Source organism: Mytilus californianus, unplaced genomic scaffold, assembly GCF_021869535.1.
Source record: "Mytilus californianus isolate M0D057914Y unplaced genomic scaffold, xbMytCali1.0.p SCAF_1, whole genome shotgun sequence".
NCBI classification, from domain to species: Eukaryota; Metazoa; Mollusca; class Bivalvia; order Mytilida; family Mytilidae; genus Mytilus; species Mytilus californianus.
In genome coordinates, this window is record NW_026262581.1 from 40,651,687 (window position 1) to 40,723,775 (window position 72,089).

The 72,089-nt window shown below is 33.0% G+C and overlaps 1 protein-coding gene across 2 annotated transcripts; it reads left to right on the forward strand.

The window, feature by feature from the left end:
* The first annotated feature begins 31,994 nt into the window (after positions 1 to 31,994).
* Positions 31,995 to 58,416, forward strand: LOC127702458 (zinc finger protein ubi-d4-like). 2 transcript variants are annotated; one of them, XM_052206666.1, is made up of 9 exons: positions 31,995 to 32,077; positions 40,301 to 40,467; positions 41,798 to 41,914; positions 43,320 to 43,510; positions 44,912 to 45,125; positions 47,775 to 47,912; positions 48,678 to 48,790; positions 53,812 to 53,893; positions 58,049 to 58,416. In XM_052206666.1, the coding sequence occupies exons 1-9, from the start codon at positions 32,034 to 32,036 to the stop codon at positions 58,114 to 58,116; spliced, it is 1,134 nt and encodes a 377-aa protein (XP_052062626.1). In that variant the 5' UTR covers positions 31,995 to 32,033; the 3' UTR covers positions 58,117 to 58,416. The 2 variants fall into 2 exon arrangements, with proteins under 2 accessions (XP_052062626.1, XP_052062633.1); XM_052206673.1 differs by lacking the exon at positions 31,995 to 32,077 and adding an exon at positions 33,082 to 33,277.
* The last annotated feature ends 13,673 nt before the right edge of the window (positions 58,417 to 72,089 follow it).

Below are 72,089 nucleotides of genomic sequence, written 5' to 3' on the forward strand. Positions count from 1 at the left end.
TTTTAGTTTCGTTATATCTTTGATAGTGAAAAATGACATACTGTTTATAATTTTCATGATATTTTCGGATTATTTCGTGTCAGAGTTGTATGAAGGGCAACTCTATCTATTGCAGATTCAGACATTTCTTTGCAAAAAAACCTCTAAGAAATCCTATGTTAAAAGAATAAAGTTCTTGCTTCCGTTTGCTTTAGGCTTAATTTGATGTCTACAATAGCTCTTCAGCACAAATAAATACACGTACTATAATTTTTTTCACGTTTGTGTTATATGTGAACTTTATACATTAAATATTTGTACTTCAAACATAATGTCTTCACTGCGAACTCCAGAGCTGAAACCGTGTAAACTTTAACGTTAGCGAGGAAGTAACCCCGTAGAAATTTGTGTCATTTTGGCAATAAAAGACATGAAGATTGGTTACTTGATTGTAAAGTCTAGCTCCTGAAAACACGCTGGGTTCTTAGTTACTGAATGATGCATGAAAATAATCAATGCGAGATGCAGTTAAAGAAATTTTGCAATCACTTGACATCATAAATACCCTTTTCTATTAATAAATAATATCCCATATAGCCAACTGTTGTCATAAAGTTATCAAACGTATTGTTGGTTCAATTTAAAAGTCTTTCTTCATGTAATGACGTAAGTTAAAGGTCGGCACACAACTCTTTTGGTGATTAGCATGACCTCCATTCGCAGGCGTCGTTTCTAAAGTACCCTTCAATTCTGCAATATATTCTTTTTCTCGATTTCTATAATAGTTTCCTTATTTCTACTCTTCTTATTTCTTTTCTAGTTGCAAAACATTCCTTCCTCGTATTTCGGGTGTCAAGCTTGTTTTCCCAATAAATAATACTTTCCAAACCTTTTGTGAGTACGTACAGAATTAAAAAATGTTATCATTACATTAAGGTACATAACCTATCAAACAAATCTAAAGAATGCAATAGTAAAAAAGTAACTATCAGTAATTTAAAATGTGGCTCTTTGGTCGTTCGTCATCAGTTGTCCTCAAATATAGTTCCTTGCGTGTTTTATGTTCGTAAAATCATATCATAGTGTATTATGTTCGTAAGAACCCATATGGCTTAAAATGTTTAGTTTCGTTATATCTTTGATAGTGAAAAATGACATACTGTTTATAATTTTCAGGATATTTTAGGACTATATCGTGTCAGAGTTGTATGAAGGGCGACTCTATCTATTGAAGATTCAGACATTTCTTTGCGAAAAACCTCTAAGAAATCCTATGTTAAAAGAATAAAGTTCTTGCTTCCGTGTGCTTTAGACTTAATTTGATGTCTACGATAGCTCTTCAGCACAAGTAAATACAAGTACTATCATTTTTTTCACGTTTTGGTTATATGTGAACTTTATACATTAAATATTTGTACTTTAAACATAATGTCTTCACTGGGAACTCCAGAGCTGAAACCGAGTCAGCTTTTACGTTAGCGGGAAGTAACCCCGTAGAAATTTGTGTCATTTTGGCAATAAAAGACATGAAGATTGCATTGGTTACTTGATTGTAAAGTCTAGCTCCTGAAAACACGCTGGGTTCTTAGTTACTGAATGATGCATGAAAATAATCAATGCGAGATGCAGTTAAAGAAATTTTGCAATCACTAGACATAATAAATACCCTTTTCTATTAACAAATAATATCCCATATAGCCAACTGTTGTCGTAAAGTTATCAAACGTACTGTTGGTTCAATATAAAAGTCTTTCTTCGTGTAATGACTTAAGCTAAAGGTCGCCACACATCTCTTTTGGTGATTAGCATGTCTATTGACCTCCATTCGCAGGCCTCGTCTCTAAATTACCCTTCAATTCTGCAATATATTCTTCTCTCTCGATTTCTATAAAACTTTCCTTATTTTCTTCTCTTCTTATTTCTTTTTTTACTTGCCTAACATTCCTTTTTCGTATTCGGGGTGTCAAGCTTGTTTTCCCCATAAATAATACTTTCCAAACCTTTTGTGAGTAAGTACAGAATTAAAAAATGTTATCATTACATTAAGGTACATAACCTATCAAACAAATCAAAAGAAAGCAATAGTAAAAAGGTAACTATCAGTAATTTAAAATGTGGCTCTTTGGGCGCTCGTCATCAGTTGTCCTCAAATATAGTTCCTTGCGTGTTTTATGTTTGTAAAATCATATCATAGTGTATTATGTTCGTTAGAACCCATATGGCTTAAAATTTTTAGTTTCGTTATATCTTTAATAGTGAAATATAACATACTGTTTATAATTTTCAGGATATTTTAGGACTATTTCGTGTCAGAGTTGTATGAAGGGCAACTCTATCTATTGCAGATTCAGACATTTCTTTGCGAAAGACCTCTAAGAAATCCTATGTTAAAAGAATAACGTTCTTGCTTCCGTGTGCTTTAGACTTAATTTGATGTCTACGATAGCTCTTCAGCACAAGTAAATACAAGTACTATCATTTTTTTCACGTTTTGGTTATATGTGAACTTTATACATTAAATATTTGTACTTCAAACATAATGTCTTCACTGGGAACTCCAGAGCTGAAACCGTGTAAACCTTTACGTTAGCGGGAAGTAACCCCGTAGAAATTTGTGTCATTTTAGCAATAAAATACATGAAGATTGCATTGGTTACTTGATTGTAAAGTCTACCTCCTGAAAACACCCTGGGTTCTTAGTTACTGAATGATGCATGAAAAATAATCAATGCGAGATGCAGTTAAAGAAATTTTGCAATCACTTGACATTATAAATACCCTTTTCTATTAACAAATAATATCCCATATAGCTAGCCAACTGTTGTCGTAAAGTTATCATTGTACTGATGGTTCAATATAAAAGTCTTGCTTCGTGTAATGACTTAACTAAAAGTTCGCCACACATCTCTTTTGGTGATTAGCATGACCTCCATTCGCAGGCCTCGTCTCTAAATTACCTTTCAATTCTGCAATATATTCTTCTCTCTCGATTTCTATAATAGTTTCCGTAATTCTACTCTTCTTATTTCTTTTCTACTTGCCAAACATTCCTTCCTCGTATTTCGGGTGTCAAGCTTGTTTTCCCAATAAATAATACTTTCCAAACTTTTTGTATGTACGTACAGAATTAAGAAATGTTATCTTTACATTAAGGTACATAACCTATCAAACAAATCGAAAGAAAGCAATGGTAAAAAAGTAACTATCAGTAATTTAAAATGTTGATATTTGGTCGTTCGTCATCAGTTGTCCTCAAATACAGTTCCTTGCGTGTTTTATGTTTGTAAAATCATATCATAGTGTATTATGTTCGTAAGAACCCATATGGCCTAAATTTTTTAGTTTCGTTATATCTTTGATAGTGAAAAATGACATACTGTTTATAATTTTCATGATATTTTCGGATTATTTCGTGTCAGAGTTGTATGAAGGGCAACTCTATCTATTGCAGATTCAGACATTTCTTTGCAAAAAAACCTCTAAGAAATCCTATGTTAAAAGAATAAAATTCTTGCTTCCGTTTGCTTTAGGCTTAATTTGATGTCTACAATAGCTCTTCAGCACAAATAAATACAAGTACTATAATTTTTTTCACGTTTGTGTTATATGTGAACTTTATACATTAAATATTTGTACTTCAAACATAATGTCTTCACTGGGAACTCCAGAGCTGAAACCGTGTAAACTTTAACGTTAGCGGGGAAGTAACCCCGTAGAAATTTGTGTCATTTTGGCAATAAAAGACATGAAGATTGGTTACTTGATTGTAAAGTCTAGCTCCTGAAAACACGCTTGGTTCTTAGTTACTGAATGATGCATGAAAATAATCAATGCGAGATGCAGTTAAAGAAATTTTGCAATCACTTGACATCATAAATACCCTTTTCTATTAATAAATAATATCCCATATAGCCAACTGTTGTCATAAAGTTATCAAACGTATTGTTGGTTCAATTTAAAAGTCTTTCTTCATGTAATGACGTAAGTTAAAGGTCGGCACACAACTCTTTTGGTGATTAGCATGACCTCCATTCGCAGGCGTCGTTTCTAAAGTACCCTTCAATTCTGCAATATATTCTTTTTCTCGATTTCTATAATAGTTTCCTTATTTCTACTCTTCTTATTTCTTTTCTAGTTGCAAAACATTCCTTCCTCGTATTTCGGGTGTCAAGCTTGTTTTCCCAATAAATAATACTTTCCAAACCTTTTGTGAGTACGTACAGAATTAAAAAATGTTATCATTACATTAAGGTACATAACCTATCAAACAAATCTAAAGAATGCAATAGTAAAAAAGTAACTATCAGTAATTTAAAATGTGGCTCTTTGGTCGTTCGTCATCAGTTGTCCTCAAATATAGTTCCTTGCGTGTTTTATGTTCGTAAAATCATATCATAGTGTATTATGTTCGTAAGAACCCATATGGCTTAAAATGTTTAGTTTCGTTATATCTTTGATAGTGAAAAATGACATACTGTTTATAATTTTCAGGATATTTTAGGACTATATCGTGTCAGAGTTGTATGAAGGGCGACTCTATCTATTGCAGATTCAGACATTTCTTTGCGAAAAACCTCTAAGAAATCCTATGTTAAAAGAATAAAGTTCTTGCTTCCGTGTGCTTTAGACTTAATTTGATGTCTACGATAGCTCTTCAGCACAAGTAAATACAAGTACTATCATTTTTTTCACGTTTTGGTTATATGTGAACTTTATACATTAAATATTTGTACTTTAAACATAATGTCTTCACTGGGAACTCCAGAGCTGAAACCGAGTCAGCTTTTACGTTAGCGGGAAGTAACCCCGTAGAAATTTGTGTCATTTTGGCAATAAAAGACATGAAGATTGCATTGGTTACTTGATTGTAAAGTCTAGCTCCTGAAAACACGCTGGGTTCTTAGTTACTGAATGATGCATGAACATAATCAATGCGAGATGCAGTTAAAGAAATTTTGCAATCACTAGACATAATAAATACCCTTTTCTATTAACAAATAATATCCCATATAGCCAACTGTTGTCGTAAAGTTATCAAACGTACTGTTGGTTCAATATAAAAGTCTTTCTTCGTGTAATGACTTAAGCTAAAGGTCGCCACACATCTCTTTTGGTGATTAGCATGTCTATTGACCTCCATTCGCAGGCCTCGTCTCTAAATTACCCTTCAATTCTGCAATATATTCTTCTCTCTCGATTTCTATAAAACTTTCCTTATTTTCTTCTCTTCTTATTTCTTTTTTTACTTGCCTAACATTCCTTTTTCGTATTTGGGGTGTCAAGCTTGTTTTCCCCATAAATAATACTTTCCAAACCTTTTGTGAGTAAGTACAGAATTAAAAAATGTTATCATTACATTAAGGTACATAACCTATCAAACAAATCAAAAGAAAGCAATAGTAAAAAGGTAACTATCAGTAATTTAAAATGTGGCTCTTTGGGCGCTCGTCATCAGTTGTCCTCAAATATAGTTCCTTGCGTGTTTTATGTTTGTAAAATCATATCATATTGTATTATGTTCGTTAGAACCCATATGGCTTAAAATTTTTAGTTTCGTTATATCTTTGATAGTGAAAAATAACATACTGTTTATAAAAAGTAAAATCACAAAAATACTGAACTCCGAGGAAAGTTCATAAAGGAAAGTCCCCAATCAAATGGCAAAATTATAAGTTTAAACACATCAAACGAATGGATAACAACTCATATTCCTGATTTGGTACAGGCATTTTCTTATTTAGAAAATGGTGGATTAAACCTGGTTTTAAAGTAGCTAAACCTCTCACTTGTATGACAGTCGCATCGAATTCCATTATATTGACAACGATGTGTGAACAAAACAAACAAAAAAATAGGTAAAAATGTCACAAATAGGGGTAAATAGTCTAATTTTCAGGATATTTTAGGACTATTTCGTGTCAGAGTTGTATGAAGGGCAACTCTATCTATTGCAGATTCAGACATTTCTTTGCGAAACACGTCTTAGAAATCCTATGTTAAAAGAATAAAGTTCTTGCTTCCATGTGCTTTAGACTTAATCTGATGTCTACGATAGCTCTTCAGCACAAGTAAACACACGTACTATTTTTTTTTTCACGTTTTGGTTATATGTGAACTTTATACGTTAAATATTTGTACTTGAAACATAATGTCTTCACTGGGAACTCCAGAGCTGAAACCGTGTAAACTTTTACGTTAGCGGGGAAGTAACCCCGTAGAAATTTGTGTCATTTTGGCAATAAAAGACATGAAGATTGGTTAATTGATTGTAGAGTCTAGCACCTGAAAACACGCTGGGTTCTTTGTTACTGAATGATGCATGAAAATAATCAATGCGAGATGCAGTTAAAGAAATTTTGCAATCACTTGACATTATAAATACCCTTTTCTATTAACAAATAATATCCCATATAGCCAACTGTTGTCGTAAAGTTATCAAACGTACTGTTGGTTCAATATGAAAGTCTTGCTTCGTGTAATGACTTAACTTAAAGGTCGCCACACATCTCTTTTGGTGATTAGCATGACCTCCATTCGCAGGCCTCGTCTCTAAATTACCTTTCAATTCTGTAATATATTCTTCTCTCTCGATTTCTATAATAGTTTCCTTATTTCTACTCTTCTTATTTCTTTTCTACTTGCTAAACATTCCTTCCTCGTATTTGGGGTGTCAAGCTTGTTTTCCCCATAAATAATACTTTCCAAACCTTTTGTGAGTATGACAGAATTAAAAAATGTTATCATTACATTAAGGTACATAACCTATCAAACAAATCAAAAGAAAGCAATAGTAAAAAAGTAACTATCAGTAATTAAAATGTGGCTCTTTGGTCGTTCGTCATCAGTTGTCCTCAAATATAGTTCCTTGCGTGTTTTATGTTAGTAAAATCATATCATAATGTATTATGTTCGTAAGAACCCATATGGCTTAAAATTTTTAGTTTCGTTATATCTTTGATAGTGAAAAATAACATACTGTTTATAAAAAGTAAAATCACAAAAATACTGAACTCCGAGGAAAGTTCATAAAGGAAAGTCCCCAATCAAATGGCAAAATTAAAAGTTTAAACACATCAAACGAATGGATAACAACTCATATTCCTGATTTGGTACAGGCATTTTCTTATTTAGAAAATGGTGGATTAAACCTGGTTTTAAAGTAGCTAAACCTCTCACTTGTATGACAGTCGCATCGAATTCCATTATATTGACAACGATGTGTGAACAAAACAAACAAAAAAATAGGTAAAAATGTCACAAATAGGGGTAAATAGTCTAATTTTCAGGATATTTTAGGACTATTTTGTGTCAGAGTTGTATGAAGGGCAACTTTATCTATTGCAGATTCAGACATTTATTTGCGAAACACCTCTTAGAAATCCTATGTTAAAAGAATAAAGTTCTTGCTTCCATGTGCTTTAGACTTAATCTGATGTCTACGGTAGCTCTTCAGCACAAGTAAACACACGTACTATCTTATTTTTCACGTTTTGGTTATATGTGAACTTTATACGTTAAATATTTGTACTTGAAACATAATGTCTTCACTGGGAACTCCAGAGCTGAAACCGTGTAAACTTTTGCGTTAGCGGGGAAGAAACCCCGTAGAAATTTGTGTCATTTTGGCAATAAAAGACATGAAGATTGGTTAATTGATTGTAGAGTCTAGCACCTGAAAACACGCTGGGTTCTTAGTTACTGAATGATGCATGAAAATAATCAATGCGAGATGCAGTTAAAGATATTTTGCAATCACTTGACATTATAAATACCCTTTTCTATTAACAAATAATATCCCATATAGCCAACTGTTGTCGTAAAGTTATCAAACGTACTGTTGGTTCAATATGAAAGTCTTGCTTCGTGTAATGACTTAACTTAAAGTCGCCACACATCTCTTTTTGGTGATTAGCATGACCTCCATTCGCAGGCCTCGTCTCTAAATTACCCTTCAATTCTGTAATATATTCCTCTCTCTCGATTTCTATAATAGTTACCTTATTTCTACTCTTCTTATTTCTTTTCTACTTGCCAAACATTCTTTCCTCGTATTTGGGGTGTCAAGCTTGTTTTCCCCATAAATAATACTTTCCAAACCTTTTGTGAGTATGACAGAATTAAAAAATGTTATCATTACATTAAGGTACATAACCTATCAAACAAATCAAAAGAAAGCAATAGTAAAAAAGTAACTATCAGTAATTAAAATGTGGCTCTTTGGTCGTTCGTCATCAGTTGTCCTCAAATATAGTTCCTTGCGTGTTTTATGTTTGTAAAATCATATCATAGTGTATTATGTTCGTAAGAACCCATATGGCTTAAAATTTTTAGTTTCGTTATATCTTCGATAGTGAAAAATAACATACTGTTTATAAAAAGTAAAATCACAAAAATACTGAACTCCGAGGAAAGTTCATAAAGGAAAGTCCCCAATCAAATGGCAAAATTAAAAGTTTAAACACATCAAACGAATGGATAACAACTCATATTCCTGATTAAGTACAGGCATTTTCTTATTTAGAAAATGGTGGATTAAACCTGGTTTTAAAGTAGCTAAACCTCTCACTTGTATGACATTCGCATCGAATTCCATTATATTGACAACGATGTGTGAACAAAACAAACAAAAAAATAGGTAAAAATGTCACAAATAGGGGTAAATAGTCTAATTTTCAGGATATTTTAGGACTATTTCGTGTCAGAGTTGTATGAAGGGCAACTCTATCTATTGCAGATTCAGACATTTATTTGCGAAACACCTCTTAGAAATCCTATGTTAAAAGAATAAAGTTCTTGCTTCCATGTGCTTTAGACTTAATCTGATGTCTACGATAGCATTTCAGCACAAGTAAACACACGTACTATCATATTTTTTTTTTTCACGTTTTGGTTATATGTGAACTTTATACGTTAAATATTTGTACTTGAAACATAATGTCTTCACTGGGAACTCCAGAGCTGAAACCGTGTAAACTTTTACGTTAGCGGGGAAGTAACCCCTTAGAAATTTGTGTCATTTTGGCAATAAAAGACATGAAGATTGGTTAATTGATTGTAGAGTCTAGCTCCTGAAAACACGCTGGGTTCTTAGTTACTGAATGATGCATGAAAAATAATCAATGCGAGATGCAGTTAAAGAAATTTTGCAATCACTTGACATTATAAATACCCTTTTCTATTAACAAATAATATCCCATATAGCCAACTGTTGTCGTAAAGTTATCAAACGTACAGTTGGTTCAATATGAAAGTCTTGCTTCGTGTAATGACTTAACTAAAAGGTCGCCACACATCTCTTTTGGTGAATACCATGACCTCCATTCGCAGGCCTCGTCTCTAAGTTACCCTTCAATTCTGCAATATATTCTTCTCTCTCGATTTCTATAATAGTTTCCTTATTTCTACTCTTCTTATTTCTTTTCTACTTGCCAAATATTCTTTCCTCGTATTTGGTGTGTCAAGTTTTTTTTCGCCATAAATAATACTTTTCCAACCTTATGTGAGTACGTACAGAATTAAAAAATGTTATCATTACATTAAGTTACATAACCTATCAAACAAATCAAAAGAAAGCAATAGTAAAAAAGTAACTATCAGTAATTTAAAATGTGGCTCTTTGGTCGTTCGTCATCAATTATCCTCAAATATAGTTCCTTGCGTGTTTTATGTCTGTAAAATCATATCATAGTGTATTATGTTCGTAAGAACCCATATGGCTTAAAATTTTTAGTTTCGTTATATCTTTAATAGTGAAATATAACATACTGTTTATAATTTTCAGGATATTTTAGGACTATTTCGTGTCAAAGTTGTATGAAGGGCAACTCTATCTATTGCAGATTCAGACATTTCATTGCGAAAGACCTCTAAGAAATCCTATGTTAAAAGAATAACGTTCTTGCTTCCGTGTGCTTTAGACTTAATTTGATGTCTACGATAGCTCTTCAGCACAAGTAAATACAAGTACTATCATTTTTTTCACGTTTTGGTTATATGTGAACTTTATACATTAAATATTTGTACTTCAAACATAATGTCTTCACTGGGAACTCCAGAGCTGAAACCGTGTAAACCTTTACGTTAGCGGGAAGTAACCCCGTAGAATTTTTTAGTCATTTTGGCAATAAAAGACATGAAGATTGCATTGGTTACTTGATTGTAAAGTCTAGCTCCTGAAAACACCCTTGGTTCTTAGTTACTGAATGATGCATGAAAAATAATCAATGCGAGATGCAGTTAAAGAAATTTTGCAATCACTTGACATTATAAATACCCTTTTCTATTAACAAATAATATCCCATATAGCCAACTGTTGTCGTAAAGTTATCAAACGTACAGTTGGTTCAATATGAAAGTCTTGCTTCGTGTAATGACTTAACTAAAAGGTCGCCACACATCTCTTTTGGTGAATACCATGACCTCCATTCGCAGGCCTCGTCTCTAAGTTACCCTTCAATTCTGCAATATATTCTTCTCTCTCGATTTCTATAATAGTTTCCTTATTTCTACTCTTCTTATTTCTTTTCTACTTGCCAAATATTCTTTCCTCGTATTTGGTGTGTCAAGTTTTTTTTCGCCATAAATAATACTTTTCACACCTTATGTGAGTACGTACAGAATTAAAAAATGTTATCATTACATTAAGGTACATAACCTATCAAACAAATCAAAAGAAAGCAATAGTAAAAAAGTAACTATCAGTAATTTAAAATGTGGCTCTTTGGTCGTTCGTCATCAATTGTCCTCAAATATAGTTCCTTGCGTGTTTTATGTCTGTAAAATCATATCATAGTGTATTATGTTCGTAAGAACCCATATGGCTTAAAATTTTTAGTTTCGTTATATCTTTAATAGTGAAATATAACATACTGTTTATAATTTTCAGGATATTTTAGGACTATTTCGTGTCAGAGTTGTATGAAGGGCAACTCTATCTATTGCAGATTCAGACATTTCTTTGCGAAAGACCTCTAAGAAATCCTATGTTAAAAGAATAAAGTTCTTGCTTCCGTGTGCTTTAGACTTAATTTGATGTCTACGATAGCTCTTCAGCACAAGTAAATACAAGTACTATCATTTTTTTCACGTTTTGGTTATATGTGAACTTTATACATTAAATATTTGTACTTCAAACATAATGTCTTCACTGGGAACTCCAGAGCTGAAACCGTGTAAACCTTTACGTTAGCGGGAAGTAACCCCGTAGAATTTTTTAGTCATTTTGGCAATAAAAGACATGAAGATTGCATTGGTTACTTGATTGTAAAGTCTAGCTCCTGAAAACACCCTTGGTTCTTAGTTACTGAATGATGCATGAAAAATAATCAATGCGAGATGCAGTTAAAGAAATTTTGCAATCACTTGACATTATAAATACCCTTTTCTATTAACAAATAATATCCCATATAGCCAACTGTTGTCGTAAAGTTATCAAACGATCACATTCAGTCACGTCTCAGTCCTTACAGCTGAAAGGACGTGCTGGATCAGCTCCTGATTACCCGTTGGCTACAACATGTTACGCTGCCCAGATGGTTCAACGACAAACTAGCTTATGATGTTACCTGACAAGTAGACCCGCGTTAGCGACACTCTGAAACCCATTGTGGATGGGTGAGTGTCACATGCTGCCCAGACGTCCGAGGGCTATGTGTATTTAGCTTCGTGCAGGTTGCAGTCATCTACTACAGAGTCAATGATTCATCTACCAACAACACATCGTCGTGGTTAGCGGGCTGCCCAGCTGATTAACCTGGCCCTGAAAACAGCCGTTGTGGAGTATCGACTGTAAAGAAACAACAAAATAGTAAACAAACCAAAAACAACTCAGCAAAACCAAGATGGCGACCTACCAAAATGGCGTCTTCCACCTGTTCCTGACCCACTGCAGAAAATATTTTAATGCTCACCAAACGCCTTCGGGCACCGAGCCGACCGTGCGAGGGATGTACATCCAGTCAAGGTCGTTAAACACTTCCAGTTAGTTAGTTATCAAACGTACTGTTGGTTCAATATAAAAGTCTTGCTTCGTGTAATGACTTAACTAAAAGGTCGCCACACATCTCTTTTGGTGATTAGCATGACCTCCATTCGCAGGCCTCGTCTCTAAATTACCCTTCAATTCTGCAATATATTCTTCTCTCTCGATTTCTATAATAGTTTCCTTATTTCTACTCTTCTTATTTCTTTTCTACTTGCCAAACATTCTTTCCTCGTATTTGGTGTGTCAAGTTTTTTTTCGCCATAAATAATACTTTCCAAACCTTTTGTGAGTACGTACAGAATTAAAAAATGTTATCATTACATTAAGGTACATAACCTATCAAAAGAAAGCAATAGTAAAAAAGTAACTATCAGTAATTCAAAATGTGGCTCTTTAGGCGTTCGTCATCAGTTGTCCGCAAATATAGTTCCTTGCGTGTTTTATGTTTGTAAAATCATATCATAATGTATTATGTTCGTAAGAACCCATATGGCTTAAAATTTTTAGTTTCGTTATATCTTTGATAGTGAAAAATGACATACTGTTTATAATTTTCAGGATATTTTAGGACTATTTCGTGTCAGGGTTGTATGAAGGGCAACTCTATCTATTGCAGATTCAGACATTTCTTTGCAAAACACCTCTAAGAAATCCTATGTTAAAAGAATAAAGTTCTGGTTCCGTGTGCTTTAGACTTAATTTGATGTCTACGACAGCTCTTCAGCACAAGTAAACACACGTACTATCATTTTATCACGTTTTGGTTATATGTGAACTTTTTACATTAAATATTTGTACTTCAAACATAATTTCTTCACTGGGAACTCCAGAGCTGAAACCGTGTAAACTTTTACGTTAGCGGGGAAGTAACCCCGTAGAAATTTGTGTCATTTAAGCAATAAAAGACATGAACCCGCTGCATTTGTTTGCACCTGTCCTAAGTCAGGAATCTGATGTTCAGTAGTTGTCGTTTGTTGATGTGGTTCATAAGTGTTTCTCATTTCTCGTTTTTTATATAGATTAGACCGTTGGTTTTCCCGTTTGAAAGGTTTTACACTAGTTTTTTTTGGGGGGCCCTTCATAGCTTACTGTTCGGTGTGAGCCAAGGCTCCGTGTTGAAGACCGTACTGTGACCTATAATGGTTTACTTTTATATATTTTGACTTGGATGGAGAGTTGTCTCATTGGTACTCATACCACATCTTTTTATATCTATGAAGATTGCATTGGTTACTTGATTGTAAAGTCTAGCTCCTGAAAACACCCTGGGTTCTTAGTTACTGAATGATGCATGAAAAATAATCAATGCGAGATGCAGTTAAAGAAATTTTGCAATCACTTCACATTATAAATACCCTTTTCTATTAACAAATAATATCCCATATAGCCAACTGTTGTCGTAAAGTTATCAAACGTACAGTTGGTTCAATATAAAAGTCTTCCTTCGTGTAATGACTTAAGTTAAAGGTCGCCACACATCTCATTTGGTGATTAGCATGACCTCCATTCGCAAGCCTCGTCTTTAAATTACCCTTCAATTCTGCAATATATTCTTCTCTCTCGATTTCTATAATAGTTTCCTTATTTCTACTCTTCTTATCTCCTTTCTACTTGCCAAACATTCTTTCCTCGTATTTCGTGTGTCAAGCTTGTTTTCCCCATAAATAATACTTTTCAAACCTTTTGTGAGTATGTACAGAATTAAAAAAATGTTATCATTACATTAAGGTACATGACCTATCAAACAAATCAAAAGAAGGCATTGTAAAAAAGTAACTATCACTAATTTAAAATGTGGCTCTTTGGTAGCTCGTAATCAATTGTCCTAAAATATAGTTCCTTGCGTGTTTTGTGTTTGTAAAATCATATCATAGTGTATTATGTTCGTAAGAACCCATATGGCTTAAAATTTTTAGTTTCGTTATATCTTTGATAGTGAAAAATGACATACTGTTTATACTTTTCAGGATATTTTAGGACTATTTCGTGTCAGAGTTGTATGAAGGGCAACTCTATCTATTGCAGATTCAGATATTTCTTTGCGAGACACCTCTTAGAAATCCTATGTTAAAAGAATGAAGTTCTTGCTTCCGTGTTCTTTAGACTCAATTTGATGTCAATGATAGCTTTTCAGCACAAGTAAACACACGTACTATTATTTTTTTTATTTCACGTTTTGGTTATATGTGAACTTTAAACATTAAATATTTGTACTTGAAACATAATGTCTTCACTGGGAACTCCAGAGCTGAAACCGTGTAAACTTTTACGTTAGCGGGGAAGTAACCCCGTAAACATTTGTGTCATTTTGGCAATAAAAGACATGGAGATTGCATTGGTTACTTAATTGTAAAGTCTAGCTCCTGAAAACACCCTTGGTTCTTAGTTACTGAATGATGCATGAAAAATAATCAATATGAGATGCAGTTAAAGAAATTTTGCAATCACTTGACATTATAAATACCCTTTTCTATTAACAAATAATATCCCATATAGCCAACTGTTGTCGTAAAGTTATCAAACGTACTGTTGGTTCAATATAAAAGTCTTGCTTCGTGTAATGACTTAACTAAAAGGTCGCCACACATCTCTTTTGGTGATTAGCATGACCTCCATTCGCAGGCCTCGTCTCTAAATTACCCTTCACCTCTGCAATATATTCTTTTCTCTCGATTTCTATAATAGTTTCCTTATTTCTACTCTTCTTATTTCTTTTCTACTTGCCAAACATTCTTTCCTCGTATTTGGTATGTCAAGTTTTTTTTTCGCCATAAATAATACTTTTGAAACCTTTTGTGAGTACGTACAGAATTAAAAAATGTTATCATTACATTAAGGTACATAACCTATCAAACAAATCAAAAGAAGGCAATAGTAAAAAAGTAACTATCAGTAATTTAAAATGTGGCTCTTTAGGCGTTCGTCATCAGTTGTCCGCAAATATAGTTCCTTGCGTGTTTTATGTTTGTAAAATCATATCATAGTGTATTATGTTCGTAAGAACCCATATGGCTTAAAATGTTTAGTTTCGTTATATCTTTGATAGTGAAAAATGACATACTGTTTATAATTTTCAGGATATTTTAGGAGACTTTCGTGTCAGAGTTGTATGAAGGGCAACTCTATCTATTGCAGATTCAGACATTACTTTGCAAAACACCTCTAAGAAATCCTATGTTAAAAGAATAAAGTTCTTGCTTCCGTGTGCTTTAGACTTAATTTAATGTCTACGATAGCTCTTCAGCACAAGTAAACACACGTACTATCATTTTTTTCACGTTTTGGTTATTTGTGAACTTTATACATTAAATATTTGTACTTCAAACATAATGTCTTCACTGGGAACTCCAGAGCTGAAACCGTGTTAACTTTTACGTTAGCGGGGAAGTAACCCCGTAGAAATTTGTGTCATTTTAGCAATAAAAGACATGAAGATTGCATTGGTTACTTGATTGTAAAGTCTACCTCCTGAAAACACCCTGGATTCTTAGTTACTGAATGATGCATGAAAATAATCAATGCGAGATGCAGTTAAAGAAATTTTGCAATCGCTACACATTATAAATACCCTTTTCTAATACCAAATAATATCTCATATGGCCAATTGTTGTCGTAAAGTTATCAAACGTACTGTTGGTTCAATATAAAATCTTGCTTCGTGTAATGACTTAACTAAAAGGTCGCCACACAACTTTTTTGGTGACTAGCATGACCTCCATTCGCAAGCCTCGTCTCTGCATTACCCTTCAATTCTGCAATTTATTCTTCTCTCTCGATTTCTATAATAGTTTCCGTAATTGTAACTCTTCTTATTTCTTTTCTGCTTGCCAAACATTCCTTCCTATATTCTGGGTGTCAAGCTTGTTTTCCCCATAAATAATACTTTCCAAACCTTTTGTGAGTACCTACAGAATTAAAAAATGTTATCATTACATTAAGGTACATAACCTATCAAACAAATCAAAAGAAAGCAATAGTAAAAAAGTAACTATCAGTAATTTAAAATGTGGCCCTTTAGGCGTTCGTCATCAGTTGTCCGCAAATATAGTTCCTTGCGTGTTTTATGTTTGTAAAATCATATCATAGTGTATTATGTTCGTAAGAACCCATATGGCTTAAAATTTTTAGTTTCGTTATATCTTTGATAGTGAAAAATGACATACTGTTTATAATTTTCAGGATATTTTAGGACTATTTCGTGTCATGGTTGTATGAAGGGCAACTCTATCTATTGCATATTCAGACATTTCTTTGCAAAACACCTCTAAGAAATCCTATGTTAAAAGAATAAAGTTCCGGTTCCGTGTGCTTTAGACTTAATTTGATGTCTACGACAGCTCTTCAGCACAAGTAAACACACGTACTATCATTTTTTTCACGTTTTGGTTATATGTGAACTTTATACATTAAATATTTGTACAATATTAATACTTTTGAAACCTTTTGTGAGTACGTACAGAATTAAAAAATGTTATCATTACATTAAGGTACATAACCTATCAAACAAATCAAAAGAAGGCAATAGTAAAAAATCTTTAATGTCCCTTGACACAGTCATCAATACTCTTGAGACCATTTTTGTCATCTTATTCTCTTGATCATACTCTTTTAATCGACATTTTTATTTTACCATTTACAGGGATTTATGGACTTCAACCTTTTTCATACGCTCGTTTACAGGATGTATCAGATACTGTTGTCAGTCGGTCCGTTGTCAACATGTTAGGCAATAACTCAAAAGAGATGTGTGGCGAACTTTTAGTTAAGTCATTACACGAAGCAAGACTTTTATATTGAACCATCAGTACAATGATAACTTTACGACAACAGTTGGCTAGCTATATGGGATATATACTTGTCCTCGTCTCTAAATTACCTTTCAATTCTGTAATATATTCTTCTCTCTCGATTTCTATAATAGTTTCCTTATTTCTACTCTTCTTATTTCTTTTCTACTTGCTAAACATTCCTTCCTCGTATTTGGGGTGTCAAGCTTGTTTTCCCCATAAATAATACTTTCCAAACCTTTTGTGAGTATGACAGAATTAAAAAATGTTATCATTACATTAAGGTACATAACCTATCAAACAAATCAAAAGAAAGCAATAGTAAAAAAGTAACTATCAGTAATTAAAATGTGGCTCTTTGGTCGTTCGTCATCAGTTGTCCTCAAATATAGTTCCTTGCGTGTTTTATGTTAGTAAAATCATATCATAATGTATTATGTTCGTAAGAACCCATATGGCTTAAAATTTTTAGTTTCGTTATATCTTTGATAGTGAAAAATAACATACTGTTTATAAAAAGTAATATCACAAAAATACTGAACTCCGAGGAAAGTTCATAAAGGAAAGTCCCCAATCAAATGGCAAAATTAAAAGTTTAAACACATCAAACGAATGGATAACAACTCATATTCCTGATTTGGTACAGGCATTTTCTTATTTAGAAAATGGTGGATTAAACCTGGTTTTAAAGTAGCTAAACCTCTCACTTGTATGACATTCGCATCGAATTCCATTATATTGACAACGATGTGTGAACAAAACAAACAAAAAAATAGGTAAAAATGTCACAAATAGGGGTAAATAGTCTAATTTTCAGGATATTTTAGGACTATTTTGTGTCAGAGTTGTATGAAGGGCAACTTTATCTATTGCAGATTCAGACATTTATTTGCGAAACACCTCTTAGAAATCCTATGTTAAAAGAATAAAGTTCTTGCTTCCATGTACCCTCTTTAATGTCCCTTGACACAGTCATCAATACTCTTGAGACCATTTTTGTCATCTTATTCTCTTGATCATACTCTTTTAATCGACATTTTTATTTTACCATTTACAGGGATTTATGGACTTCAACCTTTTTCATACGCTCGTTTACAGGATGTATCAGATACTGTTGTCAGTCGGTCCGTTGTCAACATGTTAGGCAATAACTCAAAAGAGATGTGTGGCGAACTTTTAGTTAAGTCATTACACGAAGCAAGACTTTTATATTGAACCATCAGTACAATGATAACTTTACGACAACAGTTGGCTAGCTATATGGGATATATACTTGTCCTCGTCTCTAAATTACCTTTCAATTCTGTAATATATTCTTCTCTCTCGATTTCTATAATAGTTTCCTTATTTCTACTCTTCTTATTTCTTTTCTACTTGCTAAACATTCCTTCCTCGTATTTGGGGTGTCAAGCTTGTTTTCCCCATAAATAATACTTTCCAAACCTTTTGTGAGTATGACAGAATTAAAAAATGTTATCATTACATTAAGGTACATAACCTATCAAACAAATCAAAAGAAAGCAATAGTAAAAAAGTAACTATCAGTAATTAAAATGTGGCTCTTTGGTCGTTCGTCATCAGTTGTCCTCAAATATAGTTCCTTGCGTGTTTTATGTTAGTAAAATCATATCATAATGTATTATGTTCGTAAGAACCCATATGGCTTAAAATTTTTAGTTTCGTTATATCTTTGATAGTGAAAAATAACATACTGTTTATAAAAAGTAATATCACAAAAATACTGAACTCCGAGGAAAGTTCATAAAGGAAAGTCCCCAATCAAATGGCAAAATTAAAAGTTTAAACACATCAAACGAATGGATAACAACTCATATTCCTGATTTGGTACAGGCATTTTCTTATTTAGAAAATGGTGGATTAAACCTGGTTTTAAAGTAGCTAAACCTCTCACTTGTATGACAGTCGCATCGAATTCCATTATATTGACAACGATGTGTGAACAAAACAAACAAAAAAATAGGTAAAAATGTCACAAATAGGGGTAAATAGTCTAATTTTCAGGATATTTTAGGACTATTTTGTGTCAGAGTTGTATGAAGGGCAACTTTATCTATTGCAGATTCAGACATTTATTTGCGAAACACCTCTTAGAAATCCTATGTTAAAAGAATAAAGTTCTTGCTTCCGTGTGCTTTAGACTTAATTTAATGTCTACGATAGCTCTTCAGCACAAGTAAACACACGTACTATCATTTTTTTCACGTTTTGGTTATTTGTGAACTTTATACATTAAATATTTGTACTTCAAACATAATGTCTTCACTGGGAACTCCAGAGCTGAAACCGTGTTAACTTTTACGTTAGCGGGGAAGTAACCCCGTAGAAATTTGTGTCATTTTAGCAATAAAAGACATGAAGATTGCATTGGTTACTTGATTGTAAAGTCTACCTCCTGAAAACACCCTGGATTCTTAGTTACTGAATGATGCATGAAAATAATCAATGCGAGATGCAGTTAAAGAAATTTTGCAAGCGCTACACATTATAAATACCCTTTTCTAATACCAAATAATATCTCATATGGCCAATTGTTGTCGTAAAGTTATCAAACGTACTGTTGGTTCAATATAAAATCTTGCTTCGTGTAATGACTTAACTAAAAGGTCGCCACACAACTTTTTTGGTGACTAGCATGACCTCCATTCGCAAGCCTCGTCTCTGCATTACCCTTCAATTCTGCAATTTATTCTTCTCTCTCGATTTCTATAATAGTTTCCGTAATTGTAACTCTTCTTATTTCTTTTCTGCTTGCCAAACATTCCTTCCTATATTCTGGGTGTCAAGCTTGTTTTCCCCATAAATAATACTTTCCAAACCTTTTGTGAGTACGTACAGAATTAAAAAATGTTATCATTACATTAAGGTACATAACCTATCAAACAAATCAAAAGAAAGCAATAGTAAAAAAGTAACTATCAGTAATTTAAAATGTGGCCCTTTAGGCGTTCGTCATCAGTTGTCCGCAAATATAGTTCCTTGCGTGTTTTATGTTTGTAAAATCATATCATAGTGTATTATGTTCGTAAGAACCCATATGGCTTAAAATTTTTAGTTTCGTTATATCTTTGATAGTGAAAAATGACATACTGTTTATAATTTTCAGGATATTTTAGGACTATTTCGTGTCATGGTTGTATGAAGGGCAACTCTATCTATTGCATATTCAGACATTTCTTTGCAAAACACCTCTAAGAAATCCTATGTTAAAAGAATAAAGTTCTTGCTTCCATGTGCTTTAGACTTAATCTGATGTCTACGATAGCTCTTCAGCACAAGTAAACACACGTACTATCTTATTTTTCACGTTTTGGTTATATGTGAACTTTATACGTTAAATATTTGTACTTGAAACATAATGTCTTCACTGGGAACTCCAGAGCTGAAACCGTGTAAACTTTTGCGTTATCGGGGAAGTAACCCCGTAGAAATTTGTGTCATTTTGGCAATAAAAGACATGAAGATTGGTTAATTGATTGTAGAGTCTAGCACCTGAAAACACGCTGGGTTCTTAGTTACTGAATGATGCATGAAAATAATCAATGCGAGATGCAGTTAAAGATATTTTGCAATCACTTGACATTATAAATACCCTTTTCTATTAACAAATAATATCCCATATAGCCAACTGTTGTCGTAAAGTTATCAAACGTACTGTTGGTTCAATATGAAAGTCTTGCTTCGTGTAATGACTTAACTTAAAGTCGCCACACATCTCTTTTTGGTGATTAGCATGACCTCCATTCGCAGGCCTCGTCTCTGAATTACCCTTCAATTCTGTAATATATTCTTCTCTCTCGATTTCTATAATAGTTACCTTATTTCTACTCTTCTTATTTCTTTTCTACTTGCCAAACATTCTTTCCTCGTATTTGGGGTGTCAAGCTTGTTTTCCCCATAAATAATACTTTCCAAACCTTTTGTGAGTATGACAGAATTAAAAAATGTTATCATTACATTAAGGTACATAACCTATCAAACAAATCAAAAGAAAGCAATAGTAAAAAAGTAACTGTCAGTAATTAAAATGTGGCTCTTTGGTCGTTCGTCATCAGTTGTCCTCAAATATAGTTCCTTGCGTGTTTTATGTTTGTAAAATCATATCATAGTGTATTATGTTCGTAAGAACCCATATGGCTTAAAATTTTTAGATTCGTTATATCTTCGATAGTGAAAAATAACATACTGTTTATAAAAAGTAAAATCACAAAAATACTGAACTCCGAGGAAAGTTCATAAAGGAAAGTCCCCAATCAAATGGCAAAATTAAAAGTTTAAACACATCAAACGAATGGATAACAACTCATATTCCTGATTTGGTACAGGCATTTTCTTATTTAGAAAATGGTGGATTAAACCTGGTTTTAAAGTAGCTAAACCTCTCACTTGTATGACATTCGCATCGAATTCCATTATATTGACAACGATGTGTGAACAAAACAAACAAAAAAATAGGTAAAAATGTCACAAATAGGGGTAAATAGTCTAATTTTCAGGATATTTTAGGACTATTTCGTGTCAGAGTTGTATGAAGGGCAACTCTATCTATTGCAGATTCAGACATTTCTTTGCGAAACACCTCTTAGAAATCCTATGTTAAAAGAATAAAGTTCTTGCTTCCATGTGCTTTAGACTTAATCTGATGTCTACGATAGCATTTCAGCACAAGTAAACACACGTACTATCATATTTTTTTTTTCACGTTTTGGTTATATGTGAACTTTATACGTTAAATATTTGTACTTGAAACATAATGTCTTCACTGGGAACTCCAGAGCTGAAACCGTGTAAACTTTTACGTTAGCGGGGAAGTAACCCCTTAGAAATTTGTGTCATTTTGGCAATAAAAGACATGAAGATTGGTTAATTGATTGTAGAGTCTAGCTCCTGGAAACACGCTGGGTTCTTAGTTACTGAATGATGCATGAAAATAATCAATGCGAGATGCAGTTAAAGATATTTTGCAATCACTTGACATTATAAATACCCTTTTCTATTAACAAATAATATCCCATATAGCCAACTGTTGTCGTAAAGTTATCAAACGTACTGTTGGTTCAATATGAAAGTCTTGCTTCGTGTAATGACTTAACTTAAAGGTCGCCACACATCTCTTTTGGTGATTAGCATGACCTCCATTCGCAGGCCTCGTCTCTAAATTACTCTTCAATTCTGTAATATATTCTTCTCTCTCGATTTCTATAATAGTTTCATTATTTCTACTCTTCTTATTTCTTTTCTACTTGCCAAACATTCTTTCCTCGTATTTGGGGTGTCAAGCTTGTTTTCCCCATAAATAATACTTTCCAAACCTTTTGTGAGTATGACAGAATTAAAAAATGTTATCATTACATTAAGGTACATAACCTATCAAACAAATCAAAAGAAAGAAATAGTAAAAAAGTAACTATCAGTAATTAAAATGTGGCTCTATGGTCGTTCGTCATCAGTTGTCCTCAAATATAGTTCCTTGCGTGTTTTATGTTTGTAAAATCATATCATAATGTATTATGTTCGTAAGAACCCATATGGCTTAAAATTTTTAGTTTCGTTATATCTTCGATAGTGAAAAATAACATACTGTTTATAAAAAGTAAAATCACAAAAATACTGAACTCCGAGGAAAGTTCATAAAGGAAAGTCCCCAATCAAATGGCAAAATTAAAAGTTTAAACACATCAAACGAATGGATAACAACTCATATTCCTGATTAAGTACAGGCATTTTCTTATTTAGAAAATGGTGGATTAAACCTGGTTTTAAAGTAGCTAAACCTCTCACTTGTATGACATTTGCATCGAATTCCATTATATTGACAACGATGTGTGAACAAAACAAACAAAAAAATAGGTAAAAATGTCACAAATAGGGGTAAATAGTCTAATTTTCAGGATATTTTAGGACTATTTCGTGTCAGAGTTGTATGAAGGGCAACTCTATCTATTGCAGATTCAGACATTTCTTTGCGAAACACCTCTTAGAAATCCTATGTTAAAAGAATAAAGTTCTTGCTTCCATGTGCTTTAGACTTAATCTGATGTCTACGATAGCATTTCAGCACAAGTAAACACACGTACTATCATATTTTTTTTTTCACGTTTTGGTTATATGTGAACTTTATACGTTAAATATTTGTACTTGAAACATAATGTCTTCACTGGGAACTCCAGAGCTGAAACCGTGTAAACTTTTACGTTAGCGGGGAAGTAACCCCTTAGAAATTTGTGTCATTTTGGCAATAAAAGACATGAAGATTGGTTAATTGATTGTAGAGTCTAGCTCCTGGAAACACGCTGGGTTCTTAGTTACTGAATGATGCATGAAAATAATCAATGCGAGATGCAGTTAAAGATATTTTGCAATCACTTGACATTATAAATACCCTTTTCTATTAACAAATAATATCCCATATAGCCAACTGTTGTCGTAAAGTTATCAAACGTACTGTTGGTTCAATATGAAAGTCTTGCTTCGTGTAATGACTTAACTTAAAGGTCGCCACACATCTCTTTTGGTGATTAGCATGACCTCCATTCGCAGGCCTCGTCTCTAAATTACTCTTCAATTCTGTAATATATTCTTCTCTCTCGATTTCTATAATAGTTTCATTATTTCTACTCTTCTTATTTCTTTTCTACTTGCCAAACATTCTTTCCTCGTATTTGGGGTGTCAAGCTTGTTTTCCCCATAAATAATACTTTCCAAACCTTTTGTGAGTATGACAGAATTAAAAAATGTTATCATTACATTAAGGTACATAACCTATCAAACAAATCAAAAGAAAGAAATAGTAAAAAAGTAACTATCAGTAATTAAAATGTGGCTCTTTGGTCGTTCGTCATCAGTTGTCCTCAAATATAGTTCCTTGCGTGTTTTATGTTTGTAAAATCATATCATAATGTATTATGTTCGTAAGAACCCATATGGCTTAAAATTTTTAGTTTCGTTATATCTTTGATAGTGAAAAATAACATACTGTTTATAAAAAGTAAAATCACAAAAATACTGAACTCCGAGGAAAGTTCATAAAGGAAAGTCCCCAATCAAATGGCAAAATTAAAAGTTTAAACACATCAAACGAATGGATAACAACTCATATTCCTGATTAAGTACAGGCATTTTTTTATTTAGAAAATGGTGGATTAAACCTGGTTTTAAAGTAGAAAAACCTCTCACTTGTATGACAGTCGCATCGAATTCCATTATATTGACAACGATGTGTGAACAAAACAAACAAAAAAATAGGTAAAAATGTCACAAATAGGGGTAAATAGTCTAATTTTCAGGATATTTTAGGACTATTTCGTGTCAGAGTTGTATGAAGGGCAACTCTATCTATTGCAGATTCAGACATTTCTTTGCGAAACACCTCTTAGAAATCCTATGTTAAAAGAATAAAGTTCTTGCTTCCATGTGCTTTAGACTTAATCTGATGTCTACGATAGCTCTTCAGCACAAGTAAACACACGTACTATCTTTTTTTTCACGTTTTGGTTATATGTGAACTTTATACGTTAAATATTTGTACTTGAAACATAATGTCTTCACTGGGAACTCCAGAGCTGAAACCGTGTAAACTTTTACGTTAGCGGGGAAGTAACCCCGTAGAAATTTGTGTCATTTTGGCAATACAAGATATGTAGATTGGTTAATTGATTGTAAAGTCTACCTCATGGAAACACGCTGGGTTCTTAGTTACTGAATGATGTATGAAAATAATCAATGCGAGATGCAGTTAAAGAAATTTTGCAATCACTTGACATTATAAATACCCTTTTCTATTAATGAATAATATCCCATATAGCCAACTGTTTTCATTGTACTGATGGTTCAATATAAAAGTCTTGGTTCGTGTAATGACTTAACTAAAAGGTCGCCACACATCTCTTTTGATGATTAGCATGACCTTCATTCGCAGGTCTCGTCTCTAAATTACCCTTCAATTCTGCAATATATTCTTCTCTCTCGATTTCTATAATAGTTTCCTTATTTCTACTCTTCTTATTTCTTTTCTACTTGCCGAACATTCTTTCCTCGTATTTCGGGTGTCAAGCTTGTTTTCCCCATAAATAATACTTTCCAAACCTTTATTGAGTGCGTACCGAATTAAAAAATGTTATCATTATATTAAGGTACATAACCTATCAAACAAGTCAAAAGAAAGCAATAGTAAAAAAGTAACTATCGGTAACTTAAAATGTGGCTCTTTTTTCGCTCGTAATCAATTCTCATCAAATATAGTTCCTTGTGTGTTCTATGTTTGTAGTATACAGGTGTTCAAAAATCATAAATCGATTGAGAGAAAACAAATCCGGGTTACAAACCAAAACCGAGGGAAACATATCAACTATAAGAGGAAAACAAATGAACAACAGGAACACCCACCGAAGTGCAACAAAAACAAACGCCAGCATACATAGAAACGAACTACTTGATAACAACTGCCATATTCCTGACTTGGTACAGGACATTTTAAGAAAAATTGGTGGGTTGAACCTGGTTTATGGCGTGCCAAACCTCCCGATTTATGACAATGTTAAAAAATATCGCTTAAACAATACGTGACAGAAATACAGCACAAACACACGCAAAAACATTCATAACAGAGAAACGCACAAACAAATAATATAATAGTCGACACAACATGCATACCACAGAACAACAACGAACATATTCCATCAAAGAAAAACACCAAAGGATATCGAAAACAGTGACGCGCTTACGTAACTAACATGCAATCTCGAACATTATACAATTATTTTCACAATATTCGTCCAAACAATTTACATGCCAATGATGGTATAGTAAGGCAATTTTATAGTTATTTGAAATACAAACGATAAGACATAACAGATTATCCAAACGAAACCATAACAGAAACATCACAATAAATCCATTAATATTGGATGTACAAAACACCGAGACACGCCGCACAGAAATGCAAATTCACATTCAGTATAACAGTCATATTCGGGAATATGACAATGATGGTATTGAAAGGCAGTTTTATAACTATTTGGACAACAAACGATAAGACATAACACATTATTCAACAGAAACCATAACAAAAACATCAAAATAAATACATGAATGTTGGATGTACAAAATACCGAGACACGTCATATATCAATGTAAATTCACTCTCGGTATAACAGTCATATTCGGGAATAGGTCACGTTCGGAACTTAGCAGACAGACGACATAGATGTTAAACCACAATCTAAGACGTGGTAAAAATGCCATTAGTTAGTTTAGACACAGACACATCGTATAGATCAACCAATTCGTGATGGTGTCCATAAAATTTACGGAGTGTCATTTTTAATCTTTCCTCCTCATAACTCTGTTGGAGCAGTTTCTACGTTTCACACTCCTGTATATGAAGTCAGTATAGTGTGAACATGCTCGAGCATAACGTATCAACTGAGATATGTACACACCATACGACGGAGCAGAGGGTATGTTACTGCAGAGAAATGGGAAATTGATAATTGGGAAATTGAAATCATCCCGTTTGTCATAGATTTTATTGTGAAGTCGTCCATCTGTGTCAATATTGAGGAAAAGATCAAGGTATGAAGCAGTCCTTCTTGTATCAGTAGTATCCTTAATTTTAAGTTCACTGGGATATATGAGATGCAAGTACTGACTGAAATATGGGTTATTCAGTGATAGGACATCATCAATATACCTGAAAGTAAAATTAAAGAACTTTGCAAGGTGCTTTTTGTTTTTGTCTTTTAGAAGGTTTTTAATGAATTCTGCTTCATACGAGTACAAAAACAAGTCGGCCAGAAAGGTTGCACAATTAGTATCCATTGGAATACCGACTGTCTGTTGAAATATCAATCCTCCAAACTCAACAAATATATTGTCGATTAAAAAGTCCAGCATTTTGATAATATCATCTTCATTGTATTTTCTGATAGAATCAGTGTAGTTCTCCACAAAATAAGAATTATTATAACCCAAAACAAGAAATTTAAATCTACGATTCCCATTTTTATAGAAAAAGCTCTGTTTGAGATGGTGAAGTCGATCTTTCAATTGAGCATTGGGAATAGTGGTGTAAAGCGTAGAAAAATCAAAGGTCTTAATGTTGCTGCAAAATTGCAGTGATTGTGATCTGAGATTTAGCAGTAGATTTTTAGAACTTTTGTGAATCCACATCTGATTGACACCACTGGTTGAATATATCTCATCACAATATTTTTGAAGGCCATCTTTTACTGTCGAAAGAATAGTAGTCAACACTTTAGAAAGATGTTTAGTCGAACATCTTGATGATCCAGCTATGTATCGTTCTTTTTACGGAGTTTAATGAAGTTTTACCTTCATAATCCTGTTTACATCAATTCATTGGATGCGAGAAAATTTGTTATGTGTATGGAACTTTTGAAATAAACAATGTCAAAATAATTTAAATAAACCAAGACATTTATGTTGACGTTCGATGTATAGTTTTGGTATCCATCGTGTAAATTGACATTACCTGGTGCAGGACGTATTGTAAACAAGAGAAAAGGCCAGTTATTTACAGCTGACTGCTAAATATACATTTGACAGTGCCCGATTTGGTGGTGTTACATCTAACAAAGTCTAACCAAATCATTTTGCAAAGAATTCCCCTCAAACCGATGCTAGGGGCCGCCCTAAACTTGCAGTGAGGTGAGAGTTTTTTTTTCTTTTGTTCCGTGTTGAAGGCCTTGTTGTGATTTTGAGATGAAGAACAGCAATAAAAGCGCTGTTCCTTGCCTTTTCGTGTGTTTTGTGCTGTGCATGTACTGATTTTGAGTCAACGATAGATACCGCATATCCTTTGTTTTTCTATTTCCTTCGTTGATTCAAGAGATTGATACTACTAGTACAAGTTCGACAAATTAGTGCTTTAGATTCGACAATTAAAAGAATTTCAAAAGAAAACAAAAATATAGCCATCATTTAACACGCAGTAAGTATGACTTCATATCTATCAAACAAATCAAAAGAAAGCAATAGTAAAAAAGTAACTATCAGTCATTTAAAATGTGGCTCTTTGGTCGCTCGTAATCGGTTGTCCTCAAATATAGTTACTTGCGTAAAACGTTTTATAGATATAAGAAGATGTGGTATGAGTGCCAATGAGACAACTCTCCATCCAAGTAAAAAATTATAAAAGTAAACCATTACAAGTCAAAGTACGGTCTTCAACACGGAGCCTTGGCTCACACCGAACAGCAAGCTATAAAGGGCACCAAAAATTACTAGTGTAAAACCATTCAACCGGGAAAACCAACGGTCTAATCTATATAAAAAACGAGAAACGAGAAACACTTATGAACCACATCAACAAACGACAACTACTGAACATCAGATTCCTGAGTTAGGACAGGTGCAAACAATTGCAGCGGGTTAAAACGTTTTAATGGTACCAAACCTTCACCCTTATCTGAAACAATAGTGTAACATCACAACATAGAAAGACACACTATAAAATATCAGTTGAAATGGCTTAACTCAATCAAAAGACATATTAACACCAGTGAACATACACTGAACAAATAAAATTGATCTATGATACAATGTAAATACAAAATAAATAAACTAAGGGAAGAATAATTAAAGTAACATGTTATACCGCTGTGAAATGTGAAACAATTTAAGAAAAACAATATGCTTGAACAAAAATATCAGCCATGTTTGTATAATCATATTATAGTGTATTGCGTTCGTAAGAAACCATAAGGCTTAAAATTATTAGTTTCGTTACATCTTTGATAGTGAAAAATGACATACTGTTTATATTTTTTCAGGTGATATTTAAGAACTATTTCGTGTTAAAGTTGTATGAAGGGCTACTCTATCTATTTCAAATTCAGAAATTTCTTTGCAAAACACCTCTTAGAAATCCGATTTTAAAAGAATAAAGTTCTTGCTTCCGTGTTCTTTAGACTTAATTTGATGTCTACGCTAGCTCTTCAGCACAAGTGAACACACGTATTATAAAGGCAACAGTAGTATACCGCTGTTGAATAGTCATAAACCGATTTAGCTGAAACAAATCCGGGTCACAAACCAAAACCGAGGGAAACACATCAACTATAAGAGGAAAACAACGGAACAACAAAAACTGGTTTTAACAAAGTCTATCGGAATCATTTTGCAAAGAATTCCCCTCTAACCGGTGCTAGGGGCCGTTCTTAATTTGCAGTGAGGTGACAGTTTTCTTTTTTCTTTTTTTTTCTTTTTTCTCTGTGTTGAAGCCCTCACTGTGACTTTGAAGAACAGCAATAAAAGACACTGAGATGAAGAACAGCAATAAAAGCGCTGTTCCTTTCCTTTTAGTGTGTTTATTGCTGTGCATGTAATGATTTTGTGTCAATTTCCTTTGTTAATTCAAGAGATTGATACTAAAAGTACAAGTTCAACAAATTAGTGCTTTAGATTCGATATTTAAAAGAAATTCAAAAGAAAACAGAAATAAAGACATCATTTAACACGCAGTAAGTATGACTTCATATCTATCAAACAAATCAAAAGAAAGCAATAGTCAAAAAGTAACTATCAGTCATTTAAAATGAGGCTCTTTGGTCGCTCGTAATCAGTTGTCCTCAAATATAGTTCCTTGCGTTTTTTATGTTTGTAAAATCATATCAAATTGTATTATGTTCGTAAGAACCCATATGTCTTAAAATTTTTAGTTTCGTTATATCTTTGATAGTGAAAATGACATACTGTTTATATTTTTCGGGTGATATTTTAGGACTTTTTCGTGTCAAAGTTGTATAAAGGTCTACTCTATCTATTTCAGATTCAGACATTTCTTTGCGAAACACCTCTTAGAAATCCTATGTTAAAAGACTAAAGTTCTTGCTTCCGTGTGCTTTAGACTTAATTTGATGTCTACGCTAGCTCTTCAGCACAAGTAAACACACGTATCATCATTGTTTCACGTTTTGGTTATATGTGAACTTTATACATTAAATATTTGTACTTCAAGCATAATGTCTTCAGTGGGAACTCCAGAGCTGAAACCGTGTAAACTTTTACGTTAGCGGGGAGTAACCGGCCCGTAGAAATTTGCGTCATTTTGGCAATAAAAATAAAAACATGTAGATTGGTTAATTGATTGTAAAGTCTAGCTCCTGAAAACACGCTAGGTTCTTAGTTACTGAATGATGCATGAAAATAATCACTGCGAGATGCAGTTTAAGAAATTTTGCAACCACTTGACATTAGAAATTCCATTTTCTATTAATAAATTAATATCCCACAACTGTTGTCGTATATAGTTATTAAAACATACTCTTGGTGTAACAAAAAATGGTTGACTGCGTGTACAAAGATAAAACAACGTTTTACTGCCTGTAATGTCTTAAAAGGTCGCTACACATCTCTCATACTGTTTAACGTAACCTATTTTCGCAGGCGTCATCACTAAAAAGCCCTTCAGTTGTTGAATATATTCCTCTCTATCGTTTTGCATAAAAAGATTCTTCTTAAAAAATGTGCTATCTGCAGAAATTTCAGACATTGTTTGTGCATACATATTGGTAAGGTGTTGATTTGGATGTTGGTATAGGTGTGGGTATGTGTATTGATGAGAGTTTTCGGATGTGTTCTGAATCGGTGACTGAGTGGATGTGAATGGGCCGGAGTGTGTTTTGTGCAGGTTTTATAGTTCTTTAATACCAGTTCTTACTTTTTCACAAAATTTTCATTTTACAGAGAGTGTTTCAATATCAAAATAGATCTATCTTTATCTTTACATTTAGCACGAGAACAGTTACAGTTACATCGTGTTATGTAAAGCTCAGGCAGATGTCTCTGAAAAAATGTTGCATATATCAGAGCTATATATATACACCTTGTCTCTGCATAGGTAAAAAAATCAGAGACGACTGACTGTAATATAAACATAATTGTTGTTGGCTTTTAACTAGCTTTCAGTAACTGCGGGTACTCTCAAATCGTACGTTCGTGTTAATTTGACCTGTTGATACAATTTGTAATGCATTTTTGTTATTTAATGTTTACTAATTTATTGTTATATCTCGTCTCACTATTTTTAATATATACCACCTTTGATAAGTGTTTGGTATGACGATAAACTTTGCACTTCTTTTCTCGTACTATGAACAACAATTTTTTTTTATCATCTTTGTAAAAAATATTTTCGTACTTCATGATGTATGCCTTAATACAACAAAAAAGTTATTTTTATTTACCTGTGTACGTTATTTTATTTGGCTGCATTTTGTCCAAGGTTATGGTTGTCTTTCTGATATTGTTTTACAACTCACCCCCTTTTTTTTTTATTAATTTTGTATTTATAGATTGTGTCGGCATAGATCAAATGTATTCGTTCAGTGTATGTTCACTTGTTTTTGTTAATATGTATATGTCTTTTGATTGAGTTAAGCCATTTCAATTGATATTTTATAGTGTCTCTTTCTATGTTGTGATCACGGTTACACTATTGTTTAAACCCGCTGCATTTGTTTGCACCTGTCCTAAGTCAGGAACCTTATGTTCAGTGGTTGTCGTTTGTTGATGTGGTTCATAAGTGTTTCTCGTTTTTTATATAGATTAGACCGTTAACTTGGTTTTACTGTTTGAATGGTTTTACACTGGTCTTTTTTGGGGCCCTTTATAGCTTGCTGTTCGGTGTGAGCCAAGGCTTCGTGTTGAAGGCCGTACTTTGACCTATAATGGTTTACTCTTGGATGGAGAGTTGTCTCATTTGCACTCACACCACATCTTCTTATATCTAAATAAGGATGTGTGCACCTGTCCTAAGTCAGGAATCTGATGTTCAGTAGTTGTCGTTTGTTGATGTGGTTCATAAGTGTTTCTCGTTTCTCGTTTTTTATATAGATTAGACCGTTGGTTTTCCCGTTTGAATGGTTTTACACTAGTAATTTTTTGGGGCCCTTTATAGCTTACTGTTCGGTGTGAGCCAAGGCTCCGTGTTGAAGACCGTACTGTGACCTATAATGGTTTACTTTTATAAATTTTGACTTGGATGGAGAGTTGTCTCATTGGCACTCATACCACATCTTCTTATATCTATGTGTGGTATGTTTACCAATGAAATACAAAGTAGGTAGATCGCACTGTAAATTAAGTTAGACCAGGATGGAATTGAACTCTAAGTTCCAGGCGATAGTAATTAAGTCAGTTTCAGTCCTTCCGTAACTGTTTTATCAAGATACGAACGTTTCGGTTTTTAGACGTTTGTTTGTTGAAGGGAGATAACCTATTAACGCTCAAACAAAGAAGAGGGCATGGCGTCAGATATTTTAATTAACCCTTCTATGCTTAAAAAATGGTAACCATATTAATATAGATTTTTCTTCGTGATGACCAGCATTTCCAATAGCATATATACGACTCCCGATAGTATACTGGCTTAGATACAATACACCTTATCGCTATTTGTCCGCCATTACTGGATATCACACAGGTTCCCATAAAATTTTGACGTCATAAAACAAAATATCTGACGCCACAATGGAAAAGTGATTGTTGTTGACGTCAAAAGTTCAAGCGGCCGGGTCAGCCGGAAATAGCGATAAGGTGTATAACGTAACCCTATGTATGCCTCAAACATCTGATAAACCACTTTATTCACTATTATATTACTCACTACATGTAGACACTATTCAGTGAAAATTATATCATAAAGAGTGTGACTTTAAGGTATATCATAACCTTTCGTCAAAATTATATTATATGGACGTATTTATACCACAAATTTTACTCAACAGAAAAACCTGTCAACTTGGAAAAGAATTAAAAAGTGTTTCAGCATGGATTGGCCTAGCTGCAGAATGTTCAGTAGTCAGAAGAGTCAGTAGCTCTTATGTCCTTGTGAATTTTTTGACAATTTGCAGTCTACCATCTATGGTCTGCAAATTGTCAAAAAATATCACAAGGACCTAATACTACGGTTCCACAGCCAGACCATAGCACTTACGGTCCATGTGATATTTTTTGACAAATATTTTCGTTCCTACAGATGCTCCCAAAAAAATTTAGTTGGTAAAACATTTGAAATGCTTCCCTCAGATAATAGATTTAGTAACCTGTATTGATTGACATGGACAATAGGTGGTTTAAACTGTTTAACTCAATAACTGAGTGGACAATATCAAGTGAAACTCAGGTCAGTGCATAATCTTGCCAGTGAAACAACGATTTAAGTCGCCCAAAATTTGGCAAAAATAACAAAATAGCTAAAAACTGGCCAGCTGACTGACTTCATGGCGCAGTCAAATTGCTATCAAATTCAGTATATGGGAGACAACTTGTGATTTACAAGTTGCACAGGTAAACAAAAATGGCGACTGACAAGGAAAACCAAGATTTAAAAAAAAAAAAACCTATTGTTGATGATCAAATGAAATAGATACAATAGCAACTTTGATCATCCTTGTATTTGGATTTAACATTCAAAACAATTTAAACTGGGAAACCAAGCAACTGTTTGAGTTGTCATTTTAAATGATTTTTATCATGAGGAAGTTGGGTAATCACTAAGCTGATTTGTTTATTGTTTTTTCTAATGAAAGAAATTAGTCTAATGATATTCTATCAAAATTCATAATAATAATTTTCCTCTTAGAAAACAATTTGTGATCAACACAAATAATATTTATAGAAATTATTTGTTTCTCTTCTAAAATAAAAATTTAGTTTCTGTCTTATTTATTTTTTTTTTCATTTTAGAATTAATTATAGCAGTTTGTAAAAAGACACATTTGAACATTTTTTAAATGAAATTTCGTTTTTTATTGTTTGATGATAAGAAAATAAAAACAAAAAAACAAAGGAAATTATAATTGCAGTTACCATTTTCTCTTCAAAAATAAACTTTAGTTTTTGTCTTATCGTTTTTTTTATCATTATATAATTAATTAAATCAGTTTGTAAAAATAAATTTTGAGCACTTTTTAAGTTAAAGTTCGTTTTTAATTATTGTTATATATGAAGAAAATAAAAAACAAAAAAGGAAAGAAACTAATTATCGCGATTGCCGTTTTCTCTGTTGAAAACAACTTTCTTTTTTCTTTTCTTTTTTAAACAACTTTATTTTCTGTATAATTGTTTTATTTTATCAATTAGGGATTAATTAAATATTTTTACATTATTGATATAAAATACTAGAAAATTTCCAATCATCTTTTTAAAACTGTTTCTAATTGGTAATATAGAGATTCATATTATTGTCAATAATGGCGTATATGTAATTTGACACATCTCTGCTTCTTTATCATATTGGTAATTAAAAATGACCCGACAATGTAATCGATACGATGGCCGAGTGTCAAGTCCTGTCAATATATTATGTCCGAGTTGCCATAGCTGTCAACTGACCAGTATTCTGCGTGTCACACCCGAGAATTTCCCTCTCCACAGGGGATTTTTTAAATACCCGCCGGGTATTCAAATAACCGGGATTTCAGAAAATGACCTGTTTTAACCCGTATTTCTGACTGGTATTGTTTCCGGTATTTAGAAGGCAAATATACTTTCGGTTTTCTCTGCATTATTCATTTGAAAAGGTAAACATTTGAAATTAGAATTTGCTTATTTACCGTGCCAATGACAGCTATCAAACCATTACATTTGATTGAAAAGTAACAATTCGAGGATTGTTTGTTATTGTACCACAGAAAGTTGAAGCCAGTCAAGCTTGACATACAATTCTATGTCCTGATTAAAAGATTTGCCGTTTGCAAATATCAAATATCCTGTAAATATCATTTTGAAACAATTTGAACCTTTTAATACATTTCTGTTGGAGAGAATAATTTTGTTATCACTTAAATGTAAAAGCTTTAAATCAAACCCATATGCTCTAGATATTACACTGAAAGGAAACACACTAACTTCTTTCTATTTATCTTCCTCCTGTGTATAGGAGCACATTACATTGTAGCTATAATTGATTTCTAATTACATTTATAGCTGGGGATTATGACATTCATTAATAAAAAGAAGTAAACTAGTGTGAATAAAACAATAAAAGGGCATTGCTTCAGAAAGATATTTAATTAATGATAAATATTTATATACTTAACAAATACAAAAGTGATTATTTTTAGGAAACTCAGTGGTACATGTATATGTTAAAGTATGTAAAAAAAACTCTCAATACTAAAATTGGACCGAAAAAGTTCTTATGCGTTATGACATACCTGTCAACTGACCCAGATCCTGCGGGTGTGACCCGAGATTTTCACAATTCTGAGGGGTCACCAGGGATACCCGCTGGGTGGCCAAATAACCCGGGAATTCGGAAAATAACCCATTTTCACCCAGATTCCTAAGCCTTCAGACTGATAATGATATCATATATAAAGTGATTTCCCTTTGAAATACTGGCAAATTCGTAATTCTTCCTGGACAAGAAGTTCAACTAGCTGTGTAAACTCAAATCAAGTGACCCATTTCAGTGCATGGCTTCACTTGACAGCTTTGATGTCAAACATACCGTTAATTAACACCAATTACCTTAGCTTTAGGTCGTAAATAATTTGTTTATTTCAAAGTTGTTTTAAAAACAATTTGAGTTACTTCCCCTTTTTTGTCAATTCACAATATACTCCTTAAACTTATGTTTTTTTTGTAAAAAGATTAAATCTAAAATGAATTGAATGTAAAAACATATTAGAATAATACTTTCACTTATTTTTCTACCTTAGAACAATTAAAAAATAAAAGATTTGAAAATTACTTTTTTCATCTATACCTCCTTTAATTGTTTAACTTTATTTTATTATACTCTAATATCATCCTATGGAACGTTCTACCGACCGTGCAAGGGCTGTATAGCCAGTCAAGGTCGTTAAAAACTTCCATTTGTTGTTGTTGAAACGTTCTAATGTTTAAAAGCTGCACAAATGTATATAAAGAAATTACAAATTGGCACAATGTATGTCTTGGAATGAATATGAAAAGGAATTAAGGCAATTCCTTTGTGAAACAAATTTTAATTGTAAACATGTTCTTATACATTTTTATACGACCGCAAAACATTTTTGCGGTCGTATATTGGAATGACATTGGCGTCGTCGTTGTTATTATTATTATTATTATTTTTATTATTGCCAGATATTTATTTGTTTTTTCTGACAAAAGGACTAATATGATTGTGCAACTAGATATGATCAAATTAAACAACTTTGAATTTGAACTGTTACTTTAATTGTACACCCAGGTACAAATTGAACAATATAAAAAAAATAAGATACATATGGCCCTTTGTATTATAGTAAAAACCAAACATTGTAGCACTGCAAGCGAACGAGCACTTCTCTTTCAAATCTCACCACTTCTCCCTCTCAGTTTCAAAAAGAGAAGTCACTTCTCCCTATGATTCTGAAGTAGTGTGAGCCCTGTACATGTTACTGAAATAATTTTCTCCACGCTGACATGCATTTAATCACACTCACAGTGTCTCAATCTCTGAATATTTTTAACCCATATACCTTTATATAACAATATGAATGTATACATTCAGAGACAGATGCCTGTGCATTTAACGGAGTTTTTGATCTCCAATCTTTTCTTTTTCGTCTAAATGCTATTAGGTCCAATTGATCTACATTTGGAATGACAATAATCTTAAATTGTTCTTTATCCATAAACTAATATTTTTTGTGATGACTGAAAATATCTTCTTGTGTTGATATTGTGAAAAATATTCAAACTCCTAACTCTCATGAAAGCAAATTGTTCTATGAATTTCTTTCTGCCTTTTTGTGTTGTCAACAGTTAACTGGTTAACCACCAGAAGGACCGAAGTTCAAATACCAAAAACATTAACCAGTTAACCGAACTTATTTTCACCTTTAGTTCATTTTAGATAAAAGTGTCTTGAAATCACAAATAACAAGGTCACTGTACATGTGCATGGTACTTAAGTTATTGAAATCAATTGTCCAGTATATTGATTACTTGATTAAAATGAAAACAGTCCAATTTTGCATAATTTATAAGCACAAAGATATATATTGTCTAAGTTTGTGGAAAAATCTAAAGTAAACATCATGTACACGGTTATAAATATATATTGAACAATTGAAAGCTAGACAAAGATAACGATTTAGTTCATTATTTCACTTTAGTTTAATATTCTCTGGATGTGAATGTAAATATGTCAATCATCCCCATCACAGGCTTGGTCATATTTCAAACAATTAACTGATTCAAAAAATTTGAAAGCCATATTTAGTGCATTCTGCTCGAACAGGGATACATAAACGCTTTTGAATTGATGGGATTTATATTAAATGTTTACACATTTTATATCAAGGTACAAGGTTTTAGAAATGGATTACATGCTTCGTAGAATCATGCATATAAATGTAAAAGCATATCTTCTCTGATTATCGTCCCAAATCTTGTTTAAATTTGTATTCCAAATTATTTTTTAAATTTCTGTTACCACATTATACTACATGTATCTGAACTAAATTTTGTTTGTTCCAAAGATGAGCACTGCCATGCATAAGTACGCTAATCAATGTTCCCCTTGAAATCATATTTGAAGAAATTGAGAGAAACTTCAGTTCAGATTGACTGCTAGTTGTTAATAAACGTCTGGTACACTGGAAGATGTTTGTATATTTTTTACAGGTACTCTTTCAAGGTTAGTTTTAGGGGAATTTACCATTCTGGGAATTCTACTTTTAAAAGCAAAAGGGAGAGTAATAACAGAAAAGAATTATTATAAAGTGCATACATTTAGCATATTAAGGTATATAAAAGGAACAGTAAAACAGTATTATACAGTTATAGCCTTTGTATGAGGTCAATACGAGATTTTATCGACCTAAGAGAAGCATATGGACTGAGGATGAAGTCCGAAGTTGATATGCTTCTCTAGGTCGTTATAACATCGTATTGACCTCATCCTAAGGCTACAATTGTTAGATTATTTATCAACAACTACTGCACTGCATGAACAATGTAAAATTGGGGATTTCTAGAATGTATTTTTAGTAACATGCTGTATGCCCTGTGCAATTGGCTGTTTTTGAGCTACAAAAAGCTAAACACAACAGTATTGGCATGCAAACTGGGTAAATACAAATGAACATGTGAATGATGGGATCAAGTTTTAACAATTCACAAATCCTTAAAAATATTCCATTAATAATATAACTTTATATTTTATTGATTATAAAGTATTTGAATGTGATATGACTTACCATGAATCTCTTCTAAGTGAGTAGGGGGTATTATACATTGTTTGAAAACAATTTTAAAAGATTTTCTTTTTCGCACTGTCAACATATCAAAAATGGAATTCTATCATATACCTTAAACTTTTTAACTCATGAATTCAAAAATTGCATGTCTGTTCGTTTTATTTTCTCATCATTGGATGGTAATTAGCTACATGTATGCAAATCTGTCATAGGCATGCTTAGGATCATGTTGAAATATGATTTGTGAACAAGACTTTAAATGATTGTACTTCCAATCCAAGCATTAGTTCACATCATGCAATTCAGGAAAAGAGAGGAGAAAGATACCAAAGGGACATTCAAACTCATAAGTCGAAAATAAACTGGCTAAAAAAGAAAAAGACCAACAGACAAACAATAGTACATAAAACACAACATAGAAAACTAAAGACTGAGCAACACGAACCACACCAAAAACTGGGGGTGATCTCAGATCCTGCTCCACATGTGGCACCCGTCATGTTGGAAGTAGTCAATAGGATGAATTAATAAATATTGATTTACTTTGTCATGTTTGTTATTACTGGGCATATACATGTATTGATAAAACTTGGTAAATATGTACATTTGTATTTTATGTTTAAATGAACGTATTATGTGTGAGTGTGTGACTGGTGGTGTCATGTTTTTTTTTTTCTGCTTCTGCCAGATGATGGCCACACTCAACTTAATAATGATACTAAAATGTACCATGACTTTGTAACACAAACAATCCCACCCTTCTCCATAAATGCTTGCAGTGAATGAGTAACACAGGAAAGTGCCCATCTCATGTGCCCCTAGCTATAATACTGAATGGAGTTGCATCTAAGTAAAGCAATTTTATTAAATGGTTTATTTCTAAGTTTCTGCCATATTGATGAATATTCCAAATCACTTTTATCCATATCTTAATATTATGTTGATATGATACAGATGGAATTAGCATACAACCCAGTACTCAGCATGGGTACAGTCAGTGCTGTTAAACACTTTTTATACGGCCGCAAAATTTTTTTGTGGTCGTATATTGGTATGACGTTGGCGTCGTCGTCGTCTGAAGACACATTGGTTTTCGCACAATAACTTTAGTTTAAGTGAATGGATCTATATGAAATTTTTACCATAAGGTTCAATACCACAAAAGGAAGGTTGGGATTGATTTTGGGGGTTATGGTACCAACAGTTAAGGAATTAGGGGCCAAAAATAAGCATTTTTCTAGTTTCCAGACCATTACTTGTGGAAAGGTGTATGGATCTCTCTGAAATTTTCCACAAGTTTCAATACCACAAAGGGATGGTTAGGATTTGCTTTAGGGGGTTATGGCTCAAACCGTTAAGGAATTAGGGGCAAAAAAGGGGGAAAAACAAGGGTGTCCTGGTTAATGGACAAATACTTTAGTACACAACATAATTTAAAGCAGTGTAAGGGAGGTAATTCAAATACATCATTTGAATTACCTCCCTTACACTGCTATAAACTATGTATAAAGTAATGGTTAATGAACAATTAAGACAATTTAAAAGCAGTGTAAGGAAGGTAATCCAAATACAATGTTTTGATTACCTCCCTTACACTGCTTTTAAATTATGTATAAAGAAATGCATATTTATAAAGGAATACCAGTAAAAATATCTGCAAATGTTGCATCTTTTTTTTTACCAAAAAATCCATATAAAAAATTTGACACCATATTTTAAATTCTATTATAAAATTGATTAAGAAAGCACTATGGTAAATTTAAATAAGTAATTATGGTTGCAAACTCCATTGGAAATTTGAATTGAGATTATGACCGTAACTCGAGGGAAAGAATTTTTTTGGGGGGAAAAGGGGGGGGGGTCAATTTTTTCTCATTTCAGATTTCAGAAATTAAAAAGAAAAATTCTTCAAAAAGTGTGTGTGTGTGGGGGGGGGGGGGGGGGGGGGGGTAATTTTTTTTTTTTGTGGGGGGGTCAATTCGCAACAGCAAAGTGTATTGCACAAAAGCAAAAAATTGAATATAAATTCAAATCATATAACCAATTTTCAGTTCTTTGACTACAGTTGTTCTGTGTCAGAAACCTTTTATGTGTCAAATATTTAATTACAATCCAAATTCAGACCTGTATCAAGCGCAAATATTGCGTCCATTTTTGCCCCAACTGTTCAGGGTTGGACCTCTGCGGTCGTATCCAGCTGCGCTCGGCGAAGCAATTTATTAGTTTTGTTCTTTAATTTTCTCCTGCACAATGCATATTCATGTATTATTACCTAGAATTAAAATTTCGTAGTTAACATATTTGAAATATTATGTTAAATATATACTTTTTAGCATTGGTGGGAGTGAACAGGCATTCATAGAAGCAATTGAGAATGCTGCTAATGTTAATACACGCCTGGGCATAGAAAGAAAAATGAGACTTCCGTTTCTTGACTCACAGACTGGTGTGGCACAGAATCATACAGCTTTATGGCATCCATATAAAGATAGACAACAAGGTAAGTACTTTTTGGTGTAGTTAATGAAAGAAAATCAGTATACTTTTGACACAATATGTGACAGGTCCAATAATTTGGGGACAATAACTTAAAATCTGTTAAAGATGTCCCTCTACCACTGACTTTATGCCCAAAGACCTGTGTTTAGAAATGATCTTAATATATTCTTTTTTTTTTTAATCTTTCCCTTGCTGCTTAGAAACTTATCAACATTATTTCAAATAAAATAGATAACCTGTTGTTTAACAGAGGGATTTAAAAGAAATGCAGAAAACATATATAACTGCTTTTATATAATGAAAATAAACGCTTTTGTCAAATGGAAGTTAAACAAATGGAATCGTAGTCAGAAAATGATATACCTTGGCACCAAGGTTTTTCATTAGGATAAAGTTTTGAATAACGGATATTGTTTTCTATTTTGACAAATTATATTTTAAGAAATAAATAAGTTATTACCAGGTACATTTTACAAAAAATGTATATGGCAAGCACCAAACTCTATACAATGTCTCCATTTTTCATGTTGTTTGCAATCAAATAACTGAACTCTGCACAAATGATATGAAGTATTGCTTACAATGTACATGTACACAGAAAACCATTTATTATCATTAGGGAGCCACCAACTAGTCCGCAGAGCTTTCTCATAATCACTGTTTTACTCTCTATCCTTAAGCAGTTCAATAAAAAAATAGACTACACAAACATTTAAAACTGTATAAGAATAATGACTCAGTTTCATGTCCTTGGTGTATTGGTCCCAGTTTTTTTTTTTACATTACTGATCATAATAACTTGATGACCAAGTTTTTGTGACAAGCCTGCATGAATTTGTTTCATACTGGAACATCAAGTTTTAACAGTTTTTGATGCAGCATCTAATGGACAAAAATGTCCAAAGTTTGTTGGTTTTGATATGTTATTTTGTAATCTCATTGATGTACATTTTTATGCCTCACCTTCGATAGTAGAGGGGCATTACGTTTTTCAGTCTGTGCGTCCGTTCGTTTGTCCGTCCGTCCGTTTGTCCATCTGTCACGCTTCAGGTTAAAGTTTTTGGTCAAGGTAGTTTTTGATGAAGTTGAAGTCCAATCAACTTGAAACTTAGTACACATGTTCCCTATGATATGATCTTTCTAATTTTAATGCCAAATTAGAGTTTTGATCCCAATTTCACGGTCCACTGAACATAGAAAATGATAGTACGAGTGGGGCATCCGTGTACTATGGACACATTCTTGTAATATTATGAAATTGTTTTATTTTTATCCATATTAATTGTATATTGACAGCTTGCATTTTATTACACAGTTGAAAATTTTTATAGGACAATGTAAAGGCCAGTTATACAGTTACCCTGTCAAGAGATGGAAAAAGAAAAAACGATTGGCTTTTATGAATGCAGAAAGCAAAAAGACATCAGATATTGAGACTGGAGAAGCTGGTAATACTTTAAGAATATAAGAATGTTTGCTACACATGTTTTCACTTTTCACAGATTTCAGTGGAAAACTTTTGTTCTTTTAAATATCAATTATGACTTAATATATATAATTATTGAAAAAAATTTCAGAAACTTGGATTAAAAAAAAAGTAAGCATTTTGAAATTAGATTTTAGGGTAGTATTTTACTTTTCCAGTCTCATTTATACATGTATTGGCTTTTTAAAAACCAAAAAAGGAAGAATTTTTGCATACTATGTCATTAAAAAACTTTTGCAGAATAGAATTTATTATGAGTTACAATGGAATATATAATTTTGTACATTAATATATTTTTTTATCCTGGTGCTAGGGATGTCGATGTGTCCATCCATTTGGTCTTCTAAGCGCTTTCAAGCCTACAATTCTTGACAAAGGTCTATATATCAGCAATGTCTTGGAGACTTGGACGTGTACAAAAATCAGTGCCAATCAATTATTTTTAAAGGAGTTATGCTCCCTTGGAAAAATAAATTCTATGGAAAATTGTATTGAATATTTTCTTACACATTCAATTCTTTCCAGATTTTTATGAAATTCAGATCAAAGGTATAGATCAGTAATGACTCAGAAGACATTGCAAATCAGTGCTGATAATTTATTTTTAAAGTAGTAATGCTCTTGGGAAATGTAAATTCTATGTGCTTTAAAGTCTTCATATTCTTATAGGATTATTATTAAAATCATATCAAAGATTTTAATCAGCAATGTTTCAGACTAGTTTGAAAATCAGTGCTGATTAAAAGTATATCAGGAGTTTCAGATAGCACCATGGTAAGAATGGGCAAAAAATTAGATATGTATTGAACATAGTTTGCATGTGGTCACAACACTTCCTCTATCCTCTCTCCTTATGGACACTGCCCATGAAGTTTCTTCTCTTTTTTATTACCTTTTCTTTATTTGAGTTTTATTTTCTTTTGTACTTGACATGCTGTGGTTTATTCAGTAATAAATAATTAAAGAGAATGAATTTATTCAATGTGTATGAAACAGTTTTATTCATTTTCTTTAATTTATCTTAAATATTAAAGTGTCCATTTTTTAGGGTTGTCTTATACTAGACAGTAAAGTAGTGGAAGAGAAACTTATTAAAAGGAAATAACACTTTTAACTTCTTTTCTTGGATTGTTCAGCCAATTTGAACCAAATTGAGCTGGGATAATATATGCAAAGTTCTCTGACTGTATGCATCCTGCTCAATGAAAAACAAACACATCTGAAGGTAAATTTTTAAGAAGTTATCTTTTCTTGAGCAATCATGGTGTAAATTTAACCATGTGAGTGATTCAGGTTCCTATGAGTATCTAGGTTATATTTGCTGCAAAACAGTCAAGACATATCTGTGAGAACAGTTTTATTGACAGATATGCATCAAATAAGTACAGTAGAGAACCCAGCTATTCGAGTGGAAGATGAGAAGAATGAGTTGAGCAAAGATGCATGGTATGATGAATATGATGATATAGATGAACCACCAGATGCAGGCGAAATGGTAGATGACCAGTCAGATATTAGTGACTTTGAAGAAACATATATAAAACGCCGCAAGAAAAAGGTAAACAGAATTATTATGAAATTTCTGTTCCAGTGTAAAATAGAATTAGGAAGCAAATGTATTGTAAACCATGCATGGCTAAGGTGTTAATTTTGAATATATTCAATATTTTATCATAGGAACAAATTGAATTAACTCTATTCTTGGCTGGTTGGGCTGGCAGACAGGTAAAGATATCTAATATTTGTAAACAACTCCTCCTACAGATCCCAAAAGGCCAAGTGAGCTTTTCTCATCACTTGGCGTCAGTCGTCATCAGTTAACTTTTACAACAATCTTCTCCTCTGAAACTACTTAGCAAAATTTAACCTAACTTGGCCACAACTTTTATTAACTTATGTTATTTACAACATAACATTTAGGTATGTTGGTGTAGAGTTGGAAGACTATATGTTTATCCCTTGATGTCTTCTGTTTTTTGTGTCATTGGATTCCATTCTAAGTGATGTTTTCATGACATCTCCAAGGATGATCAGTTAGAGGATTGTGTAAAACTATTGATTCTTATGTTTATTTATGACCCAGGATGACTGTTGAGCACTTTTACTTTACCAATTAAGTACTCCACTGTCATATAATGGTGATTTCTCATCTAAATTTTAATTTTATAAACAGGAAAAGATAGTAACTGTCACAAATCATTGCTAAATGAACAGTTAAAGAAGCATTCTTTCTCTTATTCTTAGCAGATTAGATCAAATAGATAAAAAAAAATACTCATTTGGAGAACCTTCAGTCTCCCCTTTTCCTGCTGATAGGAGTATAACTACCAGATAATTTGAAGGAGTTGACTTTCTTCAGATTGCAAAACTTTTCATTAAATCATTAACCTAAATGCATTGCAATGCGTCACTTCTAACTGGCGTTAGCTCATTACAATCCATTTTATTCAACATTACTAATCTTGACGGGACAAAGCAAAATTTTAAATTTAACAATAAAGATTGAGATGAAAAATAGAGGTGAATGATACCAAAGGGACATTCAAAATGATAAGTCGAAAATAAACTGACAACACCATGTTGAAAAAAGAAAAAAGACCAAAGACAAACAACAGTACTCAAAACACAACATAGAAAACTAATGACTGAGCAACACGAACCCCACCAAAAACCTGGGTCGATCTCAGGTGTTCCAGAAGGGTAAGTAGATCCTGCTCCACACGTGGCACCTGTCATGTTGCTCATGTAAGAGCAAACCAGGTGATAATTCTAATTCGGTAGGTCACATTTGAGGAAAAGATAGGTCAAGATTGGAGGCAGACTTAACTATATCTGCTTTATCCTTTATCTCAAGTTCGATGGGATAGATGTGTTCAACTTAGTCACCAAACTTTGGATTATTTAGTGAGAGAACATGACTGTTTAATGTTTATATATCTCTTCTTTTAATTCATAAAAGGGACCTGGAAGAGGTAGAAAGAAAAATATTGATAAAGATAAAGACTTAAATCCAGAGGAAAGAGAAAAACCATATGCCTGTGAAGTGTGCAATGCCAGGTATAAGACCAGGCCAGGGCTATCATATCATTACAACCATTTCCATAATGGTATAATAGATGATCAAGAATTATCTCAGTCACCCAAGCCTCAGAGATCAACTCGCAATTCCAGTGGTAAGATATTTAAGCACACTTGTAGAAGGGTTTAGATATGCTTTGGTTAAAGTATTTAAAACATGAATACACTGAAAGCTTCTTATATAAGTCCATCTAAAATTTTTTAGAGATTCTGAAAAGTTGTATGGCCAATTTCCCCTGTATTTATTTCACTGACAGGGTCAATATCTAAAAGTTGTCAAATCCTACCAAAAATTGAATATTTCAAAGTCAATATCATATACTTATAAAAAGTGTTTCACAATTTTCCATATTTCCATATTATATCATATCAATAATGCTGTTGAAGGCATTTTTATGCAAAATTGAAAATTTTTCATGCTTTAGTAAATTTTTGCATTGAAGGACATAGCTGCCAAAATGAATTGATTTGTATCTGAAACACAATACATAGCTTTACTGCCAGCATGATTTTTGTTTGGTCAACAATGTCCTTGTACATTTTTGGGTTGAATAATGAATATTTGACAAAATCTCTCAAATTGGCAGTCTTGTGCATTCTGATGATGACCTATTTAGAAATTAGTATTTGACCATATTATCAACATTTTGATGGGAGTTAAGGGAGTTTGACCATTTGTTAAAGAATTGTACCGACACCACCTTGTAAATGCAACTCCTCAATAACCGTTTTACAGAAAGCTCTAATTCTTAGTAGTATTGTTTGTCATGTGTAGTTGACCATATTATACCACCATTTTGATTTGACAAATTTTACTGGAGTTATGGGACTTTATTTGTTGACATATTGTAACAACAACACCTTGTGAATGCAACTCCTCATAGACCATTTTAAAGAAAGCCCTCATACTTACTGGTATTATTTGACATTATGTGTAGTTGACCATGTTATAGAGTCATTTTGATCCAGGCATTTTTATGGGAGTTATGGGACTTTTATTTTTTTTTTTTTTTAAGTTTTGCAATAGGTTCACCTTGTGATGCAACTCCTCTAGATCTGAGACCATTTGACAGAAAGTTGTCATATTTGGTAGGGTTGTTTGCCGTCATGTGTAGTTGACCATATTAAACTGTGATTTTGGTTGGGACTATTTTTATGGGAGTAAGTTGGTTTTTTTTATACCTTATTTTGACTATCCTTCCATAATGACACATTGTGACACAATTTAATTCCTCTTTTAAACAGCACGTGGACATTTGACTATGCGTAGCAGTCTTGTTTCTTTTAATTTATGAAGTCTTATCTCGATTTTACAACAAATTTCAAACTCCCTCTCTTAAAAATCTCTTAATTGTTCTACTAACAATTGCTAACTGAGACATCATCTTTTAAATGATATGTAATCAATCCTAAATATTCTGGAATACACAAAATGAAATCTATACATGGAGCCATTTCACATGACTGATGACATGTTAGAAACTTTGCTTAATATTTTGGCTGTACAATTGGAAACAATGCAAAAGTTTAATTGAAGTCTAGTAATCTTTGTAGAAGGTACAAATCATTGGGATATTAGTACATGTAGATGTATATATATAGATTCTACCACTGCATCGAGTGTGATACGATATTTATCCACTCGAGACAGTTAAATTTTCAAATTTAAAAAGCGAGGCTTGCCGAGCGTTTTAAATATTTAAAATTTAACTGTCGAGAGTGGATAAATATCGTATTACACGAGATTTGGTGGTGGAATCTGTTTCTCTAATGATTTTCAAACAATACGCAGGCAAATTTATTCCTTCTTTTTCGAATGATCTGCAAAAAGATGTGTTCTTTCTATGTGACGTCATTAGGCATGGTCGCCTTTTTTCATGCCGTCACAATAGGAAATTCAGAGGAAAGCAAGAAAATTCGATGTCATAATCGGATTTTAACCAATGAAGAACTGAGATCAAACGAACCACACGTTGATTAAATTTTTTATATACAACGGGTGCAGAAAGGGATAAATTGACGAAGAATTAGAGAAACGTATATATGTATGAATGATGATGTTTCATTGAAAAATTTATGTGAATGAACATGAAAAATGTGATGTTGCTGCATTGTACAAAACATTACATGGCATCATTGCCTAATGATTTTTAGTGTTACAATCCAGTACATCCTTTCTGCAATCTAAGAAATTATTAGGCATTAGGATCAAATTGCCAATTAATAGCCGTAATAGATATAAGAAGATGTGGTATGAGTGCCAATGAGACAACTCTCCGTCCAAGTCACAATTTGTAAAAGTAAACCATTATAGGTCAAAGTACGGCCTTCAACACGGAGCCTTGGCTCACACCGAACAGCAAGCTATAAAGGGCCCCAAAAATGACGAGTGTAAAACCATTCAAACAGAAAAACCAACAGTCTAATCTATATAAAAAACGAGAAACACATATGAACCACATCAACAAACGACAACCACTGAACATCAGGTTCCAGCTAAAAAACAATAATAAAAGTATACCAGGTACTTATTTTAGTTTATTTTTAATCATTATCATGTTTATTCATTACCACAGAAAAAACTAACAACTTAACACCTAAATTTTAATGTACTTGACTTTATGAGATGGCCATTACTTTGCAGTTACAGTCACTAAAGTATAAACACTGCAGGTATTTTTGATAAGTTATTCTGTTTTATATAGGGAGTATTTACTTAGATGTAAATATCTTTCTTATTTCAGGTCCAAAAAGTAGTATGACGATAGATGATAAAATATCTGCAAATAATTATTGTGATTTTTGTTTGGGTGATTCCACTGAAAATAAGAAAACTGAGATGCCAGAAGAATTGGTTTCCTGTAGTGATTGTGGACGTTCTGGTAAGAAGTATACATACTATTGCTAATCATTTCCTATATCACCTATTTTGTTTTAGATATTTTTGTCATATAGCTCTTCAACTGTTTCGGTACTTATATATCCCTCGGATTTCAAATGTTTGGCATTGAGCGTTCCTGATGAAGGTAAATCCAGAAAAGCGCTTCGGACGCATGCAATTATTAAACGTGTTGTTTTCAATTTTTTACAGCAGGAGACTACCATAGTGGTAGTGCTGTTTATATGGAAATTGATGATATTTACATTATTGTTACAATTATTTTTAAAAACCTCTATATTCAGACATTTATTACGTACATGTATATTAAACACTCACATTCATAATTTCACTAGTTTCAATTTTCAGACCTTAAAGAAGGTATGATCAATATGAGACATTACTTGGTGCCTAAAATAACAAAAATAGTGGAAGTCCTCAGTCCTTTCATAATGTTGGTTTTTATGGACAAATAAATAGGATTTTATATTTCGGACATTTAGTATAGAATATCAGGTGTGATGTCATAAAAATGTAAAAATATACTTATATATTGAGATTAATGACCAGTTTACATATAGTTTTTGCAAAAATTAAACATGAGATTAAGGTTTCCCTTAAATGATATTTTTCCTCGTTAACATCTTTGTATAAGACGGTGTAGCAAAATATCTTATTGGTTAATGTGACTCTTATAATATTAATGCTATTACCTCATTGTGTACTTTGATAATTCTTATATGTTTAAATTTTTTTTTTTTTTTTTTAGGACATCCAACCTGTCTACAATTTACACAGAATATGATTGTATCAGTGAAGAAGTATCCATGGCAATGCATTGAATGCAAGTCCTGTGGTCTTTGTGGAACATCTGACAATGATGTAAGGCTGAAAATATTTTGTATGGACAAATTTTTTTGCAAAAATTTTTCAGTTATATTTCATTTGAGAGAACCTATATTTTAGCTTTATTTTTATTGTGATAAAGGTGTGCATGTCCATCTGGCAGGTTTCATCTTAACGCAAGTAAGATTAAGGCCAGGAATCTGAGCAGGTTTATTTTCTCCCAGCAGTAATTAGACCCTAATAACAGACATGATTCACCTGACCTTGACCTCTTTTCATGGATCAATGATCAATGTTAAGTTTTCATTGTTAGATCTGTTTCTCAGATACTAAAAGCAACAGGTCACAACATATTTGGTGTATGGAATGATTATAGGTTGCACTTCTGTAAATATAGACAATGCAATTTCCCATAGGAACTCCCTTTGCAGCTAAAGCTGTGCCACTTTTACTATGAAGTTTCGTAAAAAAATATATCCTAGATCTGAAAGTTGATATGCACTACATTTTTATTCAAAGGTCAAAACATAGGGCTGTGCGGCATATTTTCAACATTTATATGCCCTGAACTTCTAAGAGTATAAACTTAAACTAAAATTCTGTACTATCCCTACCTCCACTTTGGGTGTCCCTCTGAATTCAATTATCGCCGCTACCATCTGTTTTTATACTGGTAACATTCGCAAGTTTTTCTCTATGAGATGAAACATAGAGATCATATCTGGGACAAAATATCTATGAATATTATATATCTCCCCAAAAGAGGCATGGCTTTTGAAACAGCTGTATTTACAAAGTGCAACCTATAAGGTGAACATGTCTTTGTTGTAGGGTTCATCTGACCTTGACCTCATTTTCATAGTTCATTGGTCAATGTTAAGTTTTCATGATTAGGTCTGTTTCTCAGATATGATGAGCAATAAGTCAACATATATGTTTGGTGTACATTTCTGTCTGGTAGGGGTTATCTGACCATGATTTCAATTTCATTGTTCATTGGTCAAAGTTGTTTTTATGCAGGAGCGGAGGGGGCAGTAAGTTTTACCCTTGTCCCTCTGTACATCCATCCGTACGTCCCAAAGTTTTTTTTTACGTTCTCTAACTTTAGTTTGCCTCAACCAAATGTTATGAAAATTATACATAATGCTTATTACCACAAAACACAGATCAAGTTTGAATTTTGGTGGCATCACTTTAACCGTTCTAGAGTTATGCCCCTTTGCAAATGGAAAAATTGCTGAATTTTTCGTTTCCGTTCTGTAACTTTAGTTTGCCTCAACTAAATGCTATGAAACTTATACACAATGCTTATTACCACAAAATACAGATCTAGGTTGAATTTTGGTGGTGTCACTTCAACCGTTCTAGAGTTATGCCCCTTTACAAATGGAAAAATTGCTGAATTTTTGTTTCCGTTCTCTAACTTAAGTTAGCCTCAACCAAATTTTATGAAACTTATACACAATAATTATTACCACAACACTCAGATCAAGTTCAAATTTGGGTAGCGTAACTTTTAGCGTTTTTCAGTTATGTCCCTTTATAACTTTATATGATATGCAAGCGGGGGCATCACCTGTGTCCCATGGACACATTCCACATTTATTAGTCCGCCATCGACGAAATCGAAGGGGACTTTAGGTTTGCACTCTGTCCGTCTGTCTGTCTGTCCTACAGTCAGTCCGGCAAATCAGTTTTCCACACTTTTTATGCCCCGCCAAAGAGGAGGGGGCATTAAGTTTTACCCTTGTCTGTCGGTACGTCCCAAAATTGTTTTCTGTTCTCTAACTTGGGTTTGCCTCAACCAAATGTTATGAAACTTACACACAATGCTTATTACCACTAAACACAGATCAAGTTTGAATTTTGGTGGCGTCACTTTAACCGTTCTAGAGTAATGCCCCTTTATAAATGGAAAAATTGCAAAATTTTTAGTTTCCGTTCTCTAACTGAAGTTTGCCTCAACCAAATGTTATGAAACTTATACACAATGCTTATTACCACAAAACACAGATCAAGTTTGAATTTTGGTGGCGTCACTTTAACCGTTCTAGAGTTATGTCCCTTTATAAATGGAAAAATTGCAAAATGTTTAGTTTCCGTTCTCTAACTTAAGTTTGCCTCAACCAAATGTTATGAAACTTATACACAATGCTTATTACCACAAAACACAGATCAAGTTTGAATTTTGGTGGCGTCACTTTAACCGTTCTAGAGTTATGCCCTTTATAAATGGAAAAATTACAAAATTTTTATTTTCTTCTAAATATCAAGTAATTTTTAAAATTGGAGTTATCTTCCTTTGTCCATGATTATAGGTGAATCAACTACAATCAATGCTTTATACAATGCAATATTTAATTTTGACTTCCACTGATAAAACACAGATCAAGTTGAATTTGGGGAGTGTCACTTTAACCATTATTGAGTTATGCCCCTTTATAAATCGAAAAATTGCAAAATGTTTAGTTTCCGTTCTCTAACTGAAGTTTGCCTCAACCAATTGTTATGAAACTTATACACAATGCTTATTACCACAAAACACAGATCAAGTTTGAATTTTGGTGGCGTCACTTTAACCGTTCTAGAGTTATGTCCCTTTATAAATGGAAAAATTGCAAAATGTTTAGTTTCCGTTCTCTAACTTAAGTTTGCCTCAACCAAATGTTATGAAACTTATACACAATGCTTATTACCACAAAACACAGATCAAGTTTGAATTTTGGTGGCGTCACTTTAACCGTTCTAGAGTTATGCCCTTTATAAATGGAAAAATTACAAAATTTTTATTTTCTTCTAAATATCAAGTAATTTTTAAAATTGGAGTTATCTTCCTTTGTCCATGATTATAGGTGAATCAACTACAATCAATGCTTTATACAATGCAATATTTAATTTTGACTTCCACTGATAAAACACAGATCAAGTTGAATTTGGGGAGTGTCACTTTAACCATTATTGAGTTATGCCCCTTTATAAATCGAAAAATTGCAAAATGTTTAGTTTCCGTTCTCTAACTGAAGTTTGCCTCAACCAATTGTTATGAAACTTATACACAATGCTTATTACCACAAAACACAGATCAAGTTTGAATTTTGGTGGCGTCACTTTAATTGTTCTAGAGTTATGTCCCTTTATAAATGGAAAAATTGCAAAATGTTTAGTTTCCGTTCTCTAATTTAAGGTTTCCTCAACCAAATGTTATGAAACTCATACACAATGCTTATAACCACAAAACACAGATCAAGTTTGAATTTTGGTGGCGTCACTTTTACTGTTCTCAAGTTATATCCCTTTATAAACATAAAAATTGCTGAATTTTTCGTTTCTATTCTCTAACTTTAGTCTGCCTCAACCAAATGTTATAAAACTTTTACACAATGCTTATTACATATAACAAATAATACAGATCAAGTTCGAAATTGGGTGGACATACTTTTACCATTCTTGAGGTATGCCCCTTTAAAAACATAAAAATTGCTGAATTTTCCTTTTTCGTTCTCTAACTTTAGTTTGCCTCAACCAAATGTTATGAAACTTATACACAATGCTTATTACCATAAAATACAGGTTAAGTTTGAATTTTGGTGGTGTCACTTTTACCGTAGTAGAGTTATGTCTTTTTGCAAATGGAAAAATTGATGAATTTTTTTGTTTCTGTTCTGTAACTTTAGTTTGCCTCAACAAAATGTTATGAACAATACATATTACCACAAAACTCAGATCAAGTACAAATTTGGGTAGTGTCACTTTTACCGTTCTTCAGTTATGTCCCTTTATAACTTTATATGATATACAAGTGGGGGCATCATCTGTGTTCCATGGACACATTCCCCATTTATTTTCTTCATGCTTGAAGATATTGATTTGATATTTGATGTATTGTTTTATCATGACAAGTTATGGATCAAGTTTGAAATTTGTTCCGTTCTGATGATTTTGTGCAGAGTTATGGTCCTTGGACAGAAAATTCACTCAAATAATCAGTTTTCCGTACTTTTTTTTTGTCATTCTTGAAGATATTGATTTGATAATTGGTATATAGTTTTATCATGAAAGTTACAGATCAAGTTTGAATTTTGTTCTGGTCTGATGATTTTGTGTAGAGTTATGGTCCTTTGACTTGGAAAATTCACTCAAATTATCAGTTTTCCGCACTTTTTTTGGGTCATTCTTGAAGATATTGATTTGATGATTGGTATATAGTTTTATCATGACAAGTTACAGATGAAGTTCAAATTTTGTTCCGGTCTGATGATTTTGTGTAGAGTTTTGGTCCTTGGACTTAGAAAATTCACTTAAATAATCTGTTTTCAACACTTTTTTTCGTCATGCTTGAAGATATTGACTTGATATTTGTTATATAGTTTACACCATGACAAGTTATAGATCAAGTTAGAATTTTGTTCCAATACAATGAAGGGGCTATGTATTGCCATGCAATACTCACAGACTGCTTGTTATTAATAAGGTTTGTTTCTCAGAAACTATACTGCAATAGGTCAACTATATTTGGTGAATTGAATGATTGTCAGGTGTGTATGCCCAGCAGGGTTCATCTGTTCTTGACATCATTTCATGGTTCATTGGGCAACGTTTATTTTTTTTTCGTGATAAGGTCTATTTTTCAGATGTTATAAGCAATAGGTCAACTATATTTGGTGAAGTAAATGATTATAAGGTGTACATGTCTGTCTGGCAGGGTTCATCTGAGATTGAACTCATTTCTTGATCAGTTATCAAAGTTAGTTTTATGTTTATTTATATCTCAGTGACAAGAAGCAATAGGTCACCTATATTTGGTGAATGGATTAATTGTTAGGTGTATATGTCTGTTTTCGGCAGGATTCGTCTGACCTTGACTTCATTTTCAGAGATCAATTATATAACTAATAATTTTAATATAATCATAATAATTGTGATACCTGAAGTAAAACCTTATCTTTAAACTTTCAATATTCAATTGTAATAAGTTAAGCAGATTAGACATTGTTTAGATTGTTACTAATTGAAAGTTACAATAATATTTAATTCCTATTACATGTATCTTTTTTTAGGATCAGTTACTGTTTTGTGATGATTGTGATCGTGGATATCATATGTATTGTTTAAATCCACCTCTTACTACACCACCAGAAGGTATGTAATTAATAAATAACAAATTAAATTTAAAAAGAAAGGATATGGGTAGATATACATAATATAGACATCCCTGAGATTCCAGAAAATAACACTGCTTCATCAAAGTAGTAGAATCTTCAGTCCTGTTTTTATGCCTCCCCTGTCACTGGAGGGGGCATTAAGTGTTACCCTTGACCGTCCGTACGTTCATCAGTACGTACATCCTGAAATTGGTTTCTGTTCTCTAACTTTAGTTTGCCTCAACCAAATGTTATGAAACTTAAACACAATGCTTATTACCACGAAACACAGATCAAGTTGGAATTTGGGTGGGGTCACTTTTAACATTCTTGAGTTATGCCCCATTATAAAGTTATATGCAAGCAGGGGCATCATCCATCTGTGTCCCATGGACACATTCTCCATTTATTTTGTTTTGAAATGATTAATTCAACAGACACCTTACAGAAAAAATCAAAAAAGCTTCTAGAATCAACCTAAGAAATATTCTGATGTCTTTGAAGGATATACATAGCAGTGATACACACTGCATATGAAACTGGTTAAAACATTAACAAAATTTCAGCTAATACTAAAATTTAGTTTTTCTGGGCCAGAGGCTCCATTTGGACAAACATATATAATGTTAGAGATTTGTGCCTTTTTTGAATGATTTATGATCTAACATTTTACTGAATATACAACAAAACGTGTTTTTAGTTTCAATAACTTTATCCATAAACCAAAATATTTTCATTGTCTAAAAAGACTTTAAGCCATTTCATAAGGGATGGTAGATATTATTTAACAGCATGCTTTGTATTTTGTCTTACTTGAGGAGGGAAGGTACAGGATATTCTCCAAGGGAAAAATTTCCGTTGTGAAAATTGATCTGAAACCATTGGTAGAGGACTTTTAAAATTAATTTCACTTTGAAATCTTATGAAAATGTAGATTTGTCGAAACTTCAAAGCTATGAAACTTGATAAAAACTATTTGACAGAAATTTTCCTTCAATATAAATACCTTCAAACCTCTATTTAAGATTTTCTAATGAGGATAACTACAAGTGGCTGGTAAAGAGATGTGACGTCTTAAATGAAGTTCCTGATTCTTTCCTAGTTCAGTTGTTTTAAATACACCACTAAATATATTAATATCTAAACTTCTATGGCACCCATTTCTAGCTGAAATTTCAAATAAAAATTTATTGACCAATATAATAATGAATCCTAGCTAAAACAATGACTAGATAAGAAATCTATCTCACTTGAATATTTCGTTTTTCAAAACCTGAACTCTGTTTCCTAGGCCTAAATGTGAAGATTGTGTCAACTGTAACCAAAATCTCTATTTTTGGCCTATTTGGGGTGTAAATGTCAACGCTTTATTAGTTGAAATTACACTACATACTTTGTTTATCTATTGATTCCATGAAAGACATTCATTGATTATAATGCCATGTAATTTTTCATTGTTTACATTTTGTAAAAGAATTTCACTGTATTCTATCTTTAATGTTTCTTGTAAGCTTTGAAGCTTCCTATTTGATATAACTAACATAGATTTGGATTTCTTAAAATTTCAAATCATATCATTATTTTCACATCATATTTTAAAAGTTGCCATCTCGTCATTATTTTTATCACATATATCATTAACGGAACTTGAGGAGTATTTCAGTGTTGTGTCATCCGCATACAAATCAGGCTTTGTATGATTTAGTTGAAGGTGGGAGATCATTAATATATAAAGGAAATAATAAAGGGCCTTGAATACTGCCCTGCGGTACACCAAATTTTACTTTTTTACCTGAAGATATGTTGTTGTTTATTTTTACTTTTTGAGACCCGTTTGATAAATATGATTTGAACCATTTAAAAGAAAGAGTATCAAACTTCCCTCTGTTTGTTCTTTCTTTCCTCTTTCTATTTCACTTTTGTATCTGCAACTGCTCCTGAACTGCTTGACAGAATTTTTCTGAACTTTCACAGAACCTTACTTACATGATACACTTTTGAGCATCCTATTTCACTTCTTCATCTGACTGATTTTAAAGGTATACATAATATCAGTATCTTTACCATATAATGCTATTGTGCACCTCCTATTAAGGTTTTTTTGGGGTTACTCTCACCAAAGCATGAAATTTGCCATTGCTGTATTTTTGTGCATATTCATTTTGTATCTGCAACTCCTCCTAAACCCTTTATTACAATTTATTGAAATTTCCTCACAATCATAACCTTATAATGCTATTGTGCACCTCATATTTTATGGTTTCCTTCAGCAAATTATGTCAGAATTTAATAAAACGTTCTCAGAATCTTCTTCTTATAAAGCTGTTGTTCACCTCCAATTCTGTTTTTGATCTCAACTATAAATGGGGTTTCCCTTACCAAAATAAAAAAAATATGGAGATGATTGCCAATAAGACAACTATCCACCAAAGTTCAAATAAAGTGGATGTAAACAGTTAAAGGCAACTGTACGGCCTTCAACAATGAGAAAAACCCATACCGTATAGTCTCTTTAAAAGGTCCCGACATGAAAAATATGAAACAATTCAATGGAGAAAACTAATGGTCTAATTTATACGAAACAATTTACAAATACAAATATAGGGAAGGGTTGAGATCTCACAAAACATATTTAACCCCGCCACATTTTTGCGCCTGTCCCAAGTCGGGAACCCCTCTGGCCTTTGTTAGTTTTGTATGTTTTTTAATTTTAGTTCATTTATATGTTTTGGAGTTTAGTATGACTTCCATTTTCACTGAACTAGTACACATTTTTATTTAGGGGCCAGCTGAGACCCACCTCTGGGTGTGGGATTTTCTGGCTGCATTGAAGACCCATTTGTGGCCTTCAGCTGTTATCTGCTCTTTGGTCGAGTTGTTGTCTCTTTGACATATTCCCCATTTCCATTCTCAATTTTATGACAGACACATGAACCAACGAAAAACCACTGAACTACAGGCTCCTGACTTGGGACAGGCACATAAATAATGTGGTGGGGTTAAGCATGCTTGTGAGCACTCAACCCTCCCCTAACCTGGGACAGTAGTGTTACCGCACAACATAAGAACAAACTATAAAAATCAGTTGAAAAGGGCTTAACTCATCAGATCGATACAAAGCAGAAAATCTAACAAAAACATAGACCGAACGTGGCAGGGTTTTTATACATCCCTAACAACAAAAAAACACAAAGTACAGATCTGAGAGTACTCGCAGTAACTGACAGCTAGTTCAAACAACTTCAAAGCCAATAACAACTAATAAAAAAAATCATGTATCTAAAGCATCGACCTTTGCAAGGAGCAGAGGGGTACCATTTTGTGAGATTTGCTTGCAGTACATTTAGCTCACATTATTTGTTTATGTGTATCAATTCAGAATCTAAATCCATTGATTTGTACTTATTTGATAATTTATTGATTGTTTGACAACTTGTCAGTAGACAAGTAAGTATTTGCTAAGGTAAATTTAGTGTTTTGTTTCTTGCATGCATAGATTTTTTTTTTTATTCCTCAGCTAGTGTAATCAGGCATTCTCCCATGGATCCACAAGTCGTTGATGCGGCATATCCAGTCAGAAAATCTTTTATCTATTCCTTGACTGAGAACCTTGTATTAAATATTTGATTGTACCCACACTCATAAAGTGGGTGGTTTTCTGAATTCTTCTTGTTAGTCCTTTCTGTTTGGCATCCATTTGTCTAACTGCCTGTTGGTAACTTTTGTTACATGTTTCTCAGCTTCTACTTCATGGTTGTTCTGGAACTTTATAATCCTGAGTTGAACTCGAACCGTAGTATTTGCTGGGCAGTCTTTTTTCTTTGGAAATTATTAAGACACTAAGGTTTTAACACCTTTTCAGGTTCCAAACAGTTGGCAAATGATTTATTTGTGATTTTTTTCAAAAATAATAGTTGATGACCCCAAATGCTATGAAACATTTATGGCAGTTTTTTTTCTAAAAGTACCAAAAGAATGAATAAAATACAGTGAATTGATTTTCATAATGTATGAAATGTTTATAGATTCCTCACTCAATGATATCCATTTTGCACAATACAAGTATCTTCCTTACTTGTGAAAATCTGCTTACATATTTGTCTATTTTATACATATCTTCAATACAAGGATTATGGATGTTTAAATTTTGCAGGTAACTGGAGTTGTCATTTGTGCATTGAAGAATTCCATGGTGGAAAGAAGCCAGAGGGAATGAACTAGTCATGAATTGTCTGAAGATTCTATGTTGTTAATAACTTTAAATGTAATTGTTAAAAACATTGTTACAAAATTTAAATTTAATTGTAAATCAAAATTACAAAAAACAAGATCAAATAATTTGTATCGATCCATCAGATTGAAATAGTTCATTACATAGTTTGTACAAAAATGTATATGATTATTTTAAAAGAATATTCATTTTTTTTATATAATAATGTGAGAGTTAAAAACAACTGAATAAGTTATTGTTCAGTCAAAATCTATGTTTACATGTTTAAGAATAAACTTTTTTAATATCAATGTATCTCTGTTTGTCACGACATAAAATAAAGAAATGTAGTATGATTACCAATGAGACAACTATTCACTGGAGTCCAAATGAAACAGATTAAGCAACTATTGGTCATTGTATAGCCTTCAACAATGATTGATTGATTGGTGATTGCTTTATCCCGCATCATCATCCTTCAACAATGAGCAAAACCCATACCATGTAGTCAGCTATAAAAGACCCTGACATAACAAAAGGTGAAGCAATTAAAACAAGAAAACATGTCAGATTTTTACATCCTGATAGTTTTTGAGGGTTTTTTATGCTGGTGTGTCTGCCCATTAATCCTGCTTGTGTTTCAATATTTGGTTAATATTTAGGGTTCATTTTATAAATTGTTAAATATAGTGAAAACTGAACAGTAAATTTATGATAAAAATTAACCTTTGGAAATCATTCCAGTACTGAACTGACAGTCTACCAGCAGTACCGTAGAAAGGCTTGTATAGTCCGCGGTTTTATTCTCCAAAATTGGACCTTCCAGACGGGGTGCGGACTATAGAGTACAATAAGCAAGAAATAAGAGAAAAATTTCAATTTCGCGGTCGAGGTGGTTTGTTTACGTTCCGCCATCTTTGTTATTTCTATTGTAGAGGGCGCTCTTATCATTTTTCAAACTAATAATTTTAACTCATCCATATTAATAAGTTATTTCTATTCAATATCAAATTAATACTGATAAATATAAAAAACTAAACCTTTCATTACAAATTTCTCGTTTCTTTTCAATGCATTGGTTGAAATAAACTGGTATCTGCTTGATTGAAACGATACAAACATAGGGAAAAAGACAACCGTAAACCAGCTTAGAATTTGTAAACTACAAAACGTAATCGGTTATTGTTCGTTCCGTTTTGGTGTTTCATACTGACTAATATGGTTTGTATTAGCTTAAGACCCTTCAAACATTAATGTGATAGATATATTAAAGACTGTTTTACAAAAGGATGGAACTGTTTTACTTTCAAAGTCGTATTATAGTGATATCTGTTATGTACGGATTTCGACTTTCACCGGTTAATTTCTTCTTTTACACGTGCTTTTTAAACTTCCTGTTTAAACATACACAAGTTTCTAAATTGTTTTTTAAGTGAATTAAACTTATTTTAACAATCATGAAGCGTTCTAGAATCATTTACAAGCAGTTTCAGCTTCTGTTTGATGATGGAAAACAGGTTTTTCCAAGAAAATACCGCAAACGACCGCACAGGATTTGAAATTACCGGAGTTTCATTAGACCTTTTCTAACAGTTACAAAAAGTTTTTTTACCTAAAATTTCGTTGGGAGAAGGGGGTGCGGACTATGTACCACTGCGAACTATACAAGCCTTTCTACGGTATGCCCAGTGATAATAATATAAACAAATGACAATTTTGTTGTAATATAAAAAGTAAGAAAAGCTTAATACCAAAAATTTAGGAGCATCAAAGACCTACCATATGTAAAATAAAATTTGTTAAGTTACTATGTAACTACTCTTTGACGAATTTAATAAAAACATTAACAAGTAAAAAGCTGGCAAACCAGCTGATGCTTCATGCACTACATTTATTGAGATAAAAAAAATGTATTTCAAGGGTTCAAAATACATGTACTAGTTTGCATGAAGGGATAAATAAACATGTGCTATAATTGCTAATTATTCACCTGTTTACATGTGTTACAATTCATAGTGGGTGCCATCATAAAACCAACTTTAAACTTTTAGTTACAGCGACCTTAATCTTTGACCCATTGACCCCAAAATCAATAGGATTTTCCCCTTTCCTATATTTTCCATCACTATAAGTTTCATTCCATTCAAGCAAGGGGTGCTCAAGTTATCATCCTGAAACAATTTGTAGGGAACACCCAGCCAGATGGAAGGACAGACAAAGAAAGTGATTACTATAAGTTCCTGAAATTGTTTTTGAGGAGCATAATAAAAAGAGGTGAGACAGCAATTCAAAATCATGATGTATGATAAGATATTAGCCATTGCTATTCAGTTGAAATTTTACACTACTTTTTCACATGGAAGGGGCAGAGATTGAATTCTGACATCACAGAAGTGAGGTATATGAGTAAAAACTAAGGAACGATATAAAAAAATTTAAGTTAGAGTCTCTACAAAGCAGGCCTTCATCAAATAGGTGAGTTACAGTAATCTACAAATCTAATATCAGAAGTATGAAAAGATGTACAGAGCAGTCCAGTGTATCTGTGGAATTAAGACTTTTGGCTATTCTTTGGTAAACTCAAGAAACCAATAATTGGATACAACTTAGACAAATTCATGACATACTTTAATTTCATGAAACTTCATTCAGTATGATTTCATCCTGAAGATTTTGTGTAATGTACCGGTATGTCCAAAATTAGGGAAACTCCTATTTTGACAGTTCTTAAATTGTTCGATGATTTTTTGCATGCCTTTGAAATAAAGTTAATTTTGAATACAGGAACAAATTTTAATCTACAAAATTATGTTCAGTTTAAATTTGAACCAAATAGACCACCAAGGATGCGAAGCAACAAATTTTCATTTTGATAAAAGTGTACCTTAAACTGAAACAATTTTATCTAAACATGTCATAATTTTAATGGAAGATTGTTAAATATGGAATTGCAGTTTTAAATTTATGCTTTAACATAATCAATTTTAAGCTTTAATGTCCTTTCAGAAGACTTAAACTGTTACAAGAACAATTCTTTATATATAACATTGCTGACGTGACAAAATCAGGTAATGCGCAATATCATAGCCCCAAACAAAGGAGTTTCCACTGTACATTTTGTATTACAGTCTGGTAAAGGAAACAATGAAAGAGCATAATTTTATCATACAACATTGCTGATTTTCAATCTGTTGCTGTTCCCTTTCTTTGGTGCAAAAACAAATTGTCTGTATTAATAGAAGTCGGGTTTTGTCACCAGATGAACTCGTGGAGAACAAGGTATCCAATCAATGAAAACTAAGTAAATTTGATAAGTCTTTAAGAAACTTACTTACTACTCCCGTTAGCACCATGTGTCGCATAGGGCGCGAATGGAAACCTTCCATCTGAGTCTGTCTGCTGCTTCTTCTTGTGCTTCTCCCCATGTCCTCCGTCCAAATTTTGTTCTTTCCTTGTTTACCGTTCGTCTCCAAGTTTCCTTTGGTCTTCCTACATTTCTCTTTCCTGGTGGTGTCCCAAGTCAAGGCGATTCGACAATCATTCCATGGGTCCATCCTCAGGATGTCGCCTATCAAACTCCATCTCCTGGTCTTAATGGTGTTGGTGATGCTGCACATGTTGGCTCTTTGCAGCAGTTCTGTGTTAGAAATTTTAGTTGGCCAAAATATCCTGAAGATTCTACGCAAGTTCCTGGTGTTAAAGGTGTTAAGTCTTTCTCCATCTCTCTTGCTTATCTTCCAACATTCTGCCCCATATAACAACACTGATATTACATTGCTTTTATAAATTTTCATTTTGGTGTTTCTACTGTATTGGTTTGATGTCTATATTTTTCTTAACTTGTAGTATGCTGCTCTTGCCTTTTTTATTCTATTCCTTATGTCGGCTGTTGCATTGTCGGTGGTATCTATAACCGCTCCAAGGTATGTAAAACTGTCAACCATCTCTATTTCTTCGTTATCCAATGTAATAGGCTGGATGTTGCTTGCCTTTACACACATTATTTTACTTTTTTTCTTGTTTATTTCTTATCCAGTTGTTTCAGCTATCTTTTGTATATCATCTGTTTTGGCTTGCAATTGTGTTCTTGTTGCTGACAGGAGAGCAATATCATCTGCAAAATCAAGATCTTCTAATACCCCTAATCTTCCCCAGTTGATACCACGCCTTTTCCGTGTTGTTTGCTTCTTTGTCCAGTCTATAACCAGTAAGAAAAGGAAACCAGACATTACACATCCTTGCCTGACTCCAGATTTAATGTGGAACCATTCCGAATGTTTACCCTCGTGGTCAACTACACAACTGAAGTGATTATAAAATGCTTGCACCATCCTGATTAATTTACCTGGAATTCCATAGTTTGCCATGATCTTTTTTAAAGTTTCTCGATGGATAGTGTCAAACGCCCTTTTGAAGTCGATGAAGTTGATAGATATGGGGCTGTTCCATTCAATGCATTGTTCTACTATATATTCGGTTGATACAGCCTCGACCTCTTCGGAACCCAGCTTATTCTTTTGATTATAATTCCCTTCTGCCAGTATGTTGGTATTTCTTCCCTGTTCCAAATCTTTGTAAATAGATGGCAAAAGACTTTTGCTATTGTGCCTATATCAGCTTTCAATAGTTCAGCTTGTATGTTGTCAATACCTGGAACCTTACCATTACCGAGTGCCCGTATACTCTTTATTATCTCTTCAATGGTTGGTGGTTCAATATTCATATCAACATCTCCAGGTTGAATATCTGCTAGTACGGGTGGATCTTTCGGGTTTAAAATCTCTTCAAAGTGTTCTTTCCATCTCTCTAATTGTTCCTTCTCGTTGGTTATTACATGTACCTCTTTTTGACTTTACAGGTCTGTTTCCTCTCATGCCACTGTTGGAAATTTTCTTGCTCAGCATATATAGCTTGTTCTGCTCTCCCTTGTTTGCTGCATCTTCTGCACTTTTTGCTATATTATCAATTTATTTCCTTTTATCATCTCTTGTACTAAATTTTATCTCCTTGTTCTTTGCTTTATAATCTTTCTCCAGCTTTACTCTCTATCTTTGTGATCTTGTAGCATTGATTTTTTGTTTTATCTGTTTCGTTCTTGTATTTTGTGGATACTGTTGGCAGTGATCCATTCTGGTTGTTTCCTGTCTTTAAAACCCAGTGTTTGCTCACCAACCTCACATATTGCTTGTTTGATATCTATCTTCTATGCCTTCTGTTTCTCCCAATATCTGAAATCTGTTCCTTAAAAAAACCAGACATATAATTGTATTATATGTCTCTGATAAAACCAAAAGAGATTTGATCTGAGAAATTTGTTTATACTACTGAGAACTGTATGAGGAAGATGTGCTCCTCTGACCTAGCCCTAATTTTCATGGATCATTGATAATGTTAAGTTTATGTGATACCTGTAATAAAACCTTTATCTTTTAAAGACTTTCAAAATAACATTCAATAATAATAAGTAAAGCAGATAACGCATTTCAGTACTTGCACCCTTATTTACCTTTATGTATACACATAAGCAGAATATTAAAATAAGGAGAAGTGTTACGATTGCCACTGTGACAATTATCAACCAATAGATCGCAAACTGTCTATACAATGTTTATTTGATTTGAACTTTCCTATGCCCTCCTCCCCCTCTGCTGCTTTTCATAAGAATGGAAATTAAACTAGCTGCATTATCCTCTAACCTCATTTTCTACTACTAGTATATGTAGTTACGGTTCTCAAACTGAATAACTAAATTTTGATGACCATGTTGATTGTATACATGTGTATTCATGACAAAATGATTAAGAACTAAACCTATGATTCAATTTCACATTAAAATCTTTTCATTTATATTTTGAAACACTCTTTAATTAAGCAGTGAATATGGAATATATACCTACCAGTTGATATGATATCCCACAGCACTTTTCTTATTAGGATTTTAGTGAGAGTATTGCTACCTCAAGTGGAGCTGCGGAATAGGGTATCCTTATTTTAAAAAGACAAATTCAAAGCTTCCATAAAACGACAAATGTCTTCATCATTTAGGGTTTTTATCTTCATTTGAAAGCATTATTTTTTCTAGAGAGATGGGTCGACGAAGTGTATGCAACAACTATTGGAGAGCATCAGGAACATATATATTGACATATATATATAGATTCAAAATTCAAGAGTCTATCCTAAATTGAGATAAATTATATGGCCTTCCAAATACTGGTTCGATTCCTAACATCACTCAAGAGACATTAATTGTCGAAATCCGGATATGGTGTACCAATTTTTGCACCTCATGTTTGCGGTATACCATCTTTTCCGCAAGTTTATTGTTTTCTGTTTGGTATTAAATTAATAATTATGATCCATTTTGTTACATCTGTTGATCCGTTTATTTGGCAATCGCCATGGCAGTCAGCAGTGTTTAAGAACATCCGTTTTTCACTTTTTTGGTCTTTTGGAAAATGTTGTTTGTGCTGTATTTAGACCCCTCTACCAAGACATTTGTTTTGCATGCACAAGCAGTATACAAATTGCGGCTGTTAAAGCAATTGCTTTTATGCCATCGCGTATGGCCATCTTTGTGACGCAAATCAGAGACTCCGCCCAGATCAAGCCATAGTATTTTGTTAAACAGGCTCCTGGTCTGTCATTCTTAAACACCTATGTATGTTTTCAGTCTAATGCAATACATAGCTTGAAACTTTTGAAAAACGTTAGTGGATTTAAGAGATTTCAGCATATGTACTTGTAGATGTATTTTTGTATTTAGGGGGACAACCGATGGCTATCAAAAAACATAGAAGTCCGAGTGAAAAAAGTGCATTTTTATACCTGCGATTCCGTTCTCCTTTCGTACGATGTTTCAACAAAATATCGAATCATTTCAGTTGTTGATTTAGTATTGAAAATTTTACTGAATTATCTCTTATTAAATACGGTTTTATATGTTTAATTGGTGTTTCTCTAAGAAAGAGGCCAGGTGCTCTTGTTCATTCATAAAATTATCGTTCATTCATAAATTTATCGTAAAATCAAAATCACTACACAGGTTATACGTAGTGTCAAATGATTACCTGTAATCTAAAAATAGACAAACTTAACTTTTGTATATCATAATCAAAACTGGGTATGCATGACAAATGATGAAACCATTATCCTCGTCTTTCCAGTGGACGAGTCTACTACGTGTGTTGACACTCGACGGTCCACCGTGTTTGCAATTTTATTTCGCATGTTTTCGAAATATTGAAGATCATTTTTCGCAATGTTTCCTGAAAATTGATAAATATCAAAGCAACGAAGAGCTGTTTGTTCTTATTCGTATAATGACGATTTAATGTCATGTTTGTCTGTGATGACCCCCCTTTTCGGGATTGCATGATAATTATAGTCATCTCGTACCGCATGAGGATGACGCATATCAACTGAGCAATAAAGTATGGGACTTAGTTTTAAGAAATGAAGACAAAGTAACATTATGAAAATATTTTTAGTAAGCTGAAATATATATTTATTTTTTACATGTTTATCAGTGTCTTGTAAGATATTTTATTTCTTTCCCGTTTTTATACGACCGCAAAAAAATTTTTGTGTTCGTATATTGGTATGACGTTGGCGTCGTCGTCGTTGTCGTTGTCGTCGTCGTCCGGCGTCGTCCGAAGACACATTGGTTTTCGCACTCTAACTTTAGTTTAAGTGAATGGATCTCTATGAAATTTTACCACAAGGTTCAATACCACAAAAGGAAAGTTGGGATTGATTTTGGGGGTTATGGTACCAACAGTAAAGGAATTAGGGGCCAAAAAGGGGCCAAAAATAAGCATTTTTGTAACTTCCAGACATAACTTGTGTGTTAGTGTATGGATCTCTCTGACATTGTACCACAAGGTTCCATATCACAAAAGGAATGCTGGGATTGATTTTGGGGGTAATTGCCTCAAAATTTTAGGAATAAGGGGCCAAAAAAGGGGCAAAAAACAAGCATTTTTCTAGTTTCGTGACAATAACTTGTGTGTAAGTGTATGGATCTTTCTGAAATTGTACTACAAGGTTCCATATCACAAAGGGAAAGCTGGAATTGAGTTTGGGGGTAATTGCCGAAACGTTTTGGAATTGGGGGCCAAAAAGGGGCCAAAAATAAGCATTTTTCTAGTTTCCAGACAATAACTTGTGTTCAAGTGTATGGATGTCTCTGAAATTGTACTGCAAGGTACCATACCACAAAGGGAAGGCTGGGATTGAGTTTTGGGGTGATGACAATAAGGGGGTTCAAAAAATTGCGGGGGGGGGGTTCCTTTTTTTCTTTTGTTCCTTTTTTTTTTCTTTTAAAATTTTCCATTTTAAGTTGGTTATTTCTGATTTATATTTAAAAGCAAATAATAATGATATAGTAGGAGATACACACCAAACAGGATGTGTAAATTATTATATAATAAGTATTGTGCAATAGCAAGAAATTTTCAATTGCACAGTATTGCACAATAGCAAGAAATCTTCAATTGCACAGTATTGCGCAATAGCAAGAAATCTTCAATTGCACAGTATTGCGCAATAGCAAGAAATATCCAATAGCACAATATTGCGCAATAGCAAGAAATTGTCAATTGTACAGTATTGCGCAATAGCAAGAAATATTTAATTGCACAGTATTGTGCAAAAGAAGATACTTCGTATAAATTGCTTATTTCTTGACCAATTTCAATGGGGTTTTATTCTTGAATTCTTGGGGTTCTTTAATATGCTGAATCTAACCGTGTATTTAGTTTTTGGATTTTGGGCCCCGTTTTTAAATTGGTCCACATTGAGGTCCAAAGGGTCCAAAATTAAACTTTGTTTGATTTCATCAAAAATTGAATTATTGGGGTTCTTTGATATGCCGAATCTAACCATGTATTTAGATTCTTAATTTTTGGTTCCGTTTTCAAATTGGTCTACATTAAGGTCCAAAATTAAACTTAGTTTGATTTTAACAAAAATTGAATTCTTAGGGTTCTTTGATATGCTGAATCTAAACATGTATTTAGATTTTTGATTATGGGCCCAATTTTCCAGGTGGTCCAAATCGGGGTCCAAAATTAAACTTTGTTTGATTTCAACAAAAATTGAATATATGGGGTTCTTTGATATGCTGAATCTAACCATGTATTTAGATTTTTGATTTTTGGGCCCCGTTATCAACTTTGTCCACATTGAGGTCAAAAGGGTCCAAAATTAAACTTTGTTTGATTTCATCAAAAATTGAATTCTTGGGGTTCTTTGATATGCTGAATCTATAACCATGTATTTAGATTTTGGATATTGGACCATAATAGGTGAATGTCCAATTTAAAATTTTTAAGTTCTTAGACCACATTCATTCTGTGTCAGAAACCTATGCTGTGTCAAATATTTAATCACAATCCAAATGCAAAGCTGTATCAAGCTTGAATGTTGTGTCCATACTTGCCCCAACTGTTCAGGGTTCGACCTCTGCGGTCGTATCAAGCTGCGCCCTGCGGAGCATTTTATTCAACATTTGGTCTGGAAAGTTTAAATGTTTTAATTGAATGGTTAAATTTAAATTAATTATGATAATTGTTAAAATTAAATCAATAAAGAAAATTATTGCCCAGTTACAAACACTACCAGGGGATAATTTCTTTTTGAGTTATATGTTTCAGCACATGTAAATGTGACCCCAACTTTAGCCTGGTAAACGTGTTGTCTCCTTGTGAAATATAAAACATATCAAAAATGACTTTCTGCTTAAGTCTTTTATTGATACAAAGTTAAAACCTTCTTACTTCTCACTAGACAAACACTCCTGTCAGGTTTAATTCTTATATATATGTGGATGAAAAAGTCCCCAAAACATTAACATGGCAGCAATTGCTTTTACAGCCTTTAAGGCTTTGATTATCCAACGCAATCATAGGTTTGAACGTTGTTTTCAATTTAGACTTGTTTATATATATAGATATTCTCTTCTCAGAGTGCATGGATCAGTTCATTTTTAACTGCAACGTAATGCGTATTGGCGAATGCCATTATTTTACGATGAAAAATTCCCCAAGTCTGGATTTTTCACAGAGGATTCACTACAAGTGTATGCCATAATGGCAAGTCAAACAGACAAAAGAAAAGATCGAGAGAAAACAGCATGACATACAAAATTTTCAGATGTAAATCGTAATTCCAATTGCATATTATTGAGATTTTTGTTCTTTGTTAAAGTCTGAAAACTCCTCCTTGTATTTAAATTCTTATCATGACAATTGCAAAAAAAATCACGATAAAATAATTAGTTACTTCTAGTAACATATTTGTATCCAGTATAAAAATGACTCCAAGGGTGGATAAGGGTAAAGAGTATGGCAACTTTTAATTTTCCCGTCCGGCAGTACACACATGCCGAAGCGGTAGGTCGTGTCACCACCGAACACCATGCACCGCACACCGCCAAACATCACTGCCAATATTAAATTCCATCTAACACATCTACATATATTGATAATATCATCCTTTATTTGTATATTTGTTTTACCTTTTGAACGAGGATGAATATTTTTATAATATATATATATGTATAAAAATAAGATGTGCCACTGGTATGATTGTCAATGAGACAACTATCCACCAGAGTTCAAATGAAGTAAATGTAAGCAATTATAGGCAACCGCACGGCCTTCGACAATGAGAAAACCCCATACCGTATGTTCGGCTATAAAAGGCCCCGACATGAAAAATGTGAAACAATTCAAATGAGAAAACTAACGGCCAATTCTATAACAAAACAAGTTTTACAAAATCAAATATGACAGACATAACCAACGACAACCACTGAACTACAATAAGAGTCAAATTCATTCAAGAACTGGATGACAAGAATGAATAACAAAAATATTCAAACAGATATTATCGTAATAGATTTGGCCAAAGTCTTCGATACAGTACTCCCGAAAACATCTACTCTATACAAACTTGTAAACGGGAGAATCTGACAAAAATTCACTTGATTTCTATTCGAATAAATGTTTGAATATCATGTACATTGGCATATCACATTTCGAATGTAATTCAAAATTAATAAAAAGGGGATGTAACACGTAAACGTCCATTTCTAGGATTAAAAACAAAATCCAAATACTCTCAAAACGTTTTGTGCATGTTCGTACCGACCGACTTAAGCAGCCAACAATTTGGTAGTTGTATGCCTTATATATGCGCTTCACAGAGAGTCAAAAACTAACTAATCATGTCACTATGACATCTCAGATTAAGGCCTCCTCTGAAAGTTTGAAGGTCCCTTCTATGTATTGGCTACCAAAAATACACCAAACTTGTAATTAGTAGTTCTATGACTTATCGTATTGTGGGGTTTACTAGTTCCTTGTCATCTATTAAAGAACTTCCAAACGTAGCACAAGTATTTTAAAAGGCTGAAAAATACAAGTTGGGAGCCTATAGTACAGATGTTGTCTCTGTCTTATTCAGTCTATGGAAAGTGCGAATCGAGAAAACCGTTTCTTATGTGGAGTCGCGATATTTTCTAATATGACATTGTAAATATGCATACACTTCATGAGGAAAAAGATGTTTTTGCAATAAAATAAAATTTAATATCAAAATATATAAATATGTTCAGTTCGAAATTAATTCACGCGATAAACAAGAGAGGTTTAAGTATTAACATTAATCAATAGAGTGTGATATCGAGTATTATCAGCCTTTCAAGGTCGTTTTAACGGGAAAAAGTCAAATGAACCAGTTGAACGAGCAACAATGTAAAACATTTCTATATAGACATATAAACCGTTAATTTATTATTCAAACATAAACGGAAATTACGTCTTGAAATATGCTCAATATCAAAGTAATAGCAAAAGTTTATGTCCTTGTAAAAATTGTACTGTTACGTTTTTCTTTTGTGAATAAATAATCGAATGCTATTTATTTTATTGTAGATGCGATATTTATTTAATGTAGTTGCGGTATGTTTTTATTGTAATTACACGTTTCATGTTATGTGAGGTAGAAGTCTTAGCCCACTGCTCACTGTGGAAATGAACTTTAGAGACATCTTTCGAAATTCTTACTTGTTCTTCAAATATATTTGTTTTAGATAAAAGTTAAATGGCAGATTTTTTCACTGTTCCGTGGACTGATAGCGTTTGATTTTGTCAGTTTTTATGGACTTCCCCATTTTTTGAAATTGCTTTGGGTTTCGGTATTTTTGTTATACTTTTTTTATATGTGAAGGATAAAATTAAGTCATGAGGCTCCTGACTTGGGACAGGCGCAAAAATGCGGCGGGGTTAAACATGTTTTGTGGGATCTCAACCCTCCCCTTATACCTTTAACCAATGTAGAATAAACAAACACACAGCAATACGCACAGTAAAACTCAGTTTAAAAGAAGTCCGAGTCCGATGTCAGAATAGGTAACAAAAGAAACTAAGCAAAATGACAATAATACATACATTAACAAAGGACTACTAGCAGTTACTGACATGCCAGCTCCAGACCTCAGTTAAACTGATTGAAAGATTATGTCTTCATCATATGAAAATCAAGCACAATCCCTCCCGTTAGAGGTTTAGTATCATACCATCATAAAATATATGAGAAGAAAATAACCCTTATCATGCCAACAAATTGTTTTGAATAAATGTGTTTATTTCCAATGCAAAGACCCTACGAGTGAATCAATCTTAATACCAAAATATGCAATCTTTAATGACCTGACAACAGTATCGTAAGTATATCCCTTCTGAATAAGTCTGTTTAAAGGTTTGGTTAGTTTTTGAGGTGAATGCCGGCATTTTTGTGCTTTGTATAGAATATTACCATAAAAGATTGGATGTGAAATAACTGAACGTATATAAGATGTCTGCATGTTGATTTATATTTACGAATGATGTCCTTGTACCGATGATAAAATTTAGAAGATGTTTTGACTAGTTTGTGATATCAAAAACCGTGGTGTAATAACTTTTCAGTAATACAGAGATTTCTTTCGTTAAAATCATGCAAATACGTTGTTACATACACGAGCGAATCGAACAAGTTGAGATATATAAATACCATAAGATGGTGACAAGGGAACGTCACCATCTAAAAATGGATTATTAACAATAGGAAATGAAAAATCATCCCTTTTATCATAAATTTTGGTATTAAGCTTCCCGTTTACGATATAGATATCAAGATCCAGGAAAGGGCAGTGCTCATTGTTAGTATTAGCTTTATTTAAAGTCAGTTCAGCAGGATAAATCTCCTTAGTGTACATACCGAAGTCGTCATTATTGAGAGCCAATATATCATCCAAATATCTAAAAGTGTTATTAAGTTTTTGTATCAGATGTTGTTTCGATGGGTCTTTGCTAATTTTAGTACGATACAGAAACAGGTCCGCAATAAGTGGTGCACAGTAAGTCCCCATTGAAATTCCGATGACTTGACGATATACGGAATCTCTATAGCGAACAAAAATGTTATCTAGTAAAAATTCAAGGGCAGTTATAGTATCAAAGCAGGTCCAATTGACATAGTTCTTTTGTTTGTTGTTACTAAAAAATGACTTAAAAGAGTTTGAACATATATATTCGCATTCTGACTTTTGAAATGCCCATTTAATTAGGTGTGTGAATTTTTTCTTAATAAGATTATGAGGCAAAGTGGTATATAGGGTAAAAAAAATCAAAACTTTGAACAGATTCGAAATCACCAATATAAGCATGCAATTTATCAAGTACTTCCAACGAATTTTTGACACTCCAAAAGTAATAAATTCCACTATTTTCAAAGGCCTTATTTGAACAATTTATTACCAGGTTTTTGATTGTACAAAGTGTACTAGTAAGTAGAACAGATAGTTTAGTAGTGGAACAATGGCTTGAAGACGAAATAAATCTATATTTGTAAGGAGTTTTGTGCAGCTTCGGAAGCCAGTACATAGTTGGAACTTTCATTGTATGTGGTTCTGCTTGTAAAGAGGTAGCTAAAAGTT

Coding starts and splice junctions, on each gene's coding strand:
- LOC127702458 (XM_052206666.1), top strand. CDS start 32,034: ATGGCGTCAGATATTTTAATTAACCCTTCTATGCTTAAAAAATG. Junction 32,078..40,300: donor CCTTCTATGCTTAAAAAATG/GTAACCATATTA, acceptor TATACTTTTTAG/CATTGGTGGGAGTGAACAGG. Junction 40,468..41,797: donor ATATAAAGATAGACAACAAG/GTAAGTACTTTT, acceptor AAATTTTTATAG/GACAATGTAAAGGCCAGTTA.